Source organism: Lytechinus variegatus, chromosome 5 (assembly GCF_018143015.1).
Source record: "Lytechinus variegatus isolate NC3 chromosome 5, Lvar_3.0, whole genome shotgun sequence".
NCBI classification, from domain to species: domain Eukaryota; kingdom Metazoa; phylum Echinodermata; class Echinoidea; order Temnopleuroida; family Toxopneustidae; genus Lytechinus; species Lytechinus variegatus.
In genome coordinates this window covers 34819587-34891675 of record NC_054744.1, presented here as the reverse complement: position 1 = coordinate 34891675, position 72089 = coordinate 34819587, and the positions used below count along the sequence as shown (strand labels likewise).

The window sequence follows — 72089 nt, the reverse complement described above, 5'->3', positions numbered from 1 at the left end:
GGTCATCAAACAGGTCAACTTGAATGTAAAAATATTCTATCAAAGTTCAACAAAAAGGTCACTGCTAATATCACAATATTCTATAATTTATTTGTTAGCCTCAGATGCCAACCTGATTCTCCATGGGTATCGTGCAACCTTAGAAGTCATCATACACGGCTTTGATCCCGGGATGACCCAGTCTCACTGGGGCATTTGTAGAATCAAGAAAGCAGTGGCTAGTGTCAGAAAACCCCACCTCAAGACATTTCAAGAGTAAGTGTTAACCTCTTGCATACTGGATTCTGTAATTGACATATGCATTGTACAGGGACCACATGGTTCCAGTGCACAGCGGGTTATTGGAGAAGTGGGCTTTCTGGGTAGAGCCCCCTTTCAAATAGCTGAATGTGAGACAGGATATAAAGAGAGAAAGTAATGGCCTCAAAGTTGAGAATGTCTAAGAGAGAGATATTAATGAAACATGACTACGGGTATTTCCAATAACGGTGGGAATTGGTAATCTCCCTGCTTCAACTTTATTAGTTTTCTATAACGATATATTGCCCCCTCTTTGCACAAACAGTCCGAATAGTATGCCAGTTTCACCCAAGTTGACCAGACAACCCATGATTGATGCAAAGACTCAAAGTTACGAGTTGATATTTTTCAAAATATTGGCTTGGTCTCAAACTTCTTCGTCGAAAATAAAAGTTGGGGAATTTCAGATGGATATTTTTTATCTTAGCATATTCAATGTTAACACAAATTGTATTTTTTATAACCAGAGAAGATGATAGCAAATAATTTTGAAAACTTGATGGGTGGTTTTCTGAACTATAGAATTTTAAAGCACACTCCTATGGGATGCTGGCTTCATAATACTTCTTCCATATTCAAGGAAATCATTGTGTCCCAATTTTTATCATTAAAATTCATTATATTTTTGTATTTTCATAATCGTCCAATTTCATGAATCATTTAAGTTTGTGATGACTTTTTTGCACCAAGATAAGAATATATCTTAATGCAGGATGCTACATAAGCACTTGCCTGATTGTCCGGGGCAAGTAAAAGTTAAGTCGAGCAAGTGTTTTGAAGTAAAGACCAAAACTAATTGCCCGAATTGGGCAAGCAAAATTCTCACGGTAGAATGACCAAAATTAGGGTTGATATGATTTAGTATTGTCCCTAATTTTGGCCATGGCAAGTAGATCAGTTCATGAAAAAAGAGAAAAAAGGGTCAATAGTTTATAAAACCACAAAACTTTCTTTTGAAGGGGCAAAAAAAAAATTTCAAGGATTTTCTCGAGCAAGTGAAATAGATTTTGGGACAAGTATATTCCAACTATTTTAAAATTTACTTGCCTGACTGGGCAAGTGCTTCTAAAAATTTATGTAGCACCCTGCTTAATGGTGAATAAAGTTGACAACCGGCACTCCACAAAAGTGTGGTCTAAGTTAACCTCGGTTTAACTATACCACGACTATCAGAATAACACCCTATGATTCTATTAAGTGTAATTAGTGCAGTAACCTGCTTAAACCATGAATTTAAAACCACAGTTGTGAACATTTGCCAATGATTTTCCAAACTTGTTTCTTTCGTGCATATTTCAGGTATGCTTCTGGCGTGCTTGGTGCTCTGGGCATTCCATGTGAAGACCACCGCCTAGCAGAACTGGAAGAAATATGCCGACCGGAATGGACCAATGTCATCACTTTCCATGTGCTTCGTAGTATGATGGGTCCCATAGTAGAGAGTTTACTATTGCTGGATAGGGTCCTCTATCTCTTTGATCAAGGTCGGTGTAATCTTATTTTGCTAATTACAGAGAATGTCATCTTTCCTTGTCATAACCAATAAAGTGATTGTTATGTGTTGCATGAAAAGATAAGCTAATTGATACTTGTATTGAAATCATTAATTGTTGTCTTTATCATCTTAATTATTTTCATCATCATCACTCTCATCACCATCATTACCACTGTCATCAGTTGTCACTGCTAGGATTATCCAGCTCCTAATCATCATCGTTATTGCTTTCATTATCACTGCACATCATTATCATAACTACCAGTCTAGTTATTGTTAAGATTGTCATTGACTTCTTCAGTGATAAGCAGCAGCAGCAATAAGATCACCACAACCATCTTCATCATAATTATCATCATTGCCATCATCATCAACGTTAAAATCAAAATCATCATCTTCCTCTTTGTCATCATTATCAGTATCAAATTCATCATCATCCTTTTATCATCAATGCCATCATCATCACCAGCATCATTTTTTCATCCTCATCATCACCATCATGTCGCCATAATCATCATCATCATGGAAAATGAGGATAGAAAAGAGGCAAAAAAATTAAAGGAAAATTTTACATTTCTAGGGTTTCTAAAAATGAGCTTGTTTATTAGACTTTACACCTGTATATTAAGGGAATGTGCACACAAGAATGAATAGAATATTCGAAAAATGATAATTATAATTTGTAATAATAACTTAAATTTCTATTGTCCAATTTCTATATACTCAACTGCGCATTAGAATACTTAAAAGGTGAAATAGTTTACAAGATAAGTTAACAAAAAGTATGATTATGTTAGAATTACGGGCAAAGGGAAGCCTACTTTCTCTACTCTACAAATTACATTTATATTTACCAATTGAATACGGGGGGTTAGAAACCTGTGTCGTGCATATGTGATTCCACCTTTCAACATGATTCTTTTTGAGCTGTAATATTCTGGCATATATCACAAGTTAATTTCTCTTCAACACACCCTGCTCAATTGGCCACTGAAGTCAAAATCATAATTTTCTTCTCTACAATGTAATCTACAGGTATAGAGAGCAAACTTGTTCCTGTATTCGATGCAAGTATTTCTCCACGGAACTTTGCACTGGTGGCGATAAAGGATGATGACCATATTAAGCTGAGTTCTACAAATCTTAAAAGATGATAGATGTTATCACATTTGTGAACAATCTTCAAATAATTACTGCTTCTCTTTAATAATACTGATGTACTTGACAGCCATAAAGCCTATGTTGTATTCTGGTAAATATGCCAAAAGTGCATCCATGTATTTGACTTATTACAAGATTATATAAACTTGTATGCCCCAAAATTGGTTAGGAGGTGAAGGATATAAAGGAAAGGGTGTGTTTCATTGGATAGAATCTTAGATTTCATATCAGAATTCACTCTAATCATCTGCCTGATTGGACTTGAAAATTTAAGGCTATATATTTTTTTTAGCTTGCTTTAATATATTCAGTTGTAAATTTTGCAAAGTCAATGCTCAAAGGGCTATTTATAAATGAAGTTAAAATCATTATCAAGAGAAGGTGCTAGATGCCAAATTTTAATTCTGATGGTTAAAAAAAGGAAACATCAAATGACCACCAGACTTCTGTAATATTGGAATGTAAGATGATGCTCAAGTACAGGTTTGGGCTCAATTACAGTACTTTCTTCAATTACAATATTGAAGATTTAATTACAATTAATTTTCAACTAAATTACATGTTTTTTTTAAATTACAATTATCAATTACTTTTGTCAGTTACAATTACTTTCTATATAAGTCATGAATGAAATCAGTTTGTATTCTGTATGTACTAGCACCACAATTTCAACGTAATTCTACGCTACGGAGAAACTGACAAAATTAATGTTTATGTTTAACTAAACAAAGAGCGTGGATTATGCCTATTACACTCTTAGATGCTGAAGCAGTTGATAAAGAAAAGGTCATGAAATTAAATCATAAAATTAGGTATCAATAAGTTTATTGTAAAGTAAATGAAAGTAATTAAATGTAATGAAAGGAAACTAAAACCCAAGAGGAGGAGCAATCTTATTGGAAAGAGTAAAATGAGAGGAACAATTTAAAACAAGTTTCATCAAAATGGATTGTGAAATAAGCAAGTTATGGACGCTTATAAGGTCTTGTTTTACTTTCTATGGGGATCCGCAAATTGGCAAACATGCTTCAAAATGGCTTATTTTGTGGACAACTCTCCACTTGTTTTGTACTCGATTTTTCAGATTTTCCCCATTATCTTTCAAATTGCATATTGCCCCTTCCATGAATATATGTCATGGAAAAATATAATTCACACCACATATGTCAAGGTCAGGTGGAAATGATGTGAAATATGTAAAATAAAGGGAAAAATCTGAAAATTCGTGTACAAAACAAATTGAGAGTTGTCCACAAAATCAGCCATTTGAAGCATGTTTGCCAATCTGAGGATACCCATAGAAAGTACAAGACGTCCATAACTTTCCTATTTCATAATCGATTTTGATAAAACTTTTTTTTTAATTGTTCCTCTTGTTTTACTCTTTCCAAAAAGATTGCTTCTCTTCTTGGGTTTTGGTTTCCTTTGATTATGTACAGTAATTGATCAATTGACTTGTAATTGAGCCCAAACCTGCTCAAGTATAATTCGCATAACTGACCCTTCACCAAAGCATGATAGAGGCTTTTTGAAAAGAGAGATAAATCCACTCAGAATACCACCCTGGAGGGTTAGGTAACTTGGGTGTTCAAACCTACATTAAGTGCATTTGAAAAATACACAGGTGTCTGTTGGCAATATTAATAGTTGAATTAAAAATTACAGTGATCATACATGTATATTGTCAATTTGTAATAGAAAAGGTATTTTTCAATAAAATGTATCTTTGAATATTGCAGTTACATTTATTTGTTTTTTAACTCCAAGAGCAAGATTTGTTTTCAATTCAAGGAGATAATAGTTTACCCCCCCCCCCCCAAAAAAAGAAGAAAAACAGTGCATATGTCTCTTTCTGCTATGCATCTGAGATATAAACTACCTTGACTTTTTAAAAGATATAAGAAGATTAAGCAAAGGGGGACTCGGAGGAGGGGAGAAGAAGGAAGAGGAGGAGAAGAAATAGGAGAGAGAGGGGAGAAGAAATAGGAGAGAGAGGGGAGGAGAGAGAGGGGAGAAAGAGGAGAAAGAAGAGGAGAAAGAGGGGAGGAGAAAGAGGGGGGGGGGGGGGAGGAGAAAGAGGGGGGGGGGGGAGGAAAAGGAAGAGGGGAGTTAATACAGGGTGTACATACAATTGATATACCAATACCATAAAAAATGATGAATACATAATTAGCCCTATTGAATTCTATTGTCCTGGCTCCTAACATTTACATTACTACCATGGAAAATTCTGCTCCTCTTGAAATCATTTCCATTATTAACTCCATTCCATGCAATGTATGTACATATCACTTAAAAAGGAACCTGCCATTCAGAAATCTTTTTTTTTTTCATCGGTATTACTGACGCTGGCATCACATTTAATTGACCTGTAAGAGAGTCTGGTGCCATAAAAAATGGCATACCCCGGTAGGTAAAAATAAAACAGCCTCTGGCAGTCTCACCTGCATTATGTGATTCAATATATAGCGGCAGTGCTGACTTTGAATACTACAAAATAATAATTCGCAAAAAAAAAAATGCCATTCATATGATACAATGCACATTGAACCTGAATGATAATTGACCTTGATCATGTGACCTAAGACTTGTCAGTGATAATTGATTACCCCTATGTCCACATTTCATAAATTATCCATAAACTTTGAAATCTATGACAGCAATTTAATAATTACCTCCAACATGGTCAAAGTTCATTGACCATAAATGACCTTTGACTTTGGTCATATGACCTGAAACTCCCACGAGATGTTCAGTGATACTTGATAACTTTTATGGCCATATTCTATAAAAAAATAGATCCATATACTTTCAGAGTTATATGGGTATTCAACAAATACCTCCACATGGTCAAAGTTCGTTGACCTTAAATGACCTTTGACCTTGGTCATGTGGTCTGAAACTCATACAGGATGTTCAGTGATACTTGATTACTCTTATGTCCAAGTTTTATGAACTAAACCAATACACTTATGATGGTAATTCAACAAATACCCCCAACATGGTCAAAGTTCATTGACCTTGAATGACCTTTGAGCTTCGTCATTTGACCTAAAACTCGCACAGGATGTTCAGTGATACTTGAATCCTCTCATGTCCAAGTTATATGAATCAGCTCCACAAACTTTCAAAGTTATGATGGCAATTCAACAAATACCCCAAACTTGGTCAAAGTTCATTGACCCTAAATGACCTTTGACCTTGATCATGTGACTTGAAACTTGGGCAGGATGTTCAGTAATACTTGATTAACCTTATGTCCAAGTTTCATGAACTAGGCCCACTTTCGAAGTTATAACGAAATTTCCAAAACTTAACCTCTGTTTAATATTTTGATGTTGATTCCCCAACATGGTCTACCAGTAAGTTCATTGACCCTAAATGACCTTTGACCTTGATCATAAGACCTGAACCTCAAGCAGGATGTTCAGTAATACTTGATTAACCTTATGTAAAAGTTTCATGAACTTGGTCCATATACTTTCTCAGTTGATGATGTCATTTCATAAACTTGATGTTGACGCAGCCGCCATCGCCATCGGAGAAGCGGTGCCTTTAGTCTCACTCTGCTTTGCAGACGAGACAAAAACTGGAACCTGTCCTCAATAAAATAGACAAATGTTTTTATTTCAGTATTATTTTGAGTCAACCCCTAAAAAGTCCTCTATTGAACAACAAATCCTTTTCCCAATTCATCATCGTCTTCACATATAAAGGTGCTTTCTCCTATGTAGTGCCCTTTTCCTGATATTTCAACCACAACTTCATCAAAGCGGCCCACCTTTGTCTTTTCCACTGCTTTTCCTGTGAATGTTGTTCCTGTGACCCCACTCCTAAAGGATCTAGTCTGGTCCAAATCTATCAGTCCTTTATGAAGCTGAAGAGCGATGCGGGCAGTGACACCTGACCCACAGGGGGATCTGTCAATCTGGTGGGGAAAAGTACAATTTCGTAAAAAATACAGAAGAGTTTGATCATCGTGGTAGGAGAAATAGCTGAAAAGTTAATCCGTTGTAACACAATAGAGCAAACTGGTATTGCAACATTTCGACTGCTACCTGCAAGTTGCATTGCCTTTAACAGAGACTAGCCTGTAGCAGTTGAAACGTTGCGCTACTAGTTTGTTCCATAATGCGACACCATATTAACTTCACCTAAATAAAATTTAGTTTACAACAATAATATATGATAAAACATGATCAACACAAATATTATATGTCTTAATTTTAATTCTCCCCCCAAAAAAAAAAAATATATATCCAAAATATATCAAAAAAATGATAAAAATTTGGCAAATTTTGTACCATTCCTTGCTCATATTAATTTGATACAAGATGGTATTGAGAAAGCCTGAACTTATGAACATGTATTATAATTCAAATTAATTAGTAATTCCATTAAACTAAATGTTCTCCCATTTACGAGATAAAGCGAAGTTATGGAATATTTCTATTATACTTTATTTCTATGAAACAGTACTATGAAGGAATATGCTACAAATAAAACAATGATGGAATCTTAAGATTTTCATATATTTTGTACCATATCATATGAAATTATAAAAATACATTCAATTTTTGCTTTAAGAATTAAAAATTACAGGAGAGAAACTAATGATCTAAAAAGATCATCATTCATTCATCTGTTATTCTTACTAGACTCAGGGAGACAGTGAATTAGAAAAGAATTAAACAATTCAGATTTCCTTAAAAAAGAAATATAGGTGAGAGAGGATATGACATCATAGCTTATTAAAAATCAGCTAACCTGAGAATCAGCAAAATTACAAATATTGGTTGTTGGCTCCTCGCTCCAAGTATCCTCTCCATCTGTGATAATAGTCCCGTAGAGGAAGGCGAGGTCTGGACTGTCTGGATGTTCCAGGATCACTGCATCCTTGGTTGCCATGGTAACAGCTGTTCCAGCTGCCTGGATGCTTTGGAAAGAAGATTTTCCGAGGTCAAGACCAAGTTGGTCTGCAGAGACTAAGGCATAGAAGGCACCCCCGTAGCTGATGTCAATTGTTAATTCACCATAGTTTGGTACATTCAACTTTATATCTGAGGGAAGTTGAATGAACATCATTATTTCAACAATCTCACTTGGAGTTGGTTGTATACAAAAATCCCTTCTAAAACAAACTAGAATGGAACAGGCTAAAACAGAACAGAATCGACTTCAACTTTCAAGACCTAAGTAAATTAACAGAGGATGACATTGCTTGTTGGTGTCTGGTGATAATAGCTTGGTTGGCAGGTTTGAATTTCTTTGTAATAAACTTGGTGAGTAAAATTGAGGCTTAACAGTATACGATTCAGATTTTGTCATTGTCATAATGATGATAATGAATTAATGGAACATCATGTACATGTAGGCCCAGATGTAGGCCTACATTGTCTACAGATTTCTACTAGGCTAGTTAGTTAGTTATAGTTTTTACAGTGCTCAAGAAGCTGAAGCTGGTAATAGATAAATGTATATATATATAATAGGTCTAAAGACTCTGATCTAATTCTACTGTCTGTGGAAATGTCAAGTACTTTCAAATTCAACCATGTCCATGAAATTTTCTAATCACAACAGGCTGCTATTAAAACTTTCCAGTTTCAGTTACCTGTTCTAAAAACAAAAGCAGGGGAACTCAGAAATCTCGCTCTTCCAGAAGTTTTCCTTTTGTCATCATACTCTACAAAAGACCTCACCAATCCGCAAGGGCACTGAAGATTAATTTCTGTTTCTGGAGAAACTGGTTCAACAAGTCCAAAATCAACGGCATATCTGGCCAAAGCAAGTGTTGCGTGGCCACACATTGTACTATAACCTTCATTGTGCATGAACAGAGAAGCTAAATGGGCTCTCGGGTGATCTGGTTTGACGAGGAGGGCTCCATACATGTCGTAATGCCCTCTCGGTTCCAGCATCAGTGCTTTCCGAAGGTGGTCCAGGTTCTTTCGGACGTAGGAGCGCTTCGCCAGGATCGTGTCCCCGACGATATCGGGGTAGCCGGAGGTGATAATCCGTAACGGCTCACCGCAAGTGTGCATTTCCATCGTTTTGATTTTGAACGAGCATTTTGGCACAACAGCAGCAATATCTGACATTTTGTTTGATGAGATATATCTCTGTAAGGTATTCTCTTTAAAACTGTGTACGTCCACAAACAAGTTAACGAAATTGTTAGCAGCTGTAACTTGTTTAGCGACACGTTGCGTTGTATGGAAAGCTATGCGACTATTTAATCCGTTATTATTAGATTATGGGCTGAAACCTGAACTAAGTTTAAACCAAGTTTATTTATAAAGTTTGTTCATCCGTTATGCAAAAAATTAGGGGAATTCTATGTAAAAAAATATCACAAAACTTGGATGTGGTTAATTGTGATATGACGAGACCAATATATTTTTTTTACAGGAAAACATTTATGGAACTCGATGGCTACCCATACATTGATGGGCGCGGAAGTGGGCGGGGCTTTCAAAGGTGGCATGCAGTTTGCAAAGTGGCGACTCGTCCACTTACCACTTACATTTAATGTCATTCCGTCTATCAACATTTCGTCTAACAACCATGTGGTCCAATCATCACTTCATCTAATCACAATTTCGTCTATGATCATTTCGTCTCACAATTCATTCATTTTGTACAATTTAAAGGAGAATGAAACCATTGAAACAAGATAGCTTGTGTGAAAACAGAAAAATCAAAGAAACAGATCAACAAAAGTTTGAGAAAAATCTGACAATAAATGAGAAAGTTATGAGCATTTAAATATTGCAATCACTAATGCTATGGAGATCCTCCCATTGGCAATGCGAGAAGGATGTGTGATGTCACTGATGAACAACTCTCCCCATTACTTTAGTATATATTTCACTTGAATTGCCTCTTTTATCACATCTATCGAAAGATCATGTGTTCTTTCTACATGAGGGCATGTAATACATATTTTTTTTAAATACATCATGGATAAAGAGTTTGTATCATCATTAGAAAAAGCAAAAAGAGAAATTTTTGGGGTATTTTATAGTCCACCAGAGGGAAAGTTGTTCATCAGTGACATCACACAACCTTGTCGCATTGCCAATGTGAGGATCTCCATTGAATTAGTGATTGCAATATTTAAATGCTCATAACTTTCTCATTTATTGTCCGATTTTTCTCAAACTTTCTTTATTCTTATTCTTTGATTTTTCTGTTGCTACACAAGCCTATTTGTTCCAAAGGTTTCATTCCCCTTTAACACAAAGTCCAATTACACCAAATATGGACTCAATGGCTATTGGACGAATTAACGTTCTGGTTATTAGACGGAATTGCATATTAGACTAAATTAAAGTAGACCATGTGGTGAATGGACGAGTTGGCAATTGGACGAATTGGAAATAAACCATCCCCTCTGGTGGTCTTATACGTACACTATCCATGACAACGCATGATGCCCCCCCCCCCGGCGCCGCGTCCCCCCCCCCCCTGGATTTCCCAGGAAAAAATATATTCAAAGGGGAAAAGGATCAATATAAGGGAGAAAGAAATGCAAATGGAAAGAAAATGAAAAAAAAGAGGAAAGGGAGAAAAAGGAAAGTGAAGAAGTGAAAAGAAAGAAAGAAAAAATAACTTTGCCAACGGAAGAAAAACGGGAAAGGGAAAGAAGAATACGTGAGAAAGAACAAATCACCCCGAATTAGTATGATTATAAGAAATTAAATTAAATAAAATGGACTTAATAGCACTGGCATACAGATGGAAGGGTCTGGGCCATTGTCCTAAGAACTTCTACAACCATCAAGAACAAAAAAAGAATAGGAGGAAAGAAAGAAAAGCAAAGGAAAAGTGCAAGATATGTTATTTTCTGAATATCATGTCAAAATCTCAAAATCTCTTTAGCTCAAAGTTAGATCCTCATGAAAATGAAGGTTTTTTTCTTGCTCGCTTAGCTCGCTTGGACTTACATTCGGCAACTTTTTGCCACGCACGCCATACTGTGCCCCCTCTTTTTTTCATCACGCTTGTGCTGCATATAGAGCTTCGTCCTATAATGCTCGCGCACAATCATAAAATAATCCATTTCACAGTGGCCTAGTACAAACCAAGAAAGAGATTAAAAAAAGAAAAGAGAGAAGTGTGAATATGACACCATTTTCCGAATACTATGTCAAAATTTATCAAAAAATAAGACCTTTGTAATAAAAATTTCGAATTTTTTGCTCGCTTGCATGTTTTTGTTATAAATTTTGTCTGATCGATACGCCATTTGTGGCCCCCTAATTTGTTTGGCCTCATTACGCCACTGTCTGTTCATACTATGATATGACCGGGAAATTTTTGGTTCTTGCTCCTCCCTCCCCCTTTCTGGCCACTGACCCCTGTTACCCCTCGGATGCAAAATTGCTGAAAGCAAAAGTAATGCTGCCTATACTAGCTCATCATGAGAGCAAGTCATAATTCTTAGACCAGTGTCTATCCAAGAAATGAATGAGTTGACTGAAGGAAGGTGCCGATACAACACTATCAGGAAGACATATTTACTGATCTGTTAGAGAAAAAAAAACTCAATCTCATGCAGAGAAAATTTCTTATCCAATTAACTTCATCCTGTGACCTCCTCTGCTACCAATTATTTTTTTTTACTTTCTATATTCCAGATATCAATCATAGCTCCTTCGCCTATGAGCAAGACTTGGTAGCTTGAGTTTTGTGAGGCGTTCCATACACCTGGAATTTTTTTGTAGCTCTTCTCTGCTCACTTTATATCTTTCTTTGTTTACTTATATGTATAGGCTATGGATGATCAGAACAATTTCCCTTATCTTCCTTTTCTTTTCTCCTCCCTTTCTCATCCACTCATTTATCTTCCTACCCGTTTCCCCTTATTTCTTTTATGAAACAATATCATGCCGAAAATGTGACATTTATGTACCTTTTGTCGAAAGCTAATAGACATGATAGAAGATGATATTCATAAAAGGGTGATTTTTTTTCATTCTTGTTATCTCAGATCTTCTTAATAAACTTAAGGATAATATTTGGTTGCTAAATGGCCTGTAACGATTTTCGTTGAACTGTCTTTTCTTTATAAATTTTATAAAAAAGACGTGTGAAAAAAAGTTCTGTGTCATGGTATGCAAATGATGTTTTCCCGGATTAATTTGCATATTCAATTTATAATATATAAATATATCAGGCTTTGAGAAAGTATAGTGGGAGTTATTTTTTCGAGGTTGGACTGACAATAACTATACTCATGAATATTCATAAGAGGGATACAATAACAAAAATATAGTCATTATTATTTTAAACACAAGCTTGTAGTTTGCAAAATTTCGGTGCAGTTGAGATCAGAAGGAGGGGGGGGGGGGGTTGGGGATCATGCCCCCATCCCTGTTACCTCCCGACGATAGCCCAGTCCTATATTAGGGTTAACAAACCCATGTAGGGAAGTGTCAGTTCCCTGGTTAACAGTTTGTCTTATAGTACTTCCATTACAGAAAATTGATCCCGGCTTTATATTTTGAGAGACGTTGGCTCACCAAAACAGGGGGGGGGGGGTAATAACAAATAATTACCCCCCCCCTGGATCCGCAAGTGCTGCAAACATTCCTATAAAGAGGTCCCTTTACCCTTTTCTCAGGTCAGTATATTACAAATTTCATCTCGCGCATCTCGTAAGATAAGCATCTTGAAAACCATTACGAAAATTGCTCTAAGCGTTCACTTTCCAGGTCTAAATAAATAAAATACCCCCAAATTAGAGCTTGCACTCGCCAGGCGATTGGGGAAAATGTGGATGAACATTTTTCTGGACCACCTATTGGCGAAATCTTGATCGGCCCTGGGGAGTAACGGATCTGATCACATACTACAAAGGTTAACTCTTTTAAATTCGGAACCCCCTTATAGAAATCCTGGCTACTGCCCTGGGGAAGGGATGGGGTAACCTTTAAAACGAAATTCACCCTGAACAAATTATTGTTGTAAAATTAGAAGAAACAAAAATAATTTAAACAATTTTACTGAAATATTAAGGAGAAGTCATTAAAGATTATATAATATATCTTTCCTAACAAATTGATTTATGTATTAATTTATGTTTACGAAAAATGTAATGAAAGGGAAGAAAAATAAATGTTTATTTGAATTGAATTTAATTAAGAAAGTTATTAGAATTTGAAGTCGTTGATTCGTGACGTCAAACTACGAGCATATGCCCCATTTGTTATGTAATATATAATGCATGAATTTCAATTTTGATATTATGGCTCATGATGACTAAAAAGATTTTTATTTCAGGGGCAATGGTGAAATAATATGTATGTACTTGATATTTTGAAGGATTTTTTTTAATAGAAAATGACATTTTATTGATTTTTTACTACACAATATGTGGGGAAGCTGATCGCATATGACGTCACAAAATAAATAAAACCTGATAAAAGACTTTCAAATATTTATGTATTTCCCTCAAACTCTCACCAATATTTTTTTAATTTTTCTTTCTTCACAAACTTTTTTGACAGGGTGAACTTCCCCTTCAAATGGTCTCCATTGATAAAAGTGGCATACTGCCATCTACTGTTCTTAAATGGAGAGGTTTATGTGAATCCTCATCAAGGCACGGTAATTAATCAGTTCTGCAGTTTATCCATTTTTTTTTCTTCATTCTTTGAGGACAACAGTTCGAATACATGTAATTTCATGTAATAGAATACCAAAGACCATGGGCATATTCAGGGAGATGGAACATTTTCACCGAAATATTCAATGCAATATCCTTGTCCTATTTGATGTAATTTTCACTGCGTTCTTTTTCTTCATCTGTTCAAATTATATTTTTAGCCTGGAGTATTTCTGGAAGAGCTTGAAATATTTTCAAAGAGACACAGAAGGATGATTAATTCACAATATTATGTTTATAAATGAAACATCTCTTTTGCCTATAAAATCAAATGACGTTTTCTTTATCCAGTTCAAGGGCAATGAGTTTTCTTTAAAAGTCAAGTCCACCCCAGAAAAAATATTTAATTTGAATCACTAGAGACAAATCAAACGAGCATGATGAAAAATTCATCGAAATCGGATGTGTATTAAGAAAGTTATGACCTTTTAATTTTCGCTCATTTTCATAAAAGAGCCAATTATTTACAACTCAGTGACGTGCATGATGTCCTTCATTTACTACATTTTTTCTTCAAATTTTTGAATATTATATTCCATTTTTAGGGAGGAAACTTTGTTTCAAAGGACGAGGAGAAAATTAGATCATTCCATTCAATAAAAATACAAAAGAAATAGTGACGTCATCAGACCGCTCATTTGCACACAGACCTGGATGTGCATTTAAATGTTAAGTGAAATGAAATGAAACTTAAAAATGTCATAACTTTCTTACTCTTACATCCGATTTTTCTGAGGTTTTCAGTGTTTTTTTTTTTTTTACTAAACTCGTTGCTGGGGTGAAATTCCTGTCATTTAAGTATTCTTGTTTGTGTATGTGTGTGAAAGGAATTATGTGGGAGAGGATCATTGATCATTTTTATATGTAGAATCTGAGGATAATTCAGGACTGTTTTCTTTTCTATGAAGTAACATGATCCTTCATTGCGTCATTAAAATAAGTTCGTCACTGCCACCACCATCCGTAATCCCCATCATCATCATTACCACCACCATCATCATCATCGCCATCATTATCTCCATTATCATTATCATCATCACTATCATTATCAGCATCACCACCCCCACCATCATCATCACTATCATTATCACCACCATCAGCATCATCATCATCATCATCATCACCACCACCACCACCACCACCATCATTCCTATCATCATCATCATCATCATCACCATCATCACTACCACCACCATTATTACCATCATCTATGCTGCCTTTCAAATTTTCACCATTTTAAATAAATGTTATCAACTTATAAACAAAATACTTTTTTCAAATAACAGAAATTGTAAACCAAAATCTGTCCCACCTATGCATGAATGAAGAATCTTCTGAGTTATATCAGATGAAAGAGGATACTCTAAACATGATAGGTCATTTGTGTATCAAGCCAGCACATGCCTTGTGACTGGTCTACGATCTCATTTTTGGGGAAAAATCACATATTCCATATTTTCTGAAAATGTGAATGCATAGAATATTTCTATTTGAGGTTCAATTTAGAATACTAAATACCGAAATTTTTGATAGTTGGAAGCCTTTATTCTGGAGTCGATTTCAATTTTGTTTCAAATCGTAGTCAATGATTGCTGTGACGTCATTGCGAATACATATTGAATTTACTTTTATTCGACTAAGGAGTTATGTTCTATCGTTATGGTCTCCTGGATTTGAACATAAGTGTACATATGATTTAGAACTTTGCAGGTTAAGATGTTAAATCTTGAGAGATTCGGCACAAATTTAAGATGCTTTACTACAAAATCAGGTCCCAGATCAATCGTAGTGAGTGCGATGGCCTTTATATTTCTGATTAAGTTATGATAAACGATCAGTAAGCATTGGTTTATTTGGTTCTTTTTCAATGCACAGTATAGCAGCTATACGTCTTTCAATGTCAGTGGCTTTCCAGCTTCCGCCATCATTTCTTGTAGGATGAAGCCTTGGCTTCCATGCAGGTATCCTGCAATTTTCATTTTACTATTCTGTCTCCCTAAGGAGGAAAACATGGTATCGAGAAAACCGGGGGAGCTTTTCTATCTCGAAAGGGTGGGTTGAGGGAGGGGAGTCAAAATACCAAAAATAACGCATCTTTTCGAGACAACGGGGGGGGGGGGGGGGTGGGGGCTTTATACGAAAGGCAGTGCTGAGTAGTCCCTTGTACCAGTTGTTTCTTTGTGTGTCTGTGTAAATTTGTGTGAGGTATGGAGGCCGCATATGAGGTGAGGTTGTATGTGCCATGTGGGGGTGTGTGTGTCATCTTTGGAACACTTCGACGGACATTTGCATTAACAAAAGGAAAGAAGAAGAAAACACAAATTTTGTGCATTTCAATTTAGGCTTATTTATTTCCAATAGTCTCGGCGGTGCACGCGTCGACCAGGTAGTACTAGTTAGCAGCTTGCGAAGGAAAGCCAGTTTCAAAGTAATTGCTTCAGCGGTGTACACATGGGGGGGTACTTTGGGCGCTTGCCCCCTCCCTCCAATAAAAAAATCACGACCAAGAAAAAAAAATGAAAGGGAAAGAGAAAACTGCAAGCTCTCTTCATTTTCTCCTAATTATCAGTAGCGTAATAAGCCCTCCTCCATCTGTGCACCTCTACTAATAGTCTATTAATATTATATTGTTTTTATTTGATGAATAATTTTCATAGAAATGACTGGTTTAGAAAACTATTAAACACAACCTTTCGTGAAAAGCTCCCCGGTTGTCTCGAAAAGGTGCGTTTATTTGACTCCCCTCCCTCAACCCACCCTTTCGAGAAGAGCTCCCCCGGTTTTCTCGAAAGGGTGCGGCCATCCCCGCTCTGCGAACGCAGGCGATTGTAACGTGCCTCCTCATACTGAGATATTTACAGTTTTATGTTTTGCCAATAGCACCTCAAAAACAAATATTTAATGGTTACTTTATTGTGGCTATTTTCCAGCACAACTTGGAACTCCCAGGGGGCCGTTTCATAAAGCTGTTCGTAAGATAAGAGCGACTTTAAGAACGACTGGTGAACCTTTCTTACGCGCTAAACCATCGCCAGTGAATATACCATTTACCACAAGAAAGCATCACCAGTCGTTCTTAAAGTCGCTCTTAACTTACGAACAGCTTTATGAAACACCCACCAGGTCTTTGATTAGATTCCTCATGAAAAAAAAAGCATTATCTACACAGAGCCATTTGTTCTATTTGCTATGTAATATCTCTGGCAGTCCATTAATCAATTACATTGAAAAGATTATACAATTTATAATCTGGCTACTGAGAATCTTTTAATATTTCCTATAATAAATGCTAATTAATGTATTATATTGGGTTCATATATACTTTCTATATATACCTAAACGGATTTTAATACTATCTGTATGTTTTTCTTGGGGGGGGGGGGGGTTCAGTGAAATATTCGTCATCCCTTTTTTTAAAAGGGTTCAAAAGTAAAACGTTATTAACTTTGAAAATAAGGTGTTTGCATGAAATTAATAAAGATTGAGAATCTTCATTCATTTTGTACACATATTATTCATACATATCTGGCTTTTTTCTAACATCTTGTATGTTAAATAATAATTGGGCACCCTGTAAAAAACAATCAAAAATCTAATTCCCATTTTCATCATTGCTTTCTACATTGTGTATTCAAGCACATAAAAAGATATTCGTACTTTTTCAGACCATCGCTGATCGTAATTTGTGATGACTTTTGCAATTGTGCTTGGTATACAAATTCATGTTGTCGTTTAAATCTATAAATCAACATTCAGCACACCCAACTGTTGATTTTGATGTCAGCATAGCAATTTTTGTAAATTTGGATAAGGTTTTTGAGCTAGGGTATGCCATCAACACCAACACCAAACTTCAATTTACACTATGGGCAAAGCAATGGCTCAGTCCAAAGTGAATTTACATGTAGGAATACAAGGTTTCATCTTAATCTTGAATTTACTTTCAAGATTTGAAATTAAAAAAAAAAATTGCCAAAGTTGTCATATTTTTAAAATTTAATTTGAGTTTAATTGCACAATTACTTCTTAGAAACACATAAAAATATGTAAATTGAGATGGTAACAGGCACTCCAAAAATGTGTAAACAAAGTTCAGCCAGGCTTAAGGCCTGGTCACACCGCCCGAGCATTGTTGGAGCGGTCATGGAGCGGAGAAAAAAAAATCACCGCTCGCTACCATTCACCATTTTTTATTTCGACTGTTTTTTTGTTTTTTTTTATTTTTTTCCTCAATTTTTTCCCCCCAATTTTGTGAGCGAAATTCGACCCCCCCCCTCCCTACTGCTCCAACAACGCTCGGGCGGTGTGACCAGGTCTTTAGCTTCATTAATGCTTTCAGAGTTTCATCAAACGTATTCAATTCAAATTGGAGATGGCTCTTTCCCATTTGATGAATACAAAGAGATCATGAATTAAGCTAATTAGGTTGAGAAAATTGCCCATTATCTAAATGCATTAATAAGCCTGATATGTGATGGTAAATTATCTAGATGATTTAACTAAATCAAATTCAATATAAACACAAACTTGTTCACAGATAATTTTCGGGTGTTCAGAATGACAGGTCGAAAGAGAGGGGCATCGTCATGAAGCTGTGATGTGTTGTCATGGCTACCATGCAAAACTTCCTGTGGTTGTGTGTGAAGTGTCTTCATAGAATCACACTTAACACGACAGCCACAGAAAGGTCCGCAAGTAGCCTCCATCTCCTAGTCTCCAAGGCAGAGTTGATGGTGCGCAGCATCATCAGTCATGGACCAGGAATAAGAGCCTCTGCGATGGTTCCCTGATCCGCAAGCCAAGATGTTGATTCAAGTTTTTCCCTGTACCTCTTGAATGTATGAAGAATGAAGTCCTCAGCATCTTTTCCTCACTTATCCTCCTATCTCAGTTTAATATATAAAGCAATTGAAAAAGCTGTACAGCCCCTGCGAGATACCGAGCAGGATTCCTACTCAGCATCTTTTCCTCAAAACTCCTTCCATCTCAGCAGAGTCAAAACAATAGAGAACACAGGAAAGTTGCTGTGATAAGAGCTCTGCAGGATTCCTGCTACCAGGGACTTTGTTAAGGCGTTTGAAGAAAGGCCCATTGCGTCAATGGAGCAAGTCTGAAGTTAGGGTCCTACAACGCAAATTAAATTCAAGGTCATGGCCTTTGATACCTTAAGTAAGTAAGGAAGTAAGTAAGAAAGTATGTACGTACTTAAAAAAGTAAGTACATATGTAAGTAAAAAGTAAGTAAGTACATAAGTAAGCAAGTAGATAGGTTGGTAAATAAGTAAAAAGTAAATATCTTAGTGAATATGTAAGTAAATAACAAATAAATAAAAAAATGAGTAGGTCATTAAGTGAGCAAGCAAGCAGGTACTATACGATCCTTCTCAGCATTTTATTTGCAATGACGCATTTTCATCACAAGGTAAGAGCTACCTGCTTTCCTTTCAAGGCAGAGTCTCAGAATCCATCATTTATTTATGTTTTATCATAAATGAAATCCAAAGTAATTTTTCATTTTACGGGACAAGGGTCTGAGAGTGGTGTGAAGTTAGTACCACGTTGAATAACAGTTTAGACGAGCGAGATAATGACAATCCTTGTATTCTCATATATGGTATTTTCCTGAATCTGTTTAAATGTTTTATAATAATGGTAGAGAAAGCAGCAGGTTTTGTTTTCTTCATACATAATTCCCTCATTTGTAAGCTAATCAATCTTTTCAATAGAGAAAGAGTTGCCTTGTTACTCATTTCTAACAGAGAACTAGTTTTTAATGTGTACAGAATAAAAAAAAAACTGACCAGTTGTGTAACATCTTACGGTGCTATAAAAAATGCATAAGGTTGAAAAGTGCAATCCGCTCATAACTTAACAAAAGAAAAGACAGAATTAATATGGAATAAACGGTCGGTGAGAATACGAGGTAAGGTGTAGCTTTTCCCAGGCCTCGATCTATTCCCCCACACATTTGAGTGGGCAAACACCTCCATTGTTAAGATGCGGCAACACCCTGCATTAACCCACGGCAATACGCCGCCCCCGTCATGACCCAGAAATCTTCTCTAATAATTCATCCAAATTTTCTCCATACATTTCCAGAGCAGCCCCCTCCCCCCATCAAAACTCACAAGCAATATCAACACTTGGTCTCTTTGGCTATGTAATCTTTTGTTTTCATCAAAACAGTTCACGACATCCAGGTAGAGAAATCCTGACGTCAATGCCAAATACATCACTTTCCATAATCTCCTCTGTATCAAACTTGCGCTACTGTAAGACAGCGTTCACTGCTACTTCCCATGACATACAGATAAGGTACAAGAATTGACAGCTTTGATTTGAAGGCGGAATGCTACAGCACAGTTTCCAATTCAGCACATATTTTCTTGGGCATATAATTGGACAGATATTGCATTTTGCTGCAGTGATAAATAGACAACTCGGGTGATACCATATGGTAGGTCAAAAACAAATGGCATTGACTTGTAGTCCCCTGGGTGGGGGTGTGGGAGGGGGCGTACATAGAGCCCTTTCTATGTTATCCACAACTTTATACGGGAGTGGACCCTGTAACGTGAAGTGTGTAAATTGATCATAGGCCTGGAGAGCGTTTCATGAAAGGACTTTTCGGACGTTTTATCCGACAAGTCCCATCTTATCCAACAGTTACCATAGGAACAGTGCCTCTAAGCCAATCAAAATCATGGAAAGATGTCAGATCTGACAGCTTGTCGGATGAAAATGTTGATGAAACGCTCCCCTGATTTCTACTATCGATTGCACTGATTGTGTATGATCAATCGTACAAATCAGTCACAATCAATTGCTTATAGATTTTATGTTACAGGGCCCTGTTGAGCTGTTCTTGTGTGTTTCAAGATAGTGAATTCCTGATCCAATCTGACAATTAATAAACATGCATATAGATGCTAATTAATAGTTTTAACATGATCTCAGAATGTTTTTATGGTGGAAAGACAATAAAGGGGTTTATACTTCTTTACATCACTGTATGATAGTCCTAAAATAGACTGTTTGAATTCTTTTGCGAGTCACTGGTAGCTCATACATGTAAGTCACTGAACAAGAGTTATCAATAACTTGTGATAGAATAGAAAGAATTATAACAGTCCTTATGATGAACATTACTTGGTGATATGCCATAAACCTTACTATTCAGAATTGTAATCAACAAATATCAGCTTTTAACGGTAGCTGATTACACTCAAATTGACCAAGAGTCCGATTGCTTTTGCAGCTAACCAGTCATGCACAAAGGGTAGTGCACTGCAAAAACTCTGGTGTTGATTTTACACCAGCCCGGAATCTATATATGTCCACACCAGAGAAGTATTGAAAAACAACACCAGTTTAGAACCAAAGCGATGTTGTTTCAATACTACTTGGTATTGTATAAACACCTATCTGGTGTTAGACCAAAACCAAACTGGTGTAGTAATGTAGTTTAACACTTCTCTGGTGTGGTCATACATAGATTCCGGGCTGGTGCTAAATCAACACCGGTGTTTTTGCAGTGTGTATTAAACTCATGAACAGCTTTATGAAGCACCAGTCAGTACTGTTTTGATGAACTAGGGATGAGGCTAGAATGAGAGTAGAAGAGTTTGTTGACCCATTGTCCCAATCTCAGAATCGCAGCATCTGATGTTGGGATATTTTACTCAACACCACCAGCTGATCCTACCTAATCTAATCCAATTCCTTAATCCCGCATAATCAGAAATTGCCACAAATGCTTGTCACATGGAAGTTTTCCTCTTGCTCGAGTTTAACTTAAATCTCTCCTAATCCCTCACCACATGACCAACATATGAAAATAAAAGCAGGAGCGATGAAGGTAAAGAAAAAAAAATGAAGTCTTGGCTAATGCATCATATTTTAATATTGGAAATCATATTGAACCAAAATAATCAATGGAGATTACCCAAAGCTGAACCAGCAAAATTAGGTAAATCTTAATGACCCCCCCCAACAAAAACTCTTTACCCTCTCCCCCCCCCCAAGATCAAGGAGTGTCAACAGATTTGTCTTTGAGGAATACTGGGGAGGGGTATATAGGGGGGCTGGAAGAAACCCCCAGACAAACAGATGTAAGTCTGCGAAACTGCCGTCTTGGGAGCCATTCTGCATTCCTTGTAGCCTGTCTGACATGAAAAAAAACAACATGCATACTGATGAAGGGCTCTCTCTCGGAAATACACACGTTGGTGGTACTGGTACCAGGAAGCGAAGTCTATCAGCCTGGCCAAGAAGTGGTGTTCCTTCAAGACTCGGGAGAGAGATAAATAGAATCCATTCGATCCACGACCCCAAGGGATCTTAAACCTTTGATCTCAAACCAGTAGACGGCCATGATCTCTATAAAGCATGGATCTTTTCCAAGAAGTAAAGATGTTTTTAAGCTAGTTCTTTGGGCAGGAATGGGTTAGATTATATGGTTCACAGGAATACCTCACATGTGCAGATCACTTACGTTTGCGTATTGTCAATATTTAGCAAGTTAACTCTGACAAGAAAGAGAAGGCCAGCCTCAGACATAATATACAATATTTGATTCATATTTCATTTATTATTATTATTATATACAAGGGAGAATTTGCACATTTCGTGAATAGCAGAATCTGCTACGAATTGTGCTGGTCAAAATAATATATATTCTACATGTAATGATGTTAACAATTTCAGGTACTTCTCAACAATCTATACTCTGTAAATACTAAAAATTACGTCTGATATCTAATTGAATTCATACTTTTGAAATAAAATAGAAAATAACAGAAAAGGGAGAAGAAATCCAGATTCACATCTTATGTAAAAGTGAGTTTTAAAACAAAAGCCCACAATTTTGATACATTGCCAAGGGCGATAAAATCCATCTTTGATTTATTCATATGCACTCAGTGTGTGGGAAAAACCGTTCTCGCAAAGATAACTAATTCTGGCTGAGGAAATGAATCTCTCAAGAAACTGACATTTTGAGGTTTAGGCAATTTCGATTTTTCATCCAATGCAGTAATGAAAGAAGTGAAGAAAAATAATGATGGTGGATATCACCAATACCAAAGACCTTGCTTGCGAATGATTTAAGATGGTAATACACCAGTCTCTACCACTCTTCTTTATAAGCCCTCACAGTGGCATGTATGGCGATTCTAATGAGGCAGGAACGTGGTACCAGTCTGATGCATCCCATCTGTATGGCATCTGTTTCTTGCATCATGCCCAGCATCGATCACTCGTCACGAAGCGATTGGTGCGCGGCGTTCCGGGCTCATTACGGTTAAAGGCCCCCAACAGACAATCAAACCTGGGCAGATAAAGTGTGAGAAGTTCATTCATTTCCAATGTGAAATACACTGCTTTATTCATTTTTCAGACTACTCACCAAAAGTGAAATAATATGCAAACAGGAGTTCTACTAACTATTGTGAAATACATGCTGTACAATACTATTTTGATAAAACACAGCATGCTAGAGCACTGTCAGACATAGCAACAAGTTACAGTGTATGTCAAAAAAAGCCATGTACATGTTACTTTTTAGGAAGTGAAGGTAAAATCAAAACTGACAATAAATCACGGAGGAAAAATAATCATTATCCTCATGTATGGTCAAACAGTGTCCTCGAGCCCAATTTCCTTTTTTTGTTACAATATGCACATATATCTTAGTAATAATAATGACAATAACAATGATAATAATAACAAAAATAATAATAATGATACTACTACTACTACTAGTAATAATAACAATTATAATCATATTATCATTATTATATCTTTAATTATTTTTTTTGGTTAAATACATATTTTGGAGTATGGACTTCTTATGAAACCTAACAAATCATACCAGAATAATTGTTTTCTTTCGAGAATATATGGAATTATTAAACAACAAAAGTTTTCTATTCCATGAAAGTGCCTCAATTTCATACTTTAAGTCAAAGGTGGCAGCACTGACCATAGGGATCTGCTCAAATATGTAAGTTGCTCATTATGCCCCCTTTTCCCAGAATGGCTTGCTGCCACAACGGGCACTACGTTACAAAAAACAAACACAATTTTTACAGTTCACATGAAAATTATTAATGTGTGTTCAATTTCATTGTACAATAACTAACATCAATCATAACACAAACACAGTATCAGTTTAAATGCTAAGTTTTACGTCATATACCATGCAGCAATTTTTTTAGTATATTGCGTTGGAACACAGAATAAAACTAAATCAAACAAACATCAAATTACTTCTTCTTAACTCTCCTAGGTGTAAAGTTGATTATTATTTGTAACTAGAATGGCAACAAGTAGCATCATGGCTGGGATGACAAAACCTCGTATCTCATTATTCAAACATTTTGAGGGCAGCTTAATAGAAAAGGCTGCATTTCAAAAATAGAGCAATGGTGGCAGTCTCATATTGCCTGAAAACAGTCTCTTGATACCTGTGAAGAACTCTTTTGAGGTTGCTACCCTTGTTATAACTACAAAATCTAGCTTATTCTGATATGTCATCAAAATAATTGAATTTTGAGATACAAGGTTTTATCAGTCCAGTAGCGATATATGATAGCCTATTAGTAGGGATGGGACTTTGCAATGATCAGAGGGACTGAAAATCATCTAGAATACAACATTTTGTACACAAAATGCTCAAACTATGGCCTGAAATAAATTGCCAGGGCCTGTAATTTGGTATCCCCACTTCAGGCAAGTAGGAGTACACATATAGCTGTATCTTAACTATTTAAAACATATAACCAATACAATTTATCAGGGAAAAATATATATCATTTTTATTTCTGTTTTCGGGGGCTACTTTTCCCAACTTACTGTCCAAAACTGCAATATTTGACAAGCTTTAACATGGTAGTGAATGACGATTTTCCAGGGCTCTTATGGGTATTTCGGGGGTGAAATCTCCCCCAGCGCCAGTGTAATTTACTTCCCGTTGTATATGAAATAGCGGGGACCCACATACTCCTTAATCATTGTTACTTATCATCGGTTTGAAATTTGAAAAAGATCTCCCTATCCCATCTTCTTGCCTCATAAATTAAAAATGGTCTCATGGATGCAAGTCTCATCAAATCAATAATTCTACAAACCTTTTTGCACCGCAAACATTATTCAAAAGTAAAAAATATCCCTGAAAAAATATATTACACCAATATCTTAACGACAAGCAGAGATTATATGCCCAAAACATCAAGACTAACATTTTAAAGAACTATTATCAGGACTAACATTACATGGTGTAACTGCAAACCTTACCACCCATATGAATACAGTGCAATACATTAAAATGGGCACTGTATTATCATTGAACACTTCTTATTCTTATTTCTGTATCTAATAAGAGCAATGACACAATCTCATGTAATTTACAAACAGATGATGGCCTTCTGACTCTTTTCATCCTAAACAAACATATTAGTGCATACAGTATACTGAAAAAAAAAACCCCAAAACAAAAGTCAATATGCTAATTTATCTTTATGAGAAAAACGTTAAATTGGTGACAAAAGAAGTGATGATATCACTAGAAAGAACATCTTTTATTGGCATTTGAGAAATACCTTGGTCAGATTCCTATAACCAGATATAATAATATATCGGCTTTTAAATAGCACTTCATATATGATACTTAGTACGACTCTCTAAGCGCTTTACAGATATATTATGATTGTTAACCTTTGTTCTAAGAAAAGCTGCAAAATAGTAGTTTAGTTCCACTGAACATCGAATAGGCAAATTGTAAGGAAGCATTTTTTTTCACACAAAGATATAAAAGTTGGGCTGTGTGTTTTTTTGTATACACCCTGTATGGTCCTTACCTGCAGAATGCGAAGAGTTTCAGCTGATTCCCCGATCATAATCTCCTTGCCTTGCGAGGGCGACAGCCATTGTGCGGGACAGGCGTGTTGTCCGTAATAGAAACTATGTCGAGTCCACCCATCTGTAATCCTTTGATAGAGGTCTACAGAAAGAGACAAGAGGCATGGACGAACTTAACGAGTGTAAAGGACATCAGTTATTATCCAAGGTTTATATCTCTCCCTTTATATACTTTTATCTCCTCTTGCGTCCAAATTTCCCTGCTTCTGAGCAAGAGGATAAAAATAAATATATTACCGAAGATATTTGTGGCACCATGAGTTATTAACCCACACAGATTTACTTATTCATCAAATTATTCTTCATCTCATTCTTCCTTTTTCCTTACATAAGGGTAATTTTGTTGTATTCACATCCCATCAATATTTCCCTGAGCATCTCACTGGGATTATTCTGGATAGGATGCCATCCCTCAACAAAATTAATCAAAGATGCTCTCGACGACAGAAATAGAATTGTCTAAAAATAACAAACTATGCTGTTAAAATTTCCTTTCACTTCAAACAACTTAATTAAGGCAATGAACTTGACTAATTGTTTTCTTTTTTTCACGGAAGTATTCACAACATCAATTTATCCAACCACAAACTTAGACCTGCCTCGATAATTAAAACACGAAACAGGATCAGCAAATCCTATTTATTTTCCTTCGAAAAACAGCCCAATAATAGAAATCAGTCATTGACTCATACAGGAGGCTAATATCGGACTACAAATATTTTTCTGGGGATTGACATCATTTTTTTTTCATAATACATCCCCCCCAAAAAAAAGAAATATGGAAAGACCCCTGCAAAGTCGGTACATGAAATTGGCAACACTCAACAGGATGTACAATTTCAAGTGCATCACATGTAGAGAGGCTTGTTCCTGTTCTCCTTTCGCAACAGTTTCAGTTTTCATTCTATACAGATTGACAACATTGAGGGATCATTACCCTAACGGGCTCCCTACGCTCACTCAAATTGGCAACACGGTTGCAGGCAGTTTGGATTTCATCCAAGCTACGCCAGTGCGAGATGAATTGTGAAATGTCGATGATGGATTGCACTCGCATTCAGCAAAGTCACTGTATGCATATTACCAATTATTATTAAAGGTAAGCTTTCAATTTCGGTATCAAGTACATATTTCAATAGAGAGTATTGTATAAGGCTACTGTCTGTGTATGTTTCATTATCACACGTCCCCCTAACAGAAAATTTAAAGGCTATATGCCAGTATGCCACAATCACACATCAACACCGGTCCTGGAGACCAATTCATGAAAGTTAGCAAATCTGAAAAGCTGTTATTATCCAACATTTACCATGTAGAAACAGTTAGACACCAATCAAAACCACAGGAAATTGTGCGATCTGACATATTGTCTTGGACAAGAGCATCCCTGGAAATTAGGTTGGTATGCTCTAGCATAATGTATAAATTTGACAAATATCACCTTCAATTTAGAGTAAAAACCTTTTTTTTCTATTTGCTTGTCAATTTTTTTCTTGGCCAAAATTGCCTTCTGAAAGCCTTATTTTTTTTTTCATTTTTTCTAACCTTTGCTTTCACATATTTTTGCTGACAAAAATCATCTTTATTTGGGGGAAGAGACCCTTTCTTTTACTTTTCTTGTAAAGGTAAATCAAATCAGCACCCCTCTTTAAAAATTGTTCCCAGGCCACTAAAAATAATGAAAGAAATGCTTCCTCAACTAAACAATTAAATAACAATTTCGTAACCACAATACAACATATTGATAACAATAGTCTTATTTATACATGTCCACTAGAATGATAATAATTTTTATTTTTTAACGATTACAGAATTCTACTATGACTATTTTCCAATAGATCAAGCGGGCATTATAATTACTGAACCCAAATTCATGTATTTTCTAAATCCCACCACATCCAAGTGGAGGAGGGGGGGGGGGCAAAATGTAGATTGACAAGCCTGCAAAAAGATGGTAATACGATGTTGGGATTCGATAGAAATAGGTTACGCACCTGACGACCTGGTCCGATTCCTTTGATGACTATTCGAACTGTGTTCATTCCTTTATCCAAAGCTTTCTGCAGGGGGTACATAGAGATAGAAAAAGGATTTTTTGTGGGGGTGGGGGTGGTGAAAAGAAAGTAGAATAGAGAGAGAGAAGAGGAGAAATTAAAAGTAGGGGAGGTGAAGAAAAAGATTATAAGAACGGGTAGGAAAATAATAAAAGAAATATATAAAAATAAAATATTTAATCTTTACGTGTCTGGCATTTGAAATAAAAATCTCATGAATACAACATCTGACAAAAAAGTCAGGAAATCTGATGCAAAGAGTGCATTATTCATTTTCAAATTTCATGCAATTTGCATATGAATGAGAAAAACCTAAAAACTCACTAGAATGTTTTTCCTATTTCGGAATACATGAAAAATAAATACTATGAGCTTTCAGATTTTTTAATATTTATTACAGGAGAATAGCAGAAACACACAAAAAAGGCCTAATATGTTTTTTTTTTTAATAAAAGGCTGAGGGGATTGGGTAGCTCATAATGTAGTTCAATCCATTCACTTTTGTGTGCAGCGCATCTGCGCATGTGAGTTTTGCAGAATTGCGTGAAAGTTTATTACTTGCCACCAAACACGTCAAGAACAAGCTCCCATTCAGAGGTAAAAATACAAATTATAAACTTTCCAAATCACTTTGAAACAGTTTCATAATTCCAAATCAGAACTTATTTTCAAGAGAAATAACAACCACAATTCACAAGATCAGGTATTTATCAGCATATCGATGCTAACCAAACTTAATGTGGACTATCAAAACAGGATCTTCCCACGACAACAGGATTCATATTGTAGTCTTTCCCAACAAGGTTCCCCCTTATTTCAATTCTTAAAAATGGTTCCTTTAAGATCTCCCACCCACTACAATACTAACCATATTATACTCAAGCAACAGCAAGACCAAATATAGAACATGTTGCAATTTGTGGGGGTAAAGATTGAAGAACACGGATGTCCTCTACTATAAATTCCACCTGTATATATAAACTCAAGAGTGATACTTTCTATTTAAATCACCAGGATAAACAAGACTGTTTTCTATTGCAGCTGTAGAGGGCAGGCTTTGTAAAGTCTACCTGAATTAATCAATTCCACTTTAAGGGCTTATCCTCAGTTAAGGGAGTAAAATAATCAAATAACATCTGGACTTAATTAAAATTCTAAGACTTATCTTTTCATCTGTAAGGATTCAGCCAAGTAATGACATTGTTTTCATCCTTTCTTGGCATATTTACAAACTCTTTGTTATTCTTATTATTTTAAATATTTAAGATAATAATCAACAAAACACATATATACTGCTGTCATAATGGGACTAATAACTTAAGTACCAGTATGCTCTGTTTCAAAGAATTGAACATTCAAAATCACATAGGAGCAAATGGGTTGTCAACAATAGCAACAGACTATCTCTAAAGCTGTCCTACAAAGCCATGTCTGCTAGCCTAAGATTACAAAAAGCATTCCATGCAAAAATATATCACCGAACTCACAATACGTGTAGTAGTGTTAGAAATATGTAGAGCCATTTATGAAGTGTTTATAAATACTTTTTTATCCTTGAAACTTTACAAATAAAATTACCCTTGAATAACAGAGCTAGAAGAATGTCATACATTGTACAATCAAGTGTATTGGTTTTTATTTCCAATCAAAAGAGTTTTTCAAAACTGCAACTTGAGAAACATTTTTTTACCTTTTAGCTCCATTATTAACAGTGGCATATCAAAGTGGGGGGGGGGGGGGGGGGGGGGGGTGTCAAGGGCATGTACCCCCTGCAGCACTTGAAGGGGCTGCAAAAGGGAAAACAGACTGTGCTGCGGGGGGGGGGGGGGGGTGGGGGAGGGAAAAAAATAAAAAATAATACTAATGCAATTACTTAGAATTTTCTAGCTGATGCAATCTAGCTAATTCACTATCATGCACAATCCCTTAACTTGCTACTTGAATGTGATATGGCTGATTGGTTGATCATCCAAAGCTTCTAATTTTAAAGCATTTTAATTTTGATTTTCACAGAATGGTAACCCCCCCCCTGAAGGTCTGGTATGGACTAAATCATTGTAAAGCTAAATAAGATAAGGCTTTTGTGTCTACATATTAAGTGATGAATATCTCTTTAGTTGTTGGATATGGTATGAAGATACCAGGGGCAGCAGAGCGTTTTTTTTGGTGGGGGGGGGGGGGAGGGCTGATCATGCAAAAAAATCAGATGGTCATTTATACGGTGAAGCCTCCCCCTTTCTATGGCCACTGGATAAGATCTATTCCTCTCATCATCATGGCATAATTTGCAAACCTGCTTTCAGTGTTAAAGTTGCAATTTTGGATTGTCTATGCATTATAAATCTGAACTTTACCTTTATTATTCAATTGCAATTAATATTATCTACTCATATCACTAGAGTATCTAAAATGCAAAGGGAAAGGGGGGGGGGGGGTAAATATTTGTATTCAACTATAGCTGACCATCCCCCCTCCCCCATTTCCCCACAACTGCCATGACTGCCACTCCATAATCTTAAAACCAATCGAAGCATCTTTACTACATCCAAATGTTTTCCACACAATATTTCCATTTTCACCAATTTCATATCACTAAGGACACTCCAAACAATCTCCTAAACGAAAATTAAGAATATGATTATTATACTCAATGAATTATCGTATTCTACTTGAAAAAAAAATCCGGCAGGACATTTGCTTGCACGATACATTCAACTCACTTTGCCCCGAGGGACCATTATTCAGCTACAAATAAATTACGTGGGCACTTTGCAAATTTCATCTCTAATTGCGTTACTGCTTTTCAGTATGCGAACTAGTTTGCCCTATTACCACATGTGTGGAATAATTGATGTTTACGGCAAATCTTATGCATTGTAATTGGTCATTAATATCTCACAATTCTGAGTATACATATCCATTACCATTCATTTTCAAAAAAGGTTTTCGTTTAAAGAAAATCATCTATTCAATTTTTATGACTCATCACCTGCAAAGCTCTATCTGGAATAACAGGACATACTCTTTATTCTCATATTGTTTTACAAGAAGTGGACCTCAACACTGATCACAGTCCTTTAAGATTTTCAGAAAAAAATTTAATCATTTTTTGTGTAGAAAAAATAATTTCAACAATATTGGCTTGTAGCACTGCTTCCCTTTTTTTGTGGGGGGGGGGGGGGGGGTGACGTGATATGACAATATCAAGCCCACATCAAAATTCAATTAAAAACAACACTGATACAGGAATTGCATCTACCTGTTTTACTCCTCAAAAAGTTTATAAATCTGAATTTAATAAATATTCCTTCCCTTGGTAATAATTAATTTTTCCCTCCTTCGGGGAAAAATAGTAATTGCCAGTCTAACCTCGGATAAATAATTCCCACTATATTTCTCAAAGCCTGATATATTTCTATAATATACTTGTTCAACTAAGTATACTATTTTATTCTGCATCCCCCAACCACCCTTGCAGTTCTCCCCTAGTTTGTTTGTTTGAAGTATTATATTATTTTATGTTTTGTACTTTTGTCAAGTATTTTGTATTAATATATTTTTGCCTTATCCTATATATCTTTGTAAAAAAGGGAACAGCGTTATTTACAAGCTCTGCTATCTGTTTGTTTCCTTTTTTCCTCATCAATGAATTTAGCGATTATGGATTGTTACCTCGTATAAACATTATGCATGTTTTAAAGATTTGGAAAATAAAATAATTTTGAATTGAACTGAATTGACTCTGACAAAAGGTTGTGATTTCTCAAATCACTCTCAAGTATGGAAAGCCAGCAACACCATCATTCTTTGTTTCAATATAACTGCAACCATCATGTTAATGGACCAAAACAACGATGCATGGATGACTATTATGAGGACTTGATTTGAACAAACTCTACATGATGCAATTGCTGGCTTTCCATAACTCAGTTGAATGCATTAAGTATGGCAAGCGAGCAACACGTTTCAATATAACTGCAACCACCATGTTCATGGACTAAAACAACGATGCATGGATGACTATTTTGAGAACTTGATTTGAACAAACTCTACATGATGCAATTGCTGATTTTCCATAACTCAGTTGAATGGATTAAGTATGGCAAGCGAGCAACACCATCATTCTTTGTTTCAATATAACTGCAACCACTATGTTCATGGACCAAAACAACAATGCATGGATGACTATTTTGAGAACTTGATTTGAACAAACTCTCTGCATGATGTAATTGCTGGCTTTCCATAACTCAGTTGAATGGATTAAGTATTGCAAGCGAGCAACACCATCATTCTTTGTTTCAATATAACTGCAACCACCACATTGATGGACCAAAAAAATGATGCATGGATGACTATTTGTCATATTTTGAGTACTTGATTTGAACAAACTCTCTAAATGATGCAATTGCTTTCCATAACTGAATTGAATAGATTAATCACACTCCCTTGCGCATATCTGCTACAGTAACTGAATGCATGTGAAGCAGACTATTCTAGTGCAGGCTGGTGTGGACCAAAAATCACAAGTTAGTTCAAATGGTATTTATTGCTTAACATTCTCTGAAAGGGGTGTTTCACAAAACAACATTGGTGATTGGTGATTTTTTTTACCTGATTGCTAAGAAAGCATGAACGCTTGTAAACAAGCAACCAGAGGACCGACGGCTTAAGGTCCCCTTCGAAGGACCTGGTACTGAGGATTAATGCCTTACCAAAGGGCACTAGCGCACCAAGTGGGAATCGAACCCGAGTCACTGGAATACGAATCCCCGCTCTACCGACTCAGCTATCGCGCCTCCTCATAAGTTGGCAGCAGTAATAACAAGAGCATGATAATTACTATCAAGAATACTCAACACTAGTAACCATTTTGACAAACTCCAGTCAATGAAATAAAGTACAATGGTCGTTTATGTGCCATTTAAAAAAAAAAGGAAAATATTTCAATCAATTCCTGTTTTTCCAAAAAAGTATGATATAGTAGAATTTGCCTCTATACAACCTTTATCTAAAATGCATAGGTGCAGAAATACAAGGCACTTTAAAAATGTTCTACTACAGAGAAAAGTGGGCACTGCAAAATCCACTATGGTGTTTACAAAACATCAGTAACAAAAGGAAAACTCCCTAACAAAGGATGTTTCTATCAATGTTTATCTTCGCTGCAATGAAGCAATACTAAACTAGACCTGAATACCTAAAGTGGCCTTGGCCCAAATGACAATTTAGCGTGGATTATTAATAACACGATGGACTAATTTGGAGAATAGTAGGGAACCGGTATCCATTTCTATGAGTCATAGTCAAAATTTGGCAACAGCCAAGGAAAAAAGATAAGAGAGGAAAATAAAGAAGGTCGGAGTTGAGCAAGCGGGAGAAGATGACACCCATTTGGGGCGGAGGCAGGCGTAAAAAGTGAGTGGGCGATGTCAAGTGACCTCTGCCATTTCAGATTGGGAGAATGAGATGGTAAAGTGGGCGTGCAGGGAAACCTAGCTGCTGCAGCGGTAGTTTATAAACAATGCAAAAATACGTAATAATCCTAATGCAGTGAATAGCATGTAACATTAGCCGAATCAGGGAGAGCGTGGCATGTAATATCAGGATTATTCCTATTTTCATAGTTATTAATCATGTATGAGAAGCTTAACAGCACACAGCAAATGGCAGGGCATATTGATTGCCTATTTCAGAAGAAAGAAAGCAGAATTTCAATAAAAAAATAATATATCGGGTAATACTGCAATTTGGATAGAAAGTGAAAAGAAATTATTCAGAATACAGATTCACTTTTTAAAATCAAAAAGTTGTACATCTAGGATGTTTTAATGAATAATATCGCTTTCGAATTCTGGCTTTAACAATAAAAAAAACAATATTTCAGAATAGAGATAGCAGATCAATGGTTTTACAGTTGAAGATATAGGTAGCCAATTTTTTTTCAAGAGTAATAATGGTTTTGAATTTTTTATGACTGAAAATAAAGAAACACGTTTTCAAAAAAGCAATTAAATTTAGGTATAGAAATAATGATACATCAAAAATCTGGGATGATATGTTATGTAATAATTCTGAAGTATCATTCTTGATTCATCATTGTAAATATGATGGATTCATAACTTCAGAGTGCAAATTGCTTTCGCTTGAAAAGATTCGACCAAAATCATTTGTTTCCAAATGCCCATAGTTCATAAAAAGTCCACTTAAGAAAAAGGCTCGTGTAAAATATATGTGTTTTTCAAATGGTGTATTTAGAGTTAATTAGAAATGCATCACATGATCAGCATCTCCAACACGTGTGGAATCAGCCAGAAAAGCAGTGAATAACATTGTTTTCATGCTGTATCATTTAAATTTCTTCTTAAAATTGTCTTAAAAATGAAATTCATATCAATATTAAACTGTGGGGGCATGGTGGACTAGTGGTTACGATTCTCATCTTTCAATTAGAGGCACATGGTTTCAAATCCCAGCCATGGTGCGTTTTTCTTCAGCAAGAAATTTACCCACATTGGGCTACACTCAACCCAGGTGAGGTGAATGGGTACCCAGCAGGGTTAATTCCTTGAATGCACCAAGTGCCTTTAGCAGTTGGATCTATAGCCGGTGTAATATATAGTATGCCATTCAATAGCAAACTCCATAATTGGCGCCTCGTAAATGCTATAGCCTATGTTATTTCTATTGACTGCTACAAAAATGTGTCTGAATTCAAAACTTTACTGCCTATCCATGCAACTAGAAGTACTCTGAAAATAGCAGTTCTCAACGGAAGTGAAAGAACTCTCACGATCATCATCGATGCAATGTTTACAACCTTCAATATCTGCTGACCTCCAGAAGATAAATTCAAACTGGGGCATGAGCTGTCAGCCAAGGTGTCCTAAATATGGATACAAGATGGCTGATTTGGACAAGGACCAAAACATTCATCAGAGCATACTTCTTGTTCCGTAGATGACAAAATACCGATTGTACAGGCTCCATCTCCACCAGCCCGAGTTTGCTCAATCTTGCGATACTAATCCAACCATCAAGTTTACAGTTATTGGTCAGCAGTGGAATGGTTTGTCCTTTGGATATCTGCTTTGTCAGCTGGAATGATGAAAATTGCTATTTGATGTCAGATCTTCGATTTCAAATGCATGTGTGTGACATTTGTTTGAATGAAATCGTTTCAGAAAAAGGTTAAATAGGCAAAAATATGAACATTGAGACTGAGAATTTTGCATTGGTTATCAAAGAGTCGCTTGAATGTGGAAAAAAGAGAGATTTTCTTACATTTGTGTCTTTTTGGGATTTGTGTGCAAATTCTACTTGGGGAACTTATAGCGCGCAGAGATATTGAAGTGATGCATGAAGTGTGAAATGTGGTAGAAATGTACTGAACAAGTCTACACCAAAATTTCCTATCACGCAAGTCATTTGGACAGTTTGTTGTATTCTTGACCTGTGAACAGAAGACAAACAAATTGGTATAAATTTGCACTTCCTTAGACAATGCCTTACCTAGCAACATGCACGCACTGTGCATTGGACTGTACCCAAAATCATAGCATTCCGGTTTGGACGATAAGCAAATATTTGAATAATTTTGATTGATAACATGAATGTAACATCAAGTGAAGTCTCAAATGGATATTTTCATCGAATTTAATTCTTGGGCTAATAAAGAATGGCCTTAAATACCAAGCGTGACTCATACTCACTTTTGAAAGCAGGCATCATCTGTGACGAATGGCACAGATTCTTGAAACTGAGGGGGAGAGAGGAGCTCTAGGATGGCGGGGATAATATTTAGCTTTGATGAGTTGCATGCATGATTCGGGATGCCAATTAGGCAGAGAAAGCTTCAAAGGATAATGATGAGATATTTCAGATATTACTTCTGGCTGGACTTGGTCATTTGGCTACCTTCTGTACAAAAGTAGCCATCAATATCATGGGTTGATGTCAGCGTAGAAAATAATATATAGAACGAGGGCATATAATAAACAGCTCTTGAAATGTGCGTATCACAATATGGTAATACATCTTCACTCAAGAAAGGACTTGGATATCATTACCCCAGCTTTAGAAATTAGAAATCTTTTTTTTTTATATTGCCCTTCTCATACCTTGACCTTTCTTTACATAGTCAGCCAGATGTAGCTGTACTCACCGAAGCAGCTGCGATAGCGGCTGTTTGAGCAGCAATGGCGGTTCCTTTCTTGGCATTCTTGAATCCTTCTGTTCCCTACAAGATATAATAAAAAAAAGACACATTGACATATTTAGAGTTCCATCACAAAAGCTTAAAACATATGTTCTCCAAGGAAATGATTTATGAAAGGACTGATGTATGTTTTATCCGACAAAGTCTGCTTTATCTGACAGTTACCATAGGAACAGTCAAAGACCAGTCATTCGCGGCCAATCAGATTCAAGGACAGTTGTCTGATCTGAAAACTTGTCCGGCAACGAATGTTGATTCAACGCTCTCTGTTCTCCAGTATAGCGAGGAATTCACAAAAATGAATATAACATTTTGGAATTCACAAAAATGAAAGAATCTAACCACATTTCTGCAGCGAATGGAACTTGCTTCAGAAAAGGAACACAACACAGTGAAATATTCTTATATAATTGGATTAATAATTGATACACATATCACCAACTACTATCAATATGTTCTAACAAAGGCATTAAACTGAGTTTTAAAGATGATAGGCATTGTAGCTCTACTGCTTTTAAAGCATTCTTCCAGGGATTGTGATAAAAGCAAAGGTAATCAAAACAAAACCACATACTGAGAGAATCTGGCTGCACTCGGCGTCAATACATGAAGAATCAATTCCATTTACAACAAACAAAGTCCTATGCATTGTCAATCAGTCTTCTCTTCAACATTCATTTATATTGTATGCAAACTTATGCATGTTTCTTTGCATTTGGCAAGCAGGTTGATGAAAGCATATTCAGGTCACTCTGTAAGGCATTCTTTTTATGGCACAAGCAATGACTATGACTCCAGTGTAGAGGTGTTCGGGAAAATGTTTTTAAAAAAGTTGTCTAGACAGTATGCAAATGAGCCCCCCCCCCTGAAAAAGAATTACATGTATGAAATGATAGACCTACCTAGTATCGGTCTTGAGCAAAAGTTGTTCTTGGTTACCTGAAAACTTGTCAGAGGCTTGTAAGACATAGCAACAACAAATGCTGATTGTATATCTAACACTAACAGGTTTGAAAGGAACATATTGTTTACTAAGTTTCCATGAAAGAAAGATGCATAGATACTAATAAAGAGAATTAAATTCAATACAGATGTCTACATCACTAGTTGCCATGGCTGGCAAGCCTCTCGCTAGTTGTCTTAGTGCTAAGAGCAACTTTTGATGATTTGATTGAAAAGATATGTATAGAACTTGAATATGTTAGTAAATAAGTCTAGATTGATACACTTCCAGTCACCAAATGCCAACTCAACTGTTTCTAACAGACATCTGTGGGGATTTCCCCTCCCCAGAATGCATCAGTAATAACACATCTGCCGTCTGCTTCATAGTGTGAATTACATGTGTTAAATAAATCAATGATCAATCATATATTATTGTTCGATATGGCAAACTTGAAACTTACTGTTGGGAATGTAAAATAGTTACAACCTGTATTCTGATCAAATTAAACCGTGCTGTTTAAAAGCTGCTTAGAATTTAACCAATCCAATCTTGTGGAAAAACTTAGCAAATTATCCTCATTCTTTTGGAAATGTCAACATTGCTTTTGCTGCTTATCTTAGAGGAGAGCTGAACTGATCTAGAACACAACACAACTGCATCACACCATATGGCAATGTGCACTTGGATACTGATAACCGTACCCTTTCACCACAGAAACAGAAATTATGCATTTTTGTTTAAGATATGATAGTCATCCAATCTTTATTTCTTTCAAAAAAAAGAAAGAAGTGCTTAGAAGCATACTGTAAATATTTGTTTTCCTGGCAAATATTGTAGTATGAATGTTGTCAGGATTAGCAGAATATCATTTATTATTTTAATTGGTTTATATTTCCAGATTATGTGATCAAAACATTGCATCCTGGGTAACAATCTGGGAACTATGTGAGTAGGTTGGGCCTTGAGCTGGTGCTGTTCTAAGTCAATATATGGTAAACAGTTTTAAATCTGCAAAAACTTTAACACACAAGTGTCTGATTGTTCCTCTTTTCATAGAGTACGGATAACTTGTCATAACTAAAAGGCTTTGGTACTTCCAAGGTACATGTATGATTTCCAAGACCTACACCCTACCCAAGTCTTTGGCTACACTGACCCACTTGTATATATTCTTGATTACTCTAACAAAATGATCAGGTGGCAAAGCTAGCGTAATTATATATGCATTAGAACCCGAGCCTTTCTGGACCAAGTGGACAGTCCATAGCTACTGTTGTGCAAGGGTCATTATCATTGTGCATCATTGTGCTAATGTGGATTGACCCATCTGATGAATTGGGCACCTGGGATTGAAATACACTAAATGATATATATACACATGTGCTATCTCCACACTGCTGCTCTCTCCATTGACAAAAACGAGATGCGAATTAAGTTCTTAAAGGGGTACTCCAGGCTGAAAATTATCTGGTTTGTAAAGATAGAGTAAAATTAGACAATTGGAACACTAATCATTTTGTCACATCAAATGAAGAATAACTAAGTTATAACAAAGTTACGTGAAGATTTTGAATTATTTTGGTCAAATTGTTCAATGCATGAATATGCATGCAATGAGTGCACTGACAATTTCATCTCCCACTCATTTGTGTATTACAGAAATTATATTTGTCAAATGAATAATTTTTTCCTCAACCATCAAATATCAAAATTTAATAGAACATGATGAAAAAAAAGATTAATATGCAAAACAACCCCAACAAAAGTCCTAGAATTTCCTACCTGCAATTTCTACCTCAATACATATGATATTATGCATGGCAGATTATCAATTAAGCAAGATTAATGAATTTTAGGCCTGCACTTCACCAAAACAGACTGCCATATGGTTAATGACTAAAATAGAGCATAAAAGGGAAATGCATACACGCTAGCTGGCCTACGCCACAGCACCTCCTAAATAACAGCCTACGAGAGCAGTTTCCTGATGTCATGGTATAAAAATAATACCTTGTAAATGGAGCATATGTTGTTTGTATGGAAGGAGAGGTTATTTGCGTTGTTGTGGATGAAATATCACCCTTATGGTTTATTCTCTATATTGTTGTCATCTCTATCACACTGCTTCTACCGCTCACTCTTGTTTGCCTCAATACCCCTCCCCCTTAAAATCCTTTTGTTTTTATTTTGGAAACCTTTATTTTGTCTCTCTACCTTTAACATTATATCCCTCCTACTTTCTAGCAGCTACTCCAACTCCCTTCTCGTTTATTTTAAACTGTTTTTATCTCTATCATTATCTTGAGCTTTCTCATTCTTTTGATTTCTTGTTCTAAATCCATCTCTCTTCTCCCACAACCAATCCACATCAAATACAACATTTCTCAAAATATAATTTCCCCTCTCCTCCAATATCCCCTCTCTCTCTCACTTCCCCTTGTTTACTTCCTCTCTCTCTCTCTCTCCCTCCATCTCCATCAATAACCCCTCAGAGAAAACGAATTCATTGACCCACTTCAGTGATCGCTTCTCCATGACAGACCCTAAAATGACTAGCCTTGCATTTTTCCATATTTTGAACCGACGAAGCGTAACCATGAAAATCGACTCGCTCAACTGAAACAGGCTTTGCTCTTATAAAAAAAATAATAATATAAATCATCTGACAGGGAAGGCTTTTAACTTGTTACTTCAATATAATATGATCCCATAAAAGCAATCCTTCCCCACCTATGTCTTGATTCTCACGAAAGCTAAAAAGTAAAAATTGGAATAAAGCGGTGGTAGTTTGAAATACATCATAGAAATAATAACAATCTAATATCACCAAAAACACACAAAAACTTTCATTTAATATATCGAATTCTCATATATTGTAAATTTTGCTGTGGATTACTGCTCATGAATATTACCCAGTTTACCTGGTTGCAGAAAAATATCCATGTGTGAGCTTTTTTTTAATGTCCTCAACACTGGAAAACTACCTTTGTAAGCTTTGGACAGTATAGATATAAACAGGCTTTGAGAACATCACACAAGCAAATATTTTTCAAAAATACTCAATATGGAGCTCTGCACAGTCTATCTTTCATAGTAAAATTGTATTTTATCACATGGACTTCGACTGACCATTCATAAATTTAGAATACTCATTATCATTCATAATGGGGATATAATGAAACTCGTCTCTTAAAGATAAATTCCAGTTTTGGTAACGATCTCAAAATGACTTTTTACAGAATCTAATATAATGACCACCCAAGTGTCTGTTTGTATGAATAAAAAATATGTGCCAAAGGATTTTGGGAGAAATTGTGTAATTGCTGAGAAATAAGCAAAATAAGCGCGGATTCGGTCACTTCCGTCGGGTCTTTATTCCAGCAATAATAATACACTGTCCCACGTGTGCCTATCTGTGTTGGTGATCTTTAGTGTGAACGTTTTTCAGCGTAGATATCAAGATTTCACAAAGTTCAGTTTATGTAACTGTACCAGATCTAGATCCTCAATGATATTCTGACAATTAAGCCTGGTTTTACAAACTTTCTCATGAAATCAGTGTTTACTGCAACAACTGGCATTTCTCTTTAAATATCTGATAGTGATAGGTTTAACTATCTCTTCTGAAACAGTTGGGGGACCTATTGCATCAGGTGGATGTTTCATAAAGCTGTTCGTAAGTTAAGAGCAACTTTAAGAATGACCGGTGATCCTTTCTTGTGGAAAATGGTATATTCATTTGTGATGGTTTGGGGTGTAAGAAAGGTTCACCAGTCGTTCTTAAAGTCGCTCTTATCTTAAGAACAGCTTTATGAAACGGCCCCCTGGAGTTGTAATCAAATGTAACTCTAAACTCAAACACAACCATCCTTCACAGAAAATCTGCTGACCATATCATTCTTTGTTAATGATATGAGAAGAACTCGAAAGCTCACAAATATCCTTTTTTTCTTTAATAAAGGGAGCGCCCGCTCAAAATCCATGTCCGATCACTTTCATTCGCTTATCCCTACGGCAAGCCCATACATCATACCAATCTTGGAGCTGCGAACAAAATTGCCACTGAGGGTGGGATAGTTTGTCAGATGGCTTCTTTGGTTTGTCTTTGTTTGGTCGAATGCAAGCTGCAGAGGCAAGTACATACAGATCATGTGTGCGCCTATCCCATGTACAGAGATTCCCGAAAGTTGCCCGAGACGGGCCAAGCTTCAAAGTACAGCAATTTCCTACTTTACGCTCCCTTTAATCACAACAGGCCATTTCTTTTAAGCACCAATATTAATTTCACCTGCACTCGAAATATTGACCAAAGCATCACGATTCTACGTCCTGGAAAATAAGAATGGAGTTCAGCACACAGTATGGAGTTCATCTCTGCATACGTCAAAGAAGTGGGTCGTCTCTCCTTACCCACGTGATAAATGGAACAACATAAATCTTACCAAATATTTGTATTAATGCAAACTCAAGTCTTGCAATTAATAGATTTTTAAAATAATTTATTTGTTCTTTAATTCAATTAAGCCTATATCTTGTTTGGTTCACTGGAGACTGCCACTAGTTCTGGACACTGATACCAACCAACACACACCACTGAACCGCTGAAATAAACAAATAAGACAATGACATTGTCAAAAGACGAAGAAATGTAAATTCATTTGGCATACTAAATTTGTTATGTCTATTGTAGTAAAAAGATTCAGACCTTAAATCCATAATCAATTGAAACTTGATATTGTTATAGAAAGTGATAATGATGAGTAATGATAATAATGCTCATGACTGAACACCAATCTAGGGCCCCTGTTTCATAAAACTTTTATAATAACAAATTTGTAATATAAATGGCTAAAAGCTCCGGTAATCCTTCAATCTGAGTGGCTGAAAGTAAATTGGTTTATATAGAAACTCTTCATTTGTTATTCAAACAGGTCTTTTCTAACTTATTGCAAATACTTACACATGAGGTACGTGCTATAGTTCTCCCTGTATGAAGGAATAAATAGGAAGGAGAGAGAAGGGGGGGGGGGGGGGTAGGAAAGAAAAAAAAAAATGAGAACAATACATAAAGACAAAAACTTCAAGAAATTTAATCATTTAACTTAACAAGATTCCATACCTTTATTTTTTAATCCAATTTGGATCAAGTTGTAATTGTTCTGAAAATTTGATAATGCTCTACAGGTATAAAATCAACTTGATTGATAATTAAAATATTCACCTAAATTAACTTGATCTCAGGGCATCTCACCTCTTTAAAACATTACAAAGTGTACGAGAATAATGGTGAATTATGAAGAACTCCTCTGTGGTTCTATCTCATTATATACACATAAATATAATGTGAATCAATTTCATAAAGGATTGTTTTGAATAGAGCTTTCAAATAGAAACCAAAAGCCTATAAGCCTTGTTATTAACCATTCCTTATCCATTGATTAAAAAAAATCTGCAAACCAACGATCAGACAGATAATTTTTTCATCATTTAGCTGATCATTCATATCCTAACAGGAGGATTACTGGCTAGATACATGTATAAACCATCAAAGCCACTGTTAAGGAAAAAAAAATGAATTAATTCTGCAACATTGAACTAAAGTGGTGAAACTCCACGGTCGATTAGATTCAACCGTGTTAACAATTTCAAGAATATCTTTAAAAACGTACAATTTGCAGGTAGTTTGAGGCTTATCTTTGCGCAATTATGGAACATTCATGTGCACTGCAATATTACTCTTTTGCAAAACCAATAAGTGGACTTATTCTTCTTTATTTATTGAATTACTACATATGGCATCTCATCTGATTTGAATACAATATTAGCTTCAAACTTATATGATTCGTCTCAATTCATTCAAACCAAAATTGCTGTTTGGTGCATTTTGCCTTTTGAAGATTCATTGATATAAAACACAAATCAAGTAGAAATTTCAAATCATAAAACCTATCAAACTAATATGAGGGAGGCACGATAGCTCAGTTGATAGAGTGGGGATCTCGGATTCCGGTGACCCGGGTTTGATTCCCACTTGTTGTGCTAGTGCCCTTTGGTAAGGCATTAATGCTCATTACAAGGTCCCTCGGAGAGGACCCTAAGCCATCAGTCCTCTGGTTTCTTGTTTACAAGCATTCATGCTTTCTTAGCAATCAGGTAAAATATCACTACCATTTACCATAATTATTTCAATACTTACCGGTATGATCAGCAACTGATATGTGAGTGTTGTTGTAAGTTGCTTTGATATTGACGATGGGTAGTTGGTCGTATGGTATACCATTAAAGATCAAAAGATTGGTGTCCGATGGAGCAATGAACGTCTTACTGCATGAAAACAAAACAAAACAGACCAAAGTTGCTATTATATTGATTGTATTAAAATAGGCCTACACAGTAATCAAATAAAGCAATAGTATAGTGTTATCTAACTAGAAATATCTACTCTGTAGTGCACTATCATTTTAGTTTTCAGCTGCAGCATCAAGAACCTAGTGTATTTAAGTATTCAATGCTGAGTAGTAGCAGTAGTATTAGGGGGAGGGGGAGAGGAGGAGGAGGAGAAGGGGGAGGAGGGGAGGGGGAAGAGGAGTAGTACGAGGAGTAGGAGTAGGCGTAGGAGTAGTAGTAATAGTAGTAGTAGTAGTAGTAGTAGTAGTAGTAGTAGTAGTAGTAGTAGTAGTAGTAGTAGTAGGAGTAGGAGTAGGCGTAGGAGTAGTAGTAATAGTAGGAGTGGTAGTAGTAGTAGTAGTAACAACAGCAGTAACAGCAGTAGCAGTAGCAGAAGCGTAGTAGTAGTAGTAGTAGTAGTAGTAGAAGTAGTAGTAGTAGTAGAAGTAGTAGTAGTAGTAGCAGCGTTCTCGCCAGAAAAAAATTCACCCATGTCGGGGACTTTTGCTGCCACTCCAGCTCCCGGGGTGGGTGCGGAGCGCGGAAGCGACGGCCTTTTCATGAAATAAAGACGCCAAGGAAGCCCCATTGTGGCGTATTTTTAAGCCCACACAAATGCACATAAATGCTAGGCCTGGGAGTAAACATCGATTGATCAAATGGTTCGATTGGCATTCCGCCAATCACCAATCGATAAGCAAGATTTACCCAAATCGAATGTTCGGCAGATCCCGATTTATGACATTGGGAGAACTCAAATACCCAAGTAATAATAACAATATGACAAGAAAACAATGATGACACTTTATACAGGTTTAAAAATTTACCGAGATAATTTTTCAAAAATAATCAATGATTGTATTACATTCACAGTTACACACCAACATGATTTTTTTTAATCCCACCCAACCTTGCCCTCATACACAAAATGAGTTCATTGTCTGCGTGCTCAAAACAAGAAAACACACAACCAAGCTCACTTGAGCTGATTGGACCTTCGGATAGCCAATGAAACTTTTGGGGAAACAAAGAAGGCAGTGGTTCCCTTATCAGGAGAGGTCATGACTTCAGAAATAATTGACCCATCCCCCATCTGTGTGTGTGTGACGGAGAAAACACAATGAAAACTACATTCCAACATGCGCCCGTCTTCACCGGTACTTTCTCGACTAGTCTCCAAAAATAGACCCAGTTATACATGTAGGTTCAAATGATAAAAAAACGTAATTTTATAGGTCAATTCCATTGTGACTTATGGGACATTTGATACTTTTTTCCACATAACTGAGGTGCATATCTGAAATAGTAGCTGCACAAACATGGATTTACTTTATTAAACTGTAAGAAGAATACTGAAACTTACTACATACAAAAATGTATGCTTTCAGCTTGGTTGCATAGGGTGCTACATCTTCAGAAATGTCATTGTGACTTATGGGACTTCGATGGACCACACAAATTGAGCTCTTTTGTTCAAAGTGCCATATCTATCTCAGTTTTATGACAATGTTCTTAGATTTGGGCTTGGAGATTAACCAGTGATAGTGCTCACTAACAGTACTTGAATTGGACTTGATTCATTTCATTTGTTTCAGTAGTTGTGTGCAATCGTGTGTGACTTATGGGACAAGTGAATGTGACTGATGGGACCCTATCTCATTTCATGGAATTTACATTTCCTCTCGATGACTTTTTAAGTCAAACTTAATTTCTGCATGAATAAATATTCCCTAATAAGATGACATCTTTAATAATTCATACCATTGTGTCAGAAATAAATTCAACAAAGAGCAGAAACATCTTTTCATGCACTTCATATATATAAAGGGAACATTAACCCCCCCAAAAAGCTTCCTAACTTGTCATTAAGCTTTAAGAACTGTAATCAAATACTTGTAAGTAAAAAATAATCAATAGACAATTACAATCATAACTATTTAGCAAACAAATGAACAATTAGAATAAGAATGTACACACTTTCCATTGTGACTGATGGGACATAATGATAGGACATATTGGTTACAGATGGGACAAATGTTGCTTTTCTCTATCTGTCTCATACAGTATGGTAAGAAAATGACCTTTTCGGTGTATTACATGTACATGTAAGAAATTATTACATTAATGCTGCCATGAAGTATATCAATATACTTGTTAATATATTCTCTTTCGTCTCAAATGCTGATATGTTTCATTAGTCGTTGATGTTTATGATAAAACTAATGGATATCAGTGCACATGCAATTTTTTGAAAAAAATATTAAAATTTTGGCATAAATTCTTTAAAAAAATTATTAACTGGACTGTCTAGAAATCGGAGAAAACTGTTGCAATCGATATCTACTATCTAAACTGCATGTACATGTATACTTGTATAGCAAAAAGTGTTTTCATTTACATGGAAGATTTTACCATTGTCTGCAAAAATATGAAAATAATTAATATGAAAATAATTCATTTTCATGAAAAATATAAGATGGCCACCAAAAATTGCCAATTTGGAACCCCATGGGACACGATTTGGAAAAGGGAACATCACAATTCCATTAATTATACACTTCAGGCAATACAAAAAAGTTGGTTAAAAAATATATCATGGGGGTGCACTCTATCCCAAATTCTTTTTTTGCCAGTTGCTTGTGTTGATATGTCATCTCTTTCATAGAAATTCTGAATGCCTGTAAGGACATCATCATTTAAAGAGTACCAAAGTGATGATGTCAGTTGTCATGGTGTAATGCTGTAATGGAGGCCCGGTTCTAAACAATATAACCTCGGACCGTTTCATAGAGCTGTTTGTAAGTTAGGAACATCTTTAAGAATGACTGGTGATCCTTTCTTTGATGCTAAAACATTGCCAATTTATGATGACATTTACCACAAGGATCATCGGTCGTTCTTAAAGTCGCTCTTAAGTTACGAAATGCATTATGAACCAGTGCCCTTTTACAACTCTCAGAATGATGGTAGCAACCAGGGTCAACACACATCACCATTTTTGCAAATACATTTACATGTATGCGTATAGACGATCGTGCAGCTGCAACTCTGTTTAGAACCGGCCGATTTGATGTTCATGACATTGTGACGTCACACTTCGGTCCTCTTTAAATGCGCATGTTCCTTTCTATTGGCAGGCGGCAGGAATGATTCTGAGAAAACTTGATTGCAAGCTTCTGAACAATTTTTTGGCATTTACAGGGGCTTTAACAGCTCTGCTCATAGTAGCCTTAAATGCATCCGAGGACTGGTGCTCTTATTTTGACAGGATCCAGAGGGTCGCTCAACTACAAAATTTGTGACTGATGGGACATTGCAATAGGTTTTAATAGTTTCCATGGAACTACATGTTTATACCAAGTTCACATCATATGTAAAACAGTGGATGCATACTCCAAGGGCACAAGAAAACCAAGAGATTGATCTGGACCTAAAAAATGAATAAAAGCTGGGGTGAAACAAACCCAATTTACCTGTACTCAGCTTTGCATTTTAGCGATCATATTCAGTTTTCTCCTTTCTGGGCTGGGCACACAATGCAAACTTTTTTTGTTGTTGTTAACCAGAGGAGGCACCGCCATGCACTGCCTACATATTCAGACTGTTTTTTCTGACAGTCAGCATACTGTTCTCCAGCTTTTAAGCATTTTTGTCTCTCTCTTTGCTGTCATGGACAGCTTTAAGGTGGCATAGTTTACAAACTGTATACGTGACTTATGGGACATGTGACTTATGGGACTAAAATGTATGTCCCCCTAGTATAGCTATGTCAAGTCCAATACAGATACAGCTTGATTTGTTGAAGCAAGCATGTACTGAGGTAGATAAAAAAGTCCAATACTTGTCTCCAAGAGTCTATGGCAGCATATGAGGGAAACTTGATGCTTAAAACTGTGACTTATGGGACATCAAACATACATACATTGAAATGTATTTTGTGATTCACTGTTTCACTGCAGCATGTAAAACAATACAGCTAATGGTAAATTATTGCTTGGAGGTCACATGGACAGTGGAATTTTTCATCAGCACCCTTTGCTTGCCAGGAGCCAGGGATGGGTGAAAGTTGTACACTTTCTATGAAATCTTAGTACCAAAATGCAACAGAGGGCGCACTGTGTATTTTATGAATGAATGAGGGTATAGTAAATTTTAGTGTGCTTTTGTAAACCTTAAACTGTATACTTATAGACAGTATAAACAAAATTGCTTAGAAAAGAAATTTTTTAAAATGGAAAAATGCAACATTTGGCTGGAATTGACCTATAAGGTATTTCAAATTAAATATTTTGCAAAATATTTTTTTGAAATACATGTGTAGAATCGTGGGCAGTGCCACAAGTGGGGGCGGGGACATGGTGTGGGCAAGGGATGAAATTGTTCAAGAAATGCTCCACCTGGGGTCAGTCTCAAAGAATAGTTCATGAATGAGTTGTTTACATCTTTGGACTTTGCACTGGCAGATCTGGGCTGTTTCATTCATATGCAGGGGTGTGGCACTTGGAGGGATGCATGCATAATACCAGAGTACCAGCATGGATTTAGGAAGGATTTTCATTGGAACAATAAACTGAAAGTTTTAATCTCATTTCATGTAGTTTCTTTTGATATAAATATCATGGAGAAGGGGAAAAAAGTCCTACTTTCATTTATTCTAAACATGTGACTTTGATGGAGATTTCACCATAAAGTAGGTCAACTATTGTGACTTAAAAGACCTGATTCCCGACGAACAATCGAATCATTCGATTATTTTTTCAGGAAATAATTGAATGGTAAAAATGACAATCGTCCCAGGCCTAACATCCATGCACCATAGCGGTCACGCACAGTTCTCAAACTCCTTTGCTATTCGTTCATTGTGTGCAGAGAGGGCGGGATAAAATGACAAACACAGTACAACTCCTTTGCTATTCGTTCATTGTGTGTATAGAGGGCGGGATAAATGACAAACACAGTACAAGTACATGTTCCTTGTATATACAATGCATTTATTCCAAGTTCCACCCCCATCATATCAGTAAGCGCAGCTACCGGTACATGTAGGTCATGGAGCATAGCCGGTGTGATGTGCGGGGCAGACGGGGGAATAGGCAACGGAACGACCGTACCGTGCCGTCATATGCCCGCAATAGCAGCCGCGAGCTAGCTGGGCGCCTTGCCACTTTCCTAGCCGTAGTAGGCCTGTAAGTGGTCTTAAGTTGGTGGGACTTCGGCGCAACCCGATAAATGAAGTTGCTATCACTAAGATGAGTTCATGGAGTGTATTATTTTTTTCTGAATATTTCCATTTAATTTTTCCACGCATGTCGCCACGCATGTCGCTGAAATTTTACGCATGGTTCCACTTGGTCTCCATTTCCGCACGCATGGTGTTTGCACCATGCGTGTTATACACTGGCGAGAACGCTGAGTAGTAGTAGTAGTAGTAGTAGTAATAGTAGTAGTAGTAGTAGTAGTAGTAGTAGTAGTAGTAGTAGTAGTAGTAGTAGTAGTAGTAGTAGTAGTAGTAGTAGTAGTAGTAGTAGCAGCAGCAGCAGCAGCAGCAGGTTTTTTTTATTTAGGGCATAACACATACATGTAATCAACAAATGTCTCTATATGCTTCATAAAATAAAGGAAAGAAAAAGATGTGTTAATGAGTTCACTTCATTGCGTTGAGGTATAATTTAGTAAGTTTTACGAGCTGTTTTGAATTTGGGACCGTTTTAGTTCATGTATATTACCTACAGCACAATATGATCAATTGATTGCCATGAAAGGTACATCATTAAAGCTAGGCTGATGCCAGGGCTGATATTTGATCTCACTACCCTCTATTTGAAAGGTCATAGTCAGAACCAAAAGTCATATTTCAATTAATAGCTTGACAAGTCAAATGTTGCATTATTAAGAAATAATACAGTTGCTTAATATCCCTCTCTATTTTACTGCAAGTAACTACTGTATCATTTTCAATGACTTATAAAATATGAAATTATGAAGTGACTGATTACCTCAGTATTATGCTTATGATCACGTATATTCATTTTACAATTAAATCAACAGTGAACACATGGACAAAATAAACAAGTATGAAATATCACACCAAACAAAGATGAAAGAAAAGGACAGGAAATGATGTCATACAGAAGAACATGACGTGCATACTTGAACTTACACTAAATTCACAAGAGTCCACCCTGTTCCATTGATAACAAAAGACAAGCATTTTTCCAAATATCTATCCACCTTGAAATGTGTACAAGTATGTGGTAGTATTTTCAATGATTCATTGATGGCCCACATGGAGTATATTGATTTGATATCTGGGCTAGGTTTGTATTCATCAACTTTCCTCCCTTTCCTTCATGCACATTCCTAAAGTGACCTTCAATAGAAATTAGGTCAACAATGCTGCAAAGCAAAGAGAGCTGGAAGAAAAAGAGGATTGAAGGGGGGGGGGGGTGGTAAAATGGGGGAGGTGCACTCTAATTGCAGGGATGTAAAATAATTCCAGGACTGTAGTAACAGAACAATTGATTTCTTGATTTAGTCTGAATCCAAACAATTTAGTTTAAAATCCTTTGAAAATAAAAAAAAAGATCTATAGGATTCAAACTTAATCCAGGATGCAGATTGGTCCTCACTACTGTCAAGCTGGATTTATTTCAAATCCCTGCAATTGAGAGTGTGGTAAATAGGGATTGGCAGTGGTAAAATGGGGAGGGGAGATGGTAAAGTGGGAGGGAAGGTGGTAACGTGGGAATGTTAGATGGTAAAATGGGGAGGGGAGGTGGTATTAAATAGAGGGAGGGGTATTAGTGGAAGGGGGATGGTGATGGGAGGGTGGGGTGGGGAGTTATACACTTCTCTTACCCTGAAAATTTGACTTCCAAGGGAATCACCTGCACAATTGGGAATAGTGAAAATTATTCTGAAGGTCCACTGAATGGGATTGCTCTTTACACCCTTACATGTGTAAAAAAATCTATGTGTAGTCCCATACATGCTATTTTGTGTGCAGCTGATGTGGATCGCAGCAAATTTCAATTCATTTTAAAACTGATGTTAATTACATCTTGAACAAGGGCCATAGTTGTGATACATGTACATCTATATATCCAAATAGGACAAGACCAAAATGTATCATTACCAGAAATAGATTAAATTCAAACTTGACAAGTATTGTAAGAGGGTCTCTTGATAATCTTTAATCAGGTCAAAATTAATAACGAAGTCAAGAAGGTGGTGACTGAAAAGCCTACCAATATTGAATATATTGTGTATATATACACAATGAAAAAAAAAAGACAATTTTATTTCTACTGCAACATGTCCCAATGCAAAAAAAAATATGGCCACCCAGACCTATAACAAACTTCACCAATGGGAGTGCATATGTTTTTTGCTTCTGCAATAATTTCCAGCCCAGAAAAAAAAATGGCGCTCTGCCTACCTCAGCTCCGTCGTCATCGAGAGGTATTTACAAAGGCTTGCATTATCATACGATCTTCAGTTTCGAATGCACGGACCTATCTTCCACTCACTCTGTGCAGTAAAATACATGAACATGGAGCAAATTTTGGCAGAGGTCCAAGGACTCGACCAGTTTGCTACATGGCATGACAGCAATGGCACAACGATAACATTGAGAAATTGCAATGACGATGACATCAGGAGTGTTTCTTTTTTACAAGTAGTTGCATTGTCAGTCCCACCACTGCAATTACTTTGGGGGGGGGGAATAGAAGAAATATAGATGACTGACAACTGACGAGTCTCAAGAAAAATTGGCCCCTTATACTTATAGGGACCCTGCCCCTATAAGCACTTAATACTAAACTACATAATACATAGTTGTAATGCCTTACAACAGTACATTTGGCCTGGAAGCCTGCATACTTTATATGCTCCGGACTACTCTTCCAGAATTTAACTTCAGACTTCCAAAGTCACTTCTTTTAAAGAGGCCACATTCATCCCCAAAACAAGATAAAGTCAATTTGAATAAAGGGGAAACCTTTTTACGAAGTTCAAGGGAGATATATGAAAAAGTCAATAACGTTTGCAAATTTTTGTTAAATCCTTCCTTTACAGAGAGAGATTTAGATTGTGTATCATTATTGAAACCTTATGGTGACATTGTTAATGCAGAACTTAAGTCTTTGTTACGTCACGTCTAATTCTTATAAAATTTTCACTGTTTTCTTGTTTTTTAATTTGTCTGTTTTTGAAGATTTAACTCAACCAAGGGTGAACTTGGCCTTTAAAGTTTATCAAGCCTTGCCGTTCTTTTCAACGCTTCACACCGCAAGATGAAATAAAAAATAGTAAAAGTGTGTTTTTCACATGGCTAAAATGCTATGGTTTGAGTGGGCAAAATTCTTACTCATGAGGTTCAACAACACGCATTATATTGCAAAGTCAGGAACAACACATTGCTACGATGTATCACAGCAGCCTTTATAGTACATGTAACATAATACTAAATGTGTGGGTGCCTGTCTATGAAACCCACATATCGCAGTTCTACAAATAAGAAAATATAATCAAACTAGGAATTACAAAGAGTACGGTAAACCGCATCGTTTACAATACTTGACGAATAGTCTATATTTAGCAGCCATCTTCTAGCTTAGCATAGGGTATGCCACTATTCACTTGATAAGAAATGCTGGCAGTACTGTATCACCTTTCATTCCTGTTAATAATAATGATATTTTTATAACTCTTTTTTATCACAGTACATCTCTTTTCATTGCTTCTTGGGGGGGGGGGGACAGTTGATGCAGTGCAAATGTGGAAAATCTCACAATAGCATGTTGCTTCAAGTTAGTTCTTAATTTTCACCAATGCAAGGACACATTAAAATGCACCGAGCAAAATTTATTAAACATTAAACAGAATCCTTTCAAAAAGGAGCTTGACAATTCATCAAAGATAGTGATTGATTGGTTGAGCTGGGATAAAATAAAATGATCTGGCTACAAGGCTGTAAGCTTGAGTGCTTACCATATTATCTTATTCTCTTTCATCAGCAACACTCCTTCCTTTCGCGGGATCATTCGAGTGTAAAATTAAAAATGCAATCTTCCATGCGGGCCTTAATGCGAGGACAGCTCTCATTTTAGCTCCCATAATTCACACTCCTCCAGGATTTATTACTCAAGAGTAAATCTCAACTCCAGAGTGTAAAGTCTGATAGTAAATCGACACTCTCGACAGAAAAAAGAAAACCCTTTAGGATATCAACAAACCAATAGCGAATATTTACACTAACCATAGATGGAGAAAGTTAATTGTGGTACCTGTTACTATCCAGAAATCGTAGATATCTTAATGAATAACTGACAACTTGGCTTTATAAATTTATTGTGTTACAGGACCATAAAGCCAGGGTCCTGTAACACAAAGGTTAGCGATTAATCGTACGCTTGATTTTCACGTTTGATTGTACATCATAGTCAATGCAATTAATCGTAGAAAAATGTTCTACGATGTTTGCTAAGATTTGAGTTATGGGCCTCTGGTCATTCTTCTCTGACCCGGAGGATGAAAACAATGATTGAATTAGCTAATGTCGAGCTAAATGCCAACTGATACTGAACAAATCCATGGCCACAGATCTTTGGAAAGTACATGTTGTAGTACCCGGTCATTGGACACTTTACTGATTGGCCTTGTTGCCCTATTCATTGGCCTTGGGAGAGTTCTTTTCCCTTTTCAAAATCTTGTGCTATAATATAGACTTGAACTACAATGGACTGTGGCCATGCCTTGAACAAAAAAAAGGCATGGGTGCCATTAGAATAATTAATCACTATATTCTTTAAATCCAATTATTGGTAACAATATCCTTTTTAAAGGGGTAATCCTGTTTTAATCTTAATTCATTTATCAAACAATGAAGCTTCTGTGCTGTAATCTACATTAGATGTGGACTAACTGAAGATGCCACTGAAATGTGAAATAGAAATTGGGCGGTGTTCTGATAATTAAACGTAGTGCTGGCTCTCATATTTCTTTCATATTCCTATATCAGTATCAATTAATTTTATAAAATTCATAACTCTAAATTTCCTATCCTTTCCATTTCATGACTCAATTAATTTTTTGACAATTTTTGGGAGCAGCAGGATAAATAATTTTTTTTTAAGGTGAATGAGTTTGACAACATAAACCCAGGTTTAACTACACCATGGCTATCATAATACCATCCATTGAATATTTACATCTACTTAAAGGGAGTAGACAACTAGACAGCAGGGTAGCTTTTTCAAATACTGATTAGCACCATCTCCGTTTGATTTTGTGCAGGTTAATGAACGGGCCTCTGCGAACCATAAATATCAGCATTTTCTGCTGACAATGGATGTCTCTTATTTCTTTACTTCAGGGATGCAACAATGAGTAAAATCTTGCATAATGTCTAGTAGTGGTTTCAAAATGGACTCCTCTAGATAAGAGCAAGGAAAAGGATACATGGGGGCTCTGGTCGATTTTGCCCCAAAAATACTAAAAAGAGCCCTGGAAATAGAAATAAGAGCCCCAAGAAATCCCTATTCAGTGCCATGTTAAATGTACAAATTTAGGCAGTCGGTTGTGAAAACAGCCCCCCAGAAAAAAAAAAAAATTAAATATTTCTTTTTGCCTGATCAAAATTTTGTGACCACTATCATTCAGATTAGCTCCCTGATCAGTAAAGAAGGAAACCATTTATCTATCATTCTCTTAACCAGTTTATACAATAATTATATGATTATGATCCACTGCAAAATGAACATATAATTTGCAAATATTCTTGTGATTGACACAAACTATCCTCTTGACAAAATATACCTACGGCAACTGACTGTAAATGTATATACAACTCAATTTCCAAGCTGTGCATTTTATTTTTGTCTGAACAAAATGTTGCCTTTAAAAGTTCTTATACTTTTTTCGAGTTATGACATATATTTTTATCTAAATTTTAAAAAGAGGAGAGTTAAAAAGACTGATTGATGATATCCATTAATGTTTCATCTTTCACATAATCATCACTCATCAGTCTACCCAATTTCAAAAGTCATGAAGCTATTTTTATCACATATCCTCGCAATACTCCACAAATAGCCAGAGCAAGTTACATTTTCTGGGAATATTTGATTGCAGAACAGTTGCCGGTGAGAGTTTGGATATGGCAAAAACACAACACAGCCAGGCTGCAAATTAAAAGGAGCTTGCCGATCCTTGATGGTGCGTTATATCTTAGCCAAACAAGAAACGATGACGTCGCATATCCGGAGTATGTGGGTGTCATTGAACTGAGCTGCTATTCACGCATACTAGTAAATGTCAACGCAGGCGAAGCGAAAACAGCCTCATATACAGAAAGAAAGGGGAAGCAAGAAAGAGACAGACAGAGGAGGGAGGTGATGTTTTGTTGAAGGCAAGATGAAAAATCGATGAAAGCGGTGATGACAAGGTTAAAATTAAGAAAGGCTTTTAAAATGAACAATATGAATTGACGAGGGATAGGTACATAGAGAGTAGATGAAAGAACTTGAGAAATAAAGACAAAGAGAATATAAAGAGACAAACTGTGGGAAGAGGAAAGAAGTATTCAAACTGAATATATGTTTGATAGAGAGATGATGTTTTAATGCCAAAAAATTTAAAGGGAAAGATGAAGAAAGGAGAAGTTGGAGGAAAACTGCAGTGATGTCGTCGGGGGGGGGGGGGGGGGGGTGGAGGATCAGTTCAGAAAGCTTTTGTTTTCATTTAGATTAAAGTAGAGAGTCAAAGTAATATATTAAAAGTATTGCACCTACATATTATGGCTAATGTTGTGTATCATAACATTCTTTCTAATTTACATAAATAGTCAAAGAGGTTTTGCCACTCACATTTAACTTCTCCGATATTGATAATTAGGTCTGTGGTCCCAGACTATAGCATGGCACAGCAGCTCTTGTATCATTTTAATGCATAGGCCTATATACACCACAGCTTATGAGTTTACCACATAGCTCTGTGTTGCTTTACTCTGTAGCGTAACTGTATCTTTCAGTTTGGGATACATGTGCTCAAAACTACGCAGTAGGAAGAATGGCAAGAAACAAAGCAGGTCGAGTTCACCAATCACCGTAACCTTTCACAATCCAAGCCTATATTATATTCCATGCAGTTACTAAAACAGTACGAGGGTCTAGTGATGCCTATCTGTAGAAGACAAGTTTTCAGCTTTCAAGAGACAAGTCCATACCAAGACTTTACTGAAAGTTGAAATACATTCATACATTTGAAGTAAGCACTTTTTAGATACATACAGAACTGTACTATAAGCTATATTGAAAAGCTCTTTCTTAAGTTGCCCCAATATTTGAAAGCAATTTCCTCTTTATGAAAACCGCAAAGCAAATGACAATAAAATTGTCACCATTAAATGATTAATAATTTGTCAAGTTTTTATTGGATATGACTGGATATGCTTCCATTCCCACCTCCAAAATCACATTGATCATTATCAAAAATATTGCTGAAATAGTTATAGCCGATTATTACCAAAGAGTTTTATAGGCAATTAACTGAATAGTGACATATGAAAACTTACATAACAAAATCTTGATAACACCATAATATCAAGCACACCGTGACATTTTATTCCTTTCTTCATTGATACACGATGATTAATATCAACTATTTGACTTCATTTCAAACAATATGATGTAGTTGTGTATTTAGAATGCTTTAAAATAATTCTGGCCCTTGTTTCACTCTAAACCTTGCCTAAAATATAAGCCCTGCTATTGCTAATCTGCAAGCAGACTCCAATCTGACAGTCTTAAACAACAATACCAAAGGATGGAGTCACGGAGACTAGTCTCCGATGCTACGTTTGTGTCAAATAAAGCAGCCACAGTACACTAGTCTAACTACTGCAGACCCTGCATCATGCGCAATAACAGAAATTCAAGGCCTGTTGTGCCATTAGACTTGCATATAAAACGTATGCAAAGAGATGGCGTTTAGTGTTAGCGGATGACATATGGAGTTGCATTCTTTGGATGGCATGGAGGATTATCCTTGTAGATAGCCAAGGATGCTAGGAATGTTGTAATGCCACAACGTCAATGGATGTAGGAAGGGGGTGGGGCAGGGGGTGGGACAGCAGTAGGGGGAGGGGAAGGTGAGGAAGGGGGTGGTGAAGGGGAGGGATATAGTTGAAACCATCTTACTAGTTCAGCCTATATCATCTCAGGAGATAATCTTAATTCACAAATCGGATGAGTGGTTTGGGTTATTTGAGAAAAAACTTAAGTTTGATATTCGTACACGAAGTAAAAAGCGTTGCTATTCAATAGATTTTACGCATCAGTCATAAGAATCACAACAAGTTGCAAAGCAAAATCTGGCAATAGTAGGAAACGTAGGGACTGACTTGTTTGCAAATATGGACAGGGAATCGGGAAGAGTCAGCACAACACTACAACTCCACTCTTAGGCATGTATTCTGAAGTAGGTTTTGACTTAGACAATATGGTCTAACTCTGTGCTAAGATCACGGGAAGCCAAACGTTTCAAAATTTTGTTTACAGTGATTATTCAATGGTAATTGTCATACTTACATGCATCCTTCCCAGTCAGTAATAATGATTAGACACTTGGGAGTCAAATGAGCTGATACATTGAACCTCTAATGTTAATGATTTATGTAACAATGGCTTTCCATAGTTAAACTACAACTTAAACCAGGATTTAATTTAAACCAGAGTTCAGAATACGGGCCATAGATCAATTATGTGTGCTAGCAATGCTATGCCTCAACACGCCCCCCCCCCAAAAAAAAAAAAAATCCAGTTTTGACATGAAATCATACAAATTTTTCACAGATATTTTGAATATAATGAAGAATTATGTATAGGATATGGCCAACAAGTATCCAATTTCGAGGGGTAGGGTACATGTAGATACCTTGGAATACTTCAATTCTAAATTCTAATCTAAGTTTTTTTCCTCCTGAAGTCAAGATTACTGGTGCTGGCTATACCTCCAGGAACAGGGAAGTTTCATAGTCATATTTCAATATTAGCTCTCTTTTCCAGAATTTATCTACATGTATTCAGCTTCAGAATTGTGCACAAATATTAGAGGACTACTTGGATACTTCCATCAACCATCAGATGATCATAATCCTAAACTATTTGCGTGGTCATCAGTATGTACATCATGTAGACTAGAGCCAGAGGCCAATGCAGCTTGCAGGGCCCCCTTAGCCCCGCATCCCTGGCTATGAAGAAAGCAAACCATCCATGCATCCACTACAGTCCACCACCACTACCACTCACTGGTGTCAGTGCATCTCCATCAGTGGATTCCAGCTAGCTGGAACCATGGACCAATGCTGGGGCCACGCATTCTCCCTCTTCCCAGGCCATGCACATGGCTTTCTCCCAGCACCAAACCATGCCACATCCCCATTCTCCATGAAGTCACGGTTACTCATCTAAACATTTTGTGATTTTATCCAAAGTAACAACCTTCAAATGCACCTTCTCCTCTACATAATTCCAATCCACTGTGGCTGTATATGATGAAATCCATGATGAGCACTGTAAAAGGTCTTTTTCTTTCAAACTTTCTCAGAACAAAACTCCCCCACCACCACCTGATTCCAGAGACTCCACATGGCTTGTTGGAAGGTGTACTGTAGTTCATACACTGCCTCATACCAGAGAGGTCCATGCTCATACACATGTGTAAACTGACACACTGCATATTGTAACCACTCACACATGTTCAATGCATTGAGAGCCAACACTTTCTGCCCATTCACCACGGAATTTTGAATCATAATAGAAAAAGCAACCTTATCATTGGAACATAGCTCTAGAGCGGGAGGGGCAGCTACTACACTAGGAAATAAAGAGAAAGAGTGAGAAAGAAAGTGGGAAAGAAGTAGATGGAGAAATATGAACATTAAAAATGCTGTATGATTTTTTTTACAACATTGTTTAACCATAGTTGATAAACAGTTAAAGTAACCATTGATAATTATTAACAATTAAACTTTGTTGTCTAAGATTTCAAACACTTTCTAAAAACTGTTTAAACTATAACTTTAAGGTTAAAATAGCAAACAGTGTTTAAAAAAAAGTTTAAATAGCAACTGTGTAAAAAAGAGAGAAAAATAAAGGTGAGCTAGGAAGAGAAATAAATTTAGGCAGAGAAAATGATTGAAAGTCAGAAGGAAAGGGCAGCAATAGAGAGACAAAATCCAGACAGATGGCAAAAAAAGTATTCATAATGAAAGACAAATGAGTGAGCAAGGAAGAGAGAATGATAGGTCATGCAAGAACGATAGAATGGTTATCCACAGGGTAGAAACCAGCAAAGCCAAGGTTAGATTTTGGAGTTCGATGACCCCTCCCAATGCCATGTGGAAGTTGCATTCCATCAGAGCATGAGTGGATATGGTGAAGGGGGGGGGGGGTATTGGGAAGGTGAAAGGGGCAATGAGGATGAGGGGTGAGAGAGGGTGGAGATGTAAACCCTGCAATTCTGCAATTCAAAGGAGATTTATATGGTAAAAAAGGGGGTTGATGGAAGGGGAGGGGGTGGTATTTCTTTTACTTTCTTTCTGAAATTTGAAGTCCATCAGAGTAAATATGGCAAAGTGATGAAAGGCCGCAATGGAGGAGGGGAGAGGGGTGGAGTTGTGACTCCTCTGTTAACACATTCTCCATCTGCAATTCAAAGGGGATTTATGGTAAAGGGGGGGGGTGTGTCAGGTGTGCCTGTGAGTGTGTGAGGGGTGTATCTTTTACTTTCTGTCTGAAATTCAAATGACAAGTGGGGCAGAAGCTCTCAGCTTGACTAATTTTGACATTTTTTACATAGGCCTAACATCTTAATAATAGTTCAAGTATTGGCATAAAATATAAACAATAAAAAGAAGATCGGAGGAAAGTTGTTGGACATAAACGCTTTTATACGAACAAACAGTGGGGTGGCAAAGTGAAAAGACCTTTTTGGGGGTATTCCCCTTCATGTTCCCAACAAAGATAACAATTACACATACATCTCTGATAGTTCCAATCAAACGAGGAACGACAACCAATTACAAATTATCTCGACAGAAATATGGATTGCGAAAATGACTTATCGTTGCATCTACAAGGACAATAGAAATAGGAAATGAGCTAGGAAGGGGGTAAACTGATGAATTGATCGAGGAGCGGAAGCCCAATTCCCAAACCAAGTATGGCTTCCTGCCTGCTAATGCTCCTGCCAAACTTGATGAAATATGTCAAGGCTAGCCCTGGAAAGGGGGGCTGGGGAAAGGCTGGACTATACCCTAAAGCAGTACTCGAACATGATTTTCATTAGGTCGATACGAATCTGCTCTTGCAAATCGAATTGGCAACAATCATACACTCATTTCCATTCATTTTGATACTTTGTGTACATCACAGGAATAAGGATGTACTTGAACGGTAATGTATCTTTTCAAAAATTTGCTACAAAAACGTCACCAAGAACCCAAAGTTTACTTGGACAGCGGAATCTTGAATGATTTCACGTCAAGAGCAGCTAGCGCAAGGATGTAGATCAAAGGCGGAAATGGTTACTGCCCAGTTTTAGACGAGTCCATTTCCTTCCTCTCATCCACACCCATTCACAACTGAAATTAAATAAAACAAAAAAGGGCCCCGTCTTACAAAGAGTTGCGATTGCTCCGATCAAGTGCAACTATGGAAAGCCAGCAACATCAACATCTAAAATGCATGTTGGTTCAAAATATTTTCTAGATATATGCTGTATATTCATGAGACAAAATGGTCATAGACCAACTTGTGATTTGGTGAAGTGATTGTTGCACTAAAACTCTATTGGACCAGATTGTTATTAGACAAAATGTTGATGAATGGAATGGCATGAAACTAAGTAAAGTAGACTATGATGAGTGGACGAGTCGGCAACAGACAATTGGCAATACACCATTCAGAGACTACTTTCCTCAAGCGAAGGGTTTGCCCGCAAACTGGGACGAATGGAGAGGGGGGGGGGGGGAGGACATGAGTTCAACGACACTTGAAGAGTATACATAATAGTACACCCACTTAATGAACTCTTTACACCAAACCGGATTTAACGCTCATCATAATCATGATACTGTTAACCACAAAAAAAGAAATACAGGAATGCATTTATTACTTACCCTCTCTTATAATTTCAGTTTAAGATTATATTTAATACATTGGTGGGTTTTATTTATAAGGGATATTTTCAGAAGAATTATTGCAGATCGATAATGATGGCCCACATTTTTTTTTACATAACAAGTACCTGGTATGCCTTGCTATTTGTAAGAAAAAAGAACTATTAGAAGCTCCAATGATACCTTCAAAAATACTTCTAAAGGTATACATGTAAAGCCTATAGCAGCCTCTATTGGTAGGATTACAACTTGTTTTCTAAAAGGGTTATACGATTAATTGTGAAACACTTGCAAAATATTTCTTAAACGCAACATGCCAATTTCAAAACAAAAACTATATTAGAAATGTAATGTTAACCTCTGAAATATATGTTGATTCATCAGAGAAAGTCAATTTAAACATACAATAATTTGTTAAGTTTGTCAACCGGCCTAATAAATTTATTAAAAGATAATGCCTACTATTGTGTTATATTCTGATTTTCTTCTTTTTGTCTTCTTTCCTTTTTGCAAATTTATCATTTGAATGACACCTTCTGAAATATTGAACAGAAACCAAGAATTAAAAAAAACATCTGTGAGTATGAGCAAGCAACTCTAAAGAATTTATTCCTCAAAACAATGCAATTAACTAAAAACAATATAAGTTTAATATTTGTAGACCCTAAATGAAATGAATAAAAATTAAAAAATGAATAATACAAATATGAATACAAATAAATAATGGCGATGTTTTAATCCTTAAAAGAGTTCGAGCAGTAACACCCTTAAAATGTACATAAATGCAGCACATAGATCTGCAATCATTGTGTGATGTACTGTTTGTGGAAAGGAGTATTATTTTAGGACACTTGTTAGTTCTGCTTCCCTATGCTCCAGTTAATAATGCCCCTGAGATGTTTACTCTACATGAGATTGCAAGAAAGACCCAGTGGCACCCTCCTCCTAACAGCTTTTATGCGTGACCTATTTTCGCAATATGCTTCTATTCGTATTGTACAGAGCTCTCCAAATGTGCAATGATGATTCGTCTCCTTGCATTCGTCACCATTCCTGGTGTGTGTGCACGTAGGCCAACATGTATCGTTAAATGTGAATATTCTGTCAAATGTAAGGGTAAATCAGTAGTATAGAGTGGAATATTGAATATGATGCAGCATAATTTTCTCTGAAACGAAAGGAATCTTGTAGATCATGGAATATGAATGGTCTTTTTGCCCATGTAAAAGACAGATAATGAATTTTTGAAGCTTCAGTGTGCTACACTATCAAAGGATAGGCTCCTAATATTACAAGAAAGTAAAATTGAAAAATCAAGATTCCACAAAAAAAAACCCCAGGAGATGATATGATAGGAAACATTCATTATCTGAATAAGTCAAGAGCTGAAATTTATAATGCTACAGACTGAAGTGTCCACAGAGTTAATACAAAAGAATAATGACAGAGCTATGTTCATTACGTCATCACAATCAAACTGATGGCAAAGCCTTTGAAGTTTGAATGCGACTATGAGGATAGCATCAACTATCGCCCTGCAAACCCTTTGAAGTTTGAATAAGACTATGAGGATGGTATCAGCTATCGCCCTCTCATCCGTCATTGATAGAGAGGGAGAGAGAGCGAGATGTATAATTATTGGCCGGAAATTAGAACGCGAGTCCTTAAATCAATAAAACACCAGTGCCTCTCCTACAGGCCGGATGCTTTGAAAAGGCAGCATCCATGTTCAGGGTTATTATCATTATGAAACCAACCAGGTTATTATTGGCTAAAGATATCTCTGAGGTTTTAAAAGAGTATCCAACTTTTGAAGATGTCTTCTTTTCCACTTTTAACCTTTTTTTGCTTTATTATATGTTATAGTGGAAGGGTGAAACACAAAGAGATAATCAAGATTCACAATTGTAAATTTTAAATTTTCAAATGTGGTCTGAAACAGATAAAGTTTTGCTTAATCGAACAATACAATATTGATTGCATCTTATATATTACACATGGCACTGCAATGTTTATGTTATCAAACTATATTGTTGAAGAAATCTATCAAATCATAAGAAAACAAAACAACAATCAGTAGTTCTAAACTCTTTCTAGTGACTGGTACTTACTGTAGCCTCACAAATTATAAACAGATGCCAACATCATGATTGAGTTTTAAGAAATAAATACATTTAATTTCTCACTTTCCCAACATTACAACCTGTACTTTGTCATAATATTAAATCTATTGCAAATCCAATGGCTTCAACAAAGTGAAGTTGATGGCAATCTATATAATTGGATAGCTGTTTCCATTTTCTTCAATGACAGCCGAAAAATGGGTGGAGTAAACTCAGTCTTTTCTTGAGTTGAGAGTAGAATAAATGACGTCCATGATTCTCAGGAGAAAATCCATTCAACAAACACCATGGGAACAAAAGAGAGTTATGACTAGAAGCAGGGGAAATTTAAATGAAAGAAATCCATCAACGGGTCGAATTTCAATATTCCATAAATGGGATGAGAAGTGAGATGGGGAGTTGCATGAAAGCGAAAGCTCCACAATAGTCCCATTAGATAGTTGAATAGATGGATCATGTTCAAGGTCATCGTGCACAGCTTATATCAGAGAAATTATGCAGGGAGAGTTGGAGAGGTGGGTTCGAGGGGGGGGGAGGTGGAACAAGCATGATAGGGATAAACATGGCATCTTGGGTTGCCCCTCTCCTATTAAGCTGTGTATTTTAATGAGAGCGAGAAAATATGAACGTGTGTACTGGAGTGCCATTGGTTGACTATTTCAACATGCCTCGATGTAAAATGAGGGGGGGGGGGGGGGTCTTCAGAAAACTTTGCTCTTTGCATGCTAATCAAATTCATTTGCTACTGCTTCTTCACTTTTCAACAATTTTCAAGGTGTCTCAAAAGTATCCAATCAAATGGAGGGCAAGAGGATTGCAGGTAGGAGGAAGGAAAAAGAAAAGGGAGAGGAAGAGGACAAGGAAGAGGGCATGAGGGGGGGGGGGAGGGGAGGAAAGGGGAGAGGAGAAGGAGGAAGGTTAAAGGGGAGATGAAGGGGAGGAGGGAGAGGACCAAGTAGAGGAGAATAGGAAGGAAGGAAAATATGGATAAGAAAAGAAAGGGAAGAGAGAGAAGAGAGAACAGAAGAGGGATGGGAAGAGGGAAAAGAGAAGGAGGGGAGGAGCAGAAAGAGGAAAAAAGAAGGGGAAAGAGGTGTTGTTGATGGATAGGGTAAGAGCATTAAAAACAGAAAGACAAGACAGTTGGTCTATATTCAAATAAATTTAATATCGTTATACTATCTTTGAAGGAAGGTTTTGAAGGTTTGAAGTTTTTTTTTTTTTTACACAGCAGGGGCACGATATAACATTTTTTTTTCTGTTAATTGTAACTTAGTTAGTAAACATAAAAAGCTTGATCCCACTGGTATTCTTTTTCATTGTACAAACCTTTTTAATTTACGAATTGAATTTCATTGATCAAAGATATACTTTCACTATTTATTGCAGGGAACCCATACTAACAAGCTTTGCTTTCCAGTGGGTTCCCTTTTTTCATTTCTGTATATATTTTTGTGTTATGCTTTACATTGTAACTTTTGTTAAATTTGGAATGAAAAAGAATAAATGCAATCAATCAATCAAAAAAAAAAAATTAAGTAAATGATGGGCAAAGATAGCCCAAAAAATGTTAAAGTCCAATTCATACCACTTTTCCCCCCTCCAGAACTGTTCTGATTCACCGCACCATCAAACAAATCTACAGATTAGAAGAAAGAGTGGTCTTTTAACGTTGAAGAATAAGAAGTCATGAATAAATGATGAGGAGAAGAGCGACAGTGTGATCACCAAATGACATCCTTCATATTCTCCAAATCTACATAGAACACTTTGATCCCATTTGATTCTATATGGATGCAGAGGTCAAAAATAAATATGATCAAAATTACTCTGGAAGGCAATTCAACATTCTCCTTTCTATCGGAAAAATGAATACAAAATTAAATAGTGAATGAATAACATAATATGAAAGGGTCCACTTAAATTATAACATGATACCTATGTGCCACACGAAAGTCGAAAAAAGGGGGCTCTCCAACAAAATATTAATCATAAATGGGAGGGGGTGGGGGTCTCCGCAATGGCTCTTGGATCAACGATTGCCCAATGACCACATAAATAATGGGAATCTCCGGAACGTAGCAGATAGAAGCGCTATTGGCAGTGTAAAAGGGCAAAACCACAAATTTGAGGGTCTCTGAAACTGGGAAAAATAGGAATTTCAATGGTTTTCTAAATTGGTAATGCTCTGGAACAGAAATTTAGGCTGAAAATAGGGGTCTTGACAGTGGCACATACGTATCACATATTTATACTAAGTAGCCCCCCCCCCCTCCCTTCTGGGATCCTTACCCTTCAGGCTTTTATCATCATCATCATATAGCATCTGCTTTCTTTATACTGCTGTGCCCCTTCCCACAAATCTTAAAGGTAAAATACAGCAGTTGCAGCAAACAATTATTTCCTGAGAAAGCCTTTTAAATCAAGGTTATTTGGCAAAATATCATACAATGAAATCTAGTACATGAATGTAAAATTAGCTTTGTAAAATCAAATGAAATCTTACAGTGTAGCTCCAAAATGATAATTCTGATGATCAATAACAGATAAAAGCATATGTGGGACAGTCTATTAATATTGCTTCGAAAAGTACCCCTGAAGTTTGATTGAATTCCGTGCTTACTTTGCTCGTATCTCAGCAAATACGCATTTTCTTCCAGAGCTATTTGACACATATTTTTTACATGTATATCTATGCATACAAACACTATGGTGATTATTTCATGAGAGCCTGTTCAAACTCGAGATCATTACCACTACTCGTAATGGCTAAAATTTGAAAACAATATAAAATTCCCGCTCTATTTTTTCTGCTACCCACCCCTTCCTATTTCACACACCGCTTTATTGGTGTTTTCATATTAAAGGTGAAGTGGAGTTACTCTGGAGTAACTCCGGATCGAGTTGATAAGCTTGTACTGCGGACTGACATTACACTCCCTTTCAAACTGGCAAGCTCTGCAGCGGTGTATCCGTAGTTGTTTCCATGGTTTCAAAGCGAGTTCACGCAATACGTGTGGAGGCGCAGAAACTCCCCCATGCGGAAATTAATGAAGTTACACGCGAGATACATGTAGGCGATACCGCACTTCCGGTGCGGACTAACTCATTTGTAACCCTCTTCTCCAAGGGGGCTGAATACTCCGCTTTGAATCCGGATCGAAACAATCCTAGAATTTTCATACTGCCTTCTGAAGAATAGTATTAAACTCCTTCTGGACTCCAGAATAACTCCACTTCGGGCTGTCAGTATGAAAGTGGTATAACCTGGTATAAGTGACCTATTTATATACCAGGGTCACAGATCCTCCCCCTCTGAGCTTCCATTTCAATGACCTCGTTTGAGGTCACAGCCATAGCCTGAGGACACCCAAAACCACTGCTTCTCTGGAGTTGTGCAGTCACCATGAGTGACCTCCCTCCCCCATGGGTTTCAGCTTCTTGCTGTAGTAAACCTTTGCCTACATGTTTACCCAGAGGGGGGCTGCTCTTAACTCTGGAATGCAGGACTGGGAGCTTCCACATTCTAGTCTCGCACTTGCAGACCTTGATGGGAGTTTCAAAAAGAGATTGTAACAGAAGTAGCCTATTCTTTTAACATTCCCAAAATACTTTAATCAGACTTTAATACACTGGAATTTCTAAAAAAATATGTGATTTTAAGATCACGAATGTCAATACAAAATTAAGTAGGATGCAATAATTGATAAAGGAGTCAAGCTTTGCAGGCAGCAGGCATAGGCCTATATCAATAATCAGTAATGTGTAGATAACTCAGCATCAAAGGATCCGTGAACCACCAAAGTTGACCGGATACATGACATACAAAACTCTTCATAGATTTCTCTTCATAATTTGACAAGTTCAGTTTTATCATAGTTTTTTTACATATAATTCCCGACAAACAACAAGTTGCTACATTTTCTAAAGCCTCAAGAAATCTTATTTTCCTATCTCCTGATTTTCTGATACACTTTTGAATGAAATCCAACCCCCAAGGACAGATTAGAGTCCGTTTGTGTATCAGCCATTTATGGCAGCACTAGCTAGCCAGGGGCTTTATATACACTTCTGATAACCAAAGAAATTTGTATATAGTTCAAAGTGCTCTATTTTACTCTTAACACATAATGGCAAAAAGTGAAGGAACCCCCCCCAAAAAAAAAAAGAAAAAAAAATGATAATAGTATTTAAAAAATCCAGTCAAAAACTAATTTCCAAATCCAAAATAACTTTTAGCTCATAGGATGTTTCAAAAATGATCAAATCATTAAAAAAAATGGAAAAAGAAACAAAGATTCATAAATTTGATAGCTACATCTGTAGACCAAATTATATAGAGCTCAGCGCTGGTATTAAATTGAAAGTATTGATTTTGTAAGTGTTCTACTTCATATTCTATATGGCAAAGTAACATGCTTAAACTACTATTCAGATCACAATAAGTTTCTTACTTTGTCAATCCAAAATTAAGCAAAATAGGCTACTTACTACTTGAGCCAAATAACATGCAATTGCAATGTGTAAATCCATTTGTGCGCAGAATGTATTCTATGACTGCGCATGCAGTATCAAAACAGCATGCAAGACTTAAGACTGGTAGACAGCTAACTTTTTAAAGTGAAATAATCCGCATCCCAGAATTTCAATTGAACACCAAAGATAGATGAACAATTTATACTTAAGCAAAATATTGAGTAAAATTCTGGCTCAAGTATTGAAGATTCTTCCATAAAGATTGTTTGATATGATAGGCCTATATTAATGAAAAGAAACATACAGGTTCTGTTAATTACATCTCAAATTTTGTTAGTATCCCATGAATGACACCTCCCCCCCCCAAAAAAAAAAGAGAGAGAGAAGAGAATCTAAAGTATGCTTATAGATAGAAAGATGCTCATATTGTGAACCCAGAAAATCAAAAGTAAAATGAAACATCTTTCTTATATTTGACCTACAGGCCTAAAATCATATTTGCATAGGAAATTCAGCTTTGATACTGTTTCTTGATCACACTTCCATAGGGTTAAATAGTGCCATTGATCTATGCAGGAAATTTATAGTTTAACACAAAAATGGTCAAGAGTAAAGATTTGGCTTTTCATCCAATTGAATATGCTGGGAATATATCCAGACAAAACCAGAAGAAAAAGAAATAAGGAATCACAACTGACACAGAAACTCACCCATTATTAATGCTAAAGAACTGAGCAAGTTGTCCATGTGCAAAATTAAATTTCTTTGTGTGCTGAAGCCACACAGATGACCCTTCAGACTGACCACAAATGGTTGACCTAAATATGCTAGAGGATGTGATACAGTCACTGGTCAGTCTCTGGTCAATCAATGGTCAATAAGAATTGGGTCAGGTGAGGTCAAACCTATCAAATTTCTGACCGCAGCACCTGAATGATGCCCTTGACGAAAGTTGACCTATGAGCTAGAACTTGGTCAACTACAGCTAGGAGGTGCTATTCCTTCTTCAGTCTCTTTCTTTCTTCCTCCCCCTTCTCCTTAAATATCCGGCAGCAATAGGCATTATATCTACTTCCCCTTCTCCTTAAATAACCGGCAGGCCTGTGTACATGTATGGCTCAAGGGGGGGTGGTGATTTTTATTTTCTTCTAGGACTACCTTTACTTTTTAGCACAATTGCTATGTTGTACAGTTTACTTGGTAATTTCAGAAGCTCTTTTTTGCTACTTTTTCATTTTGTATAAAAAAAATATAGTAATGTGCCCCACAGAAAAGCCACCTTGCCCTAAACATTTCAGAATATATTGACGATACTCGATAAATAGTGGAGAATACAATGAACAATGCAGTAATAGTTTCTACTCTAGTTCTCAGTAACAACACTGCACCCAACTGCGTTTCCTTTCACCATTCCAGTGTATTCATAGAACTATGTACACACAAGTCCAAGGTTAAATTGTGCAGTCATCATCATGTACCAGTGTTTTTAATTGAAAAATAACATACCTGCAATTCAGTTCCACATGAATAAGCCGTGTGTAAAGAATCCACTTCCGCTTAGCCGCAACAATGAATGGCCTTTTAATACACAAAGTAATCTGTAAAATTCTATGACCTACATCATCATTTCATACTAGTGAAAACTAATGATCATTTCTAAATATTTTGGCTTCCGTAAAAATTGAAATAATGGCTGCTCATCAAGGCTAACTGATTATTGGGCTCAATTCAATAAAAAATGCAGTTTGGAAATTAATGAAATATCAAATCTTTCCCACACCCTTTTGACCACATTATCACACACCCATATATATGACCTTATGCAAGTCATGAATAATATACGTAAGAAGCGTAAAGCAGTTATTGGTCTGTTCTTAGACTAAAATGTATTTTGATAGAGAGTGGTATGGAGACTGGTGAGCTTTCTACAGCTAGCTCGAGAGATCTGGGAGGTAAACATAAAACGGAATGATTGATTGTGATGGTCATACACGGTCGAAAGGCAATTAGAAGCTCCTCATGAATTTACATGGCACTGCCTTCTTCCAATAGGACTCCTTCCCCCATCAACCAACTACAATAAATGGAGTTATGGAATTAATGATTAACAAACGGGATTACTTGCATGCATTTTCATTTTCTACCATGGGTATACATTACAAGGTAGTATTCAAATCTAACCACTCTTTCAAACAAAGAACTTCAAAATAATTGCTTGATATGATATTTGATCAAAAGCAATACTGTGTTTTTCAAGTTTATGATATTTTTATGATGCCATCCATTGAAAGACAAGGAGCCACTGTATATGATAAGGGATCTAATTCTAATGCGACATTTGTGATTAAAAAAATCTACTATTCCACAGAACAAGGCATCATGCATGCCTTTCCAGACACTTAAAGGGCCTACATGTACGCATCTAGATGGTGTTAATGAAGCCACCGCCTCATATTTAAAAGAATGATCAATTACAAACAAATCTACAACATAACTTAATAATGTTTCATCCTAAATCAAATATAAAGAAACTTGCTCGTTACCCCAATGAATTCTGAATGATTTTGCTAAACACATATTTGCCATAAACTCCAGCCCACGCATATGCAGACTCATACCCAACAGGTTTATACCTAATGGAAAAAAAATGCCTTGAATTCGCCTCTGCCCTGCCCCCCCCAAAAAAAAAAAATGGAGTGATATAAAAAACGATAGAATCTCTGGTTAATAGGATGGACTATCAATAGAATAAAGTTGAATTTATCCCAGGAAAAGCTCTTAGTGATATTAGAGATTACCAACTATTTGCTTCAGGTTTCAATTCTTTTTCAAGTCACTCGTCATCAATTTCATACTATTCATTCGAAAATAGAAATGGCACAATGTATCTCCATTTTTTCTCTCTTTTTGTAGTCAATTTCTTTTTTTCTACCCGCGTGCTCCCCTTGCTATTCAAATAAGCTAATGCACAATCGAGTGCAATGAACTTTCTGAGGACCCTTTTTCCCCCATTTTCTGCTGACGTCAGAAATAGCGCTTCTGAGATATTATTGACATTTCAGAATCCGCGGGAAATCAATATTCCACCTAAGAAGAGAGGAATGTTGTGGGTACAGTACGCGAGCTTTTGTAGGAGAACGCAAAGAATGGTTAATTTGGACAAAATTACAGCAGTCATGCCATTAGATACAAATATCCTGTTATATTACAATTTCCTGAAGTGTACTGATGCAATTGGAAGAACTGGAAATCTAAAGGATTTTGTGACTTATTCAGGAAAATAAAAGAAAGTTTTTGAGGGAAATCTGAATTAAATCAATAGGCCCAATCATTGTTACACTAAATCACATTTAATAGTAATATTTGTCTTAAACTAAGGTGTCAAATTGAAAATTAAGGATAAAAATTAAAATCTACATACATGTAGATAGGTATTTCACATGTAAGAAAGTATTTTGATAATTTCAAAAACCTTTTTTTCCATTCAATTTTACAGGACACCCTATAAATTATAAAATAATTACATTTTGATTGTGTGATAATGATACACAACACGCTGTTGTCAATTGAGTTTTAGTGTTCATTCATATTTTCTTTCTTTTATAAAAGTCTATGAATTCATTAATGTGATAGTTAAGAAATTTACATTATTAGAAATTTGTGATTAAATAATTTACCATTTCAAAACACCTATATATATTATAAAAAGAAAATTCTCAGCTAGAATCATGAACAAACATTGGTGGTCTTCAATTGTATTCATGTATACGCAACCAAATATTTAGCATTATTCCAATTAAAGGATAAGAAAATGTATCTAGTGGACGCTAATAAGCCTCCATTACAAGAACCATCAACAGTATAATAAAAAAATCTTTAACTCGTTAAAAGACTTGGCTACGTATATGTCTTCAAAATATAATAAGATAGGCCCTTCTCAGTAAACGGTCACACTTCACATGTCAGATCTAATTAATTCCCACTCCCTGATTGGTGAAAACAGAGAGATGGAATTAATGAAAGAAAGAAACGGAGCCATCAACATCAAAGCATCATCCAAGGTAGAAAAAAGATGAGTCAAAAAGAGAAGACAAATTTACACTTCATTCGTTCCCTCATTCCAACTTTTCTGCCCTTGGGCTAGCTTGATTAGAATTTCTAACTGCCGTATTTACGTGTGTTGGACGGATTCTTCATTACGCCACTCTTCTCCTCAACAAATTGATTGTCAAAATTGAATTTAGGGTGTTTACCAAAATGTTAATTTCTTGGCCGATAGCGAGCACGCTGGGCAAATTTCTGACTTTCTAGGCGATAAAATCTAATCAATTATGATAACTGGTAGGTGGGTTGGTTATATTTTAAATAAATATTCCAATTATACCGACATGATGAAATGAGGGGGAGAAACTTCTTCTGGATATAAAATCAAGACAAATCAAAAGATCATTTCCATTATTAAATATTGCAAAAGGAGTCTAACAGACATGTACATTAATTGTATAATTGCATTACTTGCCTGGTTTACCATGGGCAGTGCATAGTGACGGTATATTCAATAAAAACAATATAAAATTAAAATAATTCAAGAGTCCCAAGGGGGTATTTCAAATAACAAGCATGGAATATTTCAAACAAATTAGTATATTTACAGCTGATTTAGAATTTCATGACCGGCCTTGACAGGTGAACTCCCCTACAATCTGTTAGACCTACGATTTAAAACAAAAATTTAAAAAGAAATACAAAGTAAAAAATCAAATAAAAGATTGCTCTATTACAAATAAAATTCTTGGTAGAGTAATGGTAAATCTTGTTTGAGGAGAAATTCATTGACAAAATAATTCATTACAAAAACAAGATTTTTAAACTTTTCCTATAGACAAAATGATGGTGCAATATATGAGGCAATAAATTCAACTTAAAAGCAAAGCCAAGGATACTAATAGTTGGTACAAAATTTTCAATATAATAATAGTAAATAGTGCCATGCACTTTTATTGAAGAAAGTACATTACACACTGTTAGTGCATTTTTCGGGACAACTTATATCATATAACATTTCCATATCAAATTATGCTGGAATGCAACATCAATTAGATGCTACTCTTCTTCATGTACAGGTGGAGATCTTAAAAAAGTAAAGTTAACCTTAAA

General features: G+C 36.3%; 3 protein-coding genes across 3 annotated transcripts in view; 1 reads left to right on the top strand and 2 right to left on the bottom strand.

Annotated features, from left to right (window-relative positions):
- LOC121416002 (protein RRNAD1-like) overlaps positions 1-3916 on the top strand; it is a 21662-nt gene extending 17746 nt beyond the window's left edge. The window contains exons 8-10 of the mRNA XM_041609431.1: positions 99-255; positions 1600-1784; positions 2831-3916. Of these exons, the coding sequence (XP_041465365.1) occupies positions 99-255; positions 1600-1784; positions 2831-2949 (461 nt within the window). The 3' untranslated portion in view covers positions 2950-3916. The remainder of the gene's footprint in view (positions 1-98; positions 256-1599; positions 1785-2830) is intronic.
- Positions 3917-5910: 1994 nt separating this feature from the next.
- On the bottom strand, positions 5911-9161 carry LOC121414913 (trans-L-3-hydroxyproline dehydratase-like). Its single transcript, XM_041607959.1, has 3 exons — positions 8571-9161; positions 7724-8016; positions 5911-6884 (listed from the first exon to the last, which is right to left on the bottom strand). Exons 1-3 carry the CDS (start codon positions 9055-9057, stop codon positions 6621-6623), a joined length of 1044 nt encoding a protein of 347 aa, XP_041463893.1. The 5' UTR covers positions 9058-9161; the 3' UTR covers positions 5911-6620.
- A 15358-nt stretch (positions 9162-24519) lies between these two features.
- LOC121416001 (28S ribosomal protein S11, mitochondrial-like) lies at positions 24520-49451 on the bottom strand. The gene is made up of 6 exons (XM_041609430.1): positions 49309-49451; positions 42958-43085; positions 41722-41747; positions 35762-35836; positions 27541-27606; positions 24520-25628 (listed from the first exon to the last, which is right to left on the bottom strand). The coding sequence occupies exons 1-6, from the start codon at positions 49434-49436 to the stop codon at positions 25521-25523; spliced, it is 531 nt and encodes a 176-aa protein (XP_041465364.1). The 5' UTR covers positions 49437-49451; the 3' UTR covers positions 24520-25520.
- Between the last annotated feature and the right edge of the window lie 22638 nt (positions 49452-72089).

Excerpts from the sequence above, each read along its gene's own strand:
- LOC121414913 (XM_041607959.1), bottom strand. The coding sequence starts at position 9,057 with ATGTCAGATATTGCTGCTGTTGTGCCAAAATGCTCGTTCAAAATCAAA. Across the intron at positions 8,017-8,570 it reads TGCTTTTGTTTTTAGAACAG|ATATAAAGTTGAATGTACCA; the intron begins GTAACTGAAACT and ends AACTTCCCTCAG. Across the intron at positions 6,885-7,723 it reads GTAATTTTGCTGATTCTCAG|ATTGACAGATCCCCCTGTGG; the intron begins GTTAGCTGATTT and ends TTTCCCCACCAG.
- LOC121416001 (XM_041609430.1), bottom strand. The coding sequence starts at position 49,436 with ATGTGGGCCATCAATGAATCATTGAAAATACTACCACATACTTGTACA. Across the intron at positions 35,837-41,721 it reads CTATAGCACGTACCTCATGT|GGAACAGAAGGATTCAAGAA; the intron begins GTAAGTATTTGC and ends TATATCTTGTAG. Across the intron at positions 27,607-35,761 it reads CCGCTATCGCAGCTGCTTCG|AAAGCTTTGGATAAAGGAAT; the intron begins GTGAGTACAGCT and ends TACCCCCTGCAG.